At 45.0% G+C, this 71519-nt stretch overlaps 1 protein-coding gene and 1 non-coding gene across 2 annotated transcripts; both read left to right on the top strand.

Moving 5' to 3' along the window:
* The first annotated feature begins 826 nt into the window (after positions 1–826).
* On the top strand, positions 827–22727 carry RNLS (renalase, FAD dependent amine oxidase). The gene is made up of 4 exons (XM_088524833.1): positions 827–930; positions 2079–2221; positions 2709–2867; positions 22678–22727. The coding sequence occupies exons 2-4, from the start codon at positions 2140–2142 to the stop codon at positions 22725–22727; spliced, it is 291 nt and encodes a 96-aa protein (XP_088380959.1). The 5' UTR covers positions 827–930; positions 2079–2139.
* An 18451-nt stretch (positions 22728–41178) lies between these two features.
* LOC104573665 (uncharacterized) lies at positions 41179–60006 on the top strand. Its single transcript, XR_015913435.1, has 3 exons — positions 41179–41346; positions 55010–55185; positions 59835–60006. It is a non-coding gene; the product is annotated as an uncharacterized LOC104573665 (transcript).
* The last annotated feature ends 11513 nt before the right edge of the window (positions 60007–71519 follow it).

The raw sequence follows: 71519 nt of genomic DNA on the forward strand, positions 1-71519 counted from the left end.
GCTGGTTAATGGATCATACTCTGCCTGGAAGCCAGGAAGTCAGCAGTATTCCAGGAAGTGGAATACTACATGAGACTCTCCTGGGACACGTCCTATTTAACATCTTTATCAATGACCTAGAGGAGGTGATGGAGTGCACTCTTGGCAGGTTTGCAGAAGATACCAAATTGGTGGTGGGGAGGAGGGTTACCAGTAGATACACTTGAGGGGAGGGCTGTCATCCACAGGGACCCGGTCAGGCTGGAGGAACGAGCAGACGGGAACCCTGTGCAATTGTGCAAGTAGAAGTACTGAGTTCTGTCCCCGGGAAGGAAGACCAGGAGGTTGGACTAGAGACCTCCTGAGGTCCCTCCCTACCTGAATAATCCTGAATCCCTATGATCCATCACCGCACCTGCTACCTCCCGCAGAGACCTTGCGAGGAAACCAGCCTCTCGCCACGTCTCCTGCTCGGTGTATGGGGACCGGAGGAGCCGGCGACCGGCGGGCCCCACCTCGCGGAGGGCTTCCCCCGGCGCGAGCGGCAGAGCCGTTTGTATAAACGTATCAGCCCGATTCCCCTGGCAGCTGCGGGAAAACCCGGTCTCCGGCGGGGCTCGCTCTGCACCCGCTCGCCCGGGGCCACACAAGCTCCTCTTCCCTGCGGGAGACCCTCGAGCAGGGGAAGCAGCGGGGAGCCGCAGCGCTCCCCGCCACCCCGAGCAACCCGCTGCGGGCAGTCGCCTCCGTCCCCGCGCTCCTCCGCGCGGCCCGTGCGCGCGCCCGCCCCGCGGAGGGCGGCCCGAGGCGGGTGCCCGCCCCGCGGGCGGGCCGCGGCGGCCATGGCGCGGGTGCTGGTGGCGGGCGCCGGGCTGACGGGCAGCGCCTGCGCCGCGGAGCTGCGGGCGCCGCGGGGCCGCCTCGCCGTGTGGGACAAGGCCCGCGGCGCGGGTGAGGGCGGCGCGGCGCGGGGGGCGCGGGGAGGGCCGCACCGGGAGGGAGGGCGGGCGCCTCACGGCGGGGCTGTCGCGCAGGGGGACGCCTGAGCACGAGCCGCCGCGCGGGCGCCACCGCCGACCTGGGCGCGCAGTACTTCACGCTGGAGACGGGGCGAGCGGCCGCGCCGCGCCGCAGGTGAGCGCCGCCTTCCCCTCCCCTGCGTCCCCTCCTTCCCCTGCATCTCCTCCTTCCCCAACCCTGCATCCCTTCCTTTCCCTTCCCCACCATCCCCCCTTCCCCGCTGTCCCCAGCCGCCCTTGGGAGCAGCCCCCATCGCGGAGCACTCGGCCACTGCCTGACACCCTGGGGTGTGTTTTGTCCCCTCACGCTGCACGCAGCTGGCGTTCGGATCGATTTTTGGCCAGGTCCAGCTGTGAAACAGCCTTCGCCTTAACTGGCGGTGTCTCCAGTCCCCCCTTGGATTCATTTCAGGTCTGTTGGAAAAGCATCCACTTTGCCAATCCACCCTCCCCGGTAGGGGAATACAGAGCCAAATGAGAACTCTTTTTAATTTAGTCCCTTGCTTTGTGGGGCTGTAACATCTCCACCCGCAGCAGAGGTGTCACTTGGCCGCAGAAGTGGAGGAAAATCACGTTTATGCTGCTCGGAGACCTGTTTGAACTTGCTCGTGTCGCGCTGTTGTTTGCGGTAGACTCGGAGGGGGCAGTGGTGGAACGAGGGTGTAAGTTGTAGGCGACGCAGGGTGCCTGTGATAACCCCGTGTTGTGTGAAAGGTGTGTTTCGGACACCCACATCCAGCAACTGTCCTGTGCTCCCGCGGCGAAGGAGAGTCCGTTTGTACAAATCTTCAAAGCTTTAAATACCTTTTCTTCATACTTCTTCCACCGTTAACCCTTCCAAATTCCCAGCTGAAGGGAAACCTTTCAGACAAGCTGCTTTCTAACACGTCTGTATTCCAGAAGACATAGACAGGTTGGTTGCTTACAAAAAGCTGCCCCTGGTAAGATAGCTGTAAACGCAGGTAAAAGCTGTAAACTTAGGAGTTACCCCTGTTTGGGCTTCAGCTATCAGAAATGGCCACCACTGTGCATCTTCACACAACGGATTTTACTCATCTGTGTTTTTTTGCTCTGTTGTAGCTTTTATGAGGAGCTTCTGTCTCATGGCGTCCTGGAACCCCTGACGGCCCCCATCGAAGGCATGGTGGTGAAAGAAGGCACTCGCAATTACGTGGCACCCCAGGGCAGCTCCTCGGTTGTCAAGTATTACTTGAAAAAGTCAGGTAATTTTGAGATGCCGTTGCCTGGAGTGAGAGTTGTCAGTTGTGTTTTGATGGTGTTCTGGAGCTGCTTTTCATATTTAAAATTTCCAATTAGGATATTTGAGTTCGTCATTTATGCATACCTTGAGGTTGCCTAAATGGGTGAACACGTCTGTAAGCTGTGCAGATTTCTGAGTCCTGCAGGCTCTTCACTGGCTTCAGCTGCACTGCTGACATATAAAAGTGCAGGCACAAGCCCATGGCCTAAGATCAAGGATCAAACTTATGTTTATGTTGTTGCATTAGTGTGTGGAAGTCAGATCTGACACAACTAGGACAGTCGTAATTCAGGAGGAATGGGACTATACTCTGCATAGATGATTAAGAAGAAATTTGAGCTGCATAACTTGTTAAACATCGCTGTCTTCCAATTACTGAGGGGAAAGCCCTTTTTTTTTCTGTCAAATTTACTATCACGTGTGTTTAACTTTCCCTTTTTTTGAAGCAGGTGCGGATGTCTTCTTTGAACATCACGTAACTCAAATCCGTCTTCGAGATGGGAAATGGGAAGTCTCCAGGAACACGGGGTCACCGGAACTGTTTGATATAGTTATTCTCACAATGCCCGTTCCACAAATTCTTCAGCTGCAAGGTGACATTGTAAACTGTAAGTTCATCCCTCAAAACTGCAGGTATTTCACCTAAAATGACAATTTAACATCTGGTATGGCAAAGTATCACTCGACTTTGTTTTTTTAAGATGAAAGCGGCTCAGACCCTCCAGCTGTGCGGTGAGCAGTAGCTTGTTTGCTGTTTCTGGTTGCCCCCTGTGGGTTGTATTCCCCAAATACAATTAGATCTCAGTTATCCTTTGGTGATTTGTCTGGCTAAATGTGTGGATGGTGTTGTGGAATCTTTGGAAAAAGCAGTTGCAAGAGAAGAGAGGTGCGCGTTCAGGTCTGGACAAGTTTGCTGGCTTAGGGGCAGCATCTTAGGCGTTGCAGTTGCTGCGAGAGTTTCACCTATTTGAGCCAGTTCTGGTCTGGCCTCTGGGTTAAAGCAGCTCTGTTAGTGCTCTAAAGAAGAAGAACTGACTAATACCTCACTTGTTCCTTACTGCATCTTGGGTGTGAAATGTGTCTAAATGTGAGTCTGCTTTGTATACTGTCTGTGTGTTAGAGCAGTAGGAGAGGCAGGGGTAGAGTGAGCCCCCAGGCCCTATGTGAAGGTGTTTCCTAGTAAATAGAAGCTGTTTAAGAGAAGAAAGTGTCACAGAATCCCAGAACGGTTGAGGTTGGCAGGGACCTCTAGAGATCATCCAGTCCAACCCCCTGCTCCAGCAGGGACACGCAGAGCATGGGACACAGGGTCACAGTACGGGGAGAAAAAGAGAGAGATGGGTGTCCAGCAGGGCATTGAGCTCACAGACAACATCTGACGATAGCAAAAGGAAAATGAATGTCTGATCATGATAAGGAAAAGTCTCTTATTTTAAACTTGATTCTCTGAAGAGATATTTACCCCATAAGAAGGGGGTTTCTCAGCTATTTATTGTTTGGTATGCTCATCTAGCCTTTCTTTAAGTAAGTATAATGTGTAAGTAATGGTCTTCCCACTGACTATTATTGAGTAGATGAGTGTGTGTATCAGGACTGTCCTAATCAAAGTTGGTTTTTTTTTTTTTTTTTTTTTCCCACCTCTTGCTCAGTTTAAATGGGATAAATAGCTTTACCTTCTTGGTGTTCATCACCAAATCTGAAAACTTATTCAGACAATAATACAGCAAGGCAAAAATATTTAACTTCAGTATACTTACATACTTGCTCTGTGGGATCCTGATAACACCATGTTACATTCCGAGAGCTGTAGTGTCTGGAATGATGTGTTCAGGGATTGAATAAATTCTGAAAAGCAGTAAGTGAAACGTGTCAGAGCAGATAGACTGATTCAAGGGAATACGTGCATATTGCTTGGCTTCCTCAAAAGAAGTTCTGGTTTACACGAGTATATTAAAACATGACAATTTTGAAATAAATTCAATTTAATATGCATTTAATTCCCATGAACTTTCAGTAGATGAGGTAGTGGGAGATGACTTGCATATCATATGACTTTGTGGGTATATAATGCCACCATTTAACTGTTGGATATTTTTCTTAAGTGCAGGACTGACTTCTATCTGAGGGGACCTGGAAAGGAATTTTCTCTTCCACTCTTTCTTAGTTCCCTAACTTTGGAGCTCTTTTCTTCCCTGTTGCTGTTTCTTTAGTTAAGAGATGAAAGGGAGAATGAAAAGAAGATTTTTCGAAGCCTAAAGAAAGGGGTAGATTTTAGATTCTTTTAGGCTTATAAGGGATCTGACTACCTCAATTTTATCTCTATTTCTCAGCCTTGTATTGGCTGTATATCGAAGAACTGAGTTTTGATGACAGAGAACGGGCGTTTCTTAAATCCTCTTCTCTTGAGATTTAAGGTGCAACTTCATGGTGTGGTTAAGCCTTTTTAAAAGTGTGGCCACCTGGTGGCTGGTGTTTCTACCCCACACATCTGCTGAGGCTGTGCCTCCTTCTCATGTGCTCTCAAATAGATGCTTCAGTTTTGCTCTGCGCTGGAGCCTGAACAGAAAGGACCTGTGCCAGATCCCATTTTAGCCACTTAGCTATAATTGAATCTGTGGGTTCAAAGCCAAATTAAGCTTTAAATGGATTTTGATGGAGGATTGTTAGTGCTAATGTGGACATAAAGACTGCACAATAAGCGGTGCTGCGTAAGTGCAGCTGTGTGGAGCAGAGGAGGCTTTGATCCATTAGCAAGTGTCAGAACTGGGCCTTGATTTAAATGTGTGAAATGGCCTGGGTTGGAGTTGAGAGTTGGAGTGACAGATCAGAAGCGATGAACCCTTCAAAGAACTGACCCTTTTGTTGGCTGCGACTGGAGGTTATTCTGTCACATCTGTATTTCTGATATGCTTGGGAATTTTTAACTGTCCAAATGGTTGATTTTTAAGCAGTGGTTCCTTTAATGATTGCTGTAAGTTGCTGCATATTTATTTATAAACACCATATTTATATGTATAAATTATATTTATAAATACGTGGCCGGATTGGACACCTATGCTGATGTTTTCAGAGATGCATCCTGAAAATTAGGCTCTTAAATTTGCAGTGCTTCAGCAAGAGCATCCCACACGTTGCATGGTGTGAGTTTCTTGTCACTGGTGTGTGTGACTGTGTGGTGCTATGTGCTAGGGCTTGGCCAACACGTTACCATAATTTAGGTGCCTTTTCATCCAGTGGCAAATCTGTTCTTAGACTTGTAAATATTTGCCTATATCTTTACTTACAGATATTTAAAGGTTTAAAGTTGCAGAAAGTCGGTGAATTTGGGTTTATAAATTTGAAACAGTCCAAAATTTTACCTTCAGACTTAGTTCTTGGGTTTGTGTTTTGGCTTTAAGAGTGCGGACTAGCAAAAGGGGAGTCACTGACTACTTGAGGGAAGTCTCCTTTCACCTCCCCAAATTCTTTGCATGATGCTCGGGGAATTAACGTGATGAAACGGTGAGGGAGCTGTATCCTACCCTGCATCCCAGATTTTCTGTTCAGTTGCAAAGTTTCCATCTCAACTCTTGAAGGATTGCAAAACTCGGATTCATGGATAGATATATGTGTGCATATGCATATACACACACTATATGTATATATATATGTATGTCTGCATTTAATATATAAAACTGTTCCATTAGCTTGTGTTTGCTCAGGTGATTTGTGTTCTTTGGAATGGGCCAGAGTTTATAACTTTTAGCTGAAAGGGCACAGGGAAGGCAGTGAGTTACCCATGGCTGATCTTTCCAGAGACTGTTATATTCGTTTCTTCTGTAACCCTTATGCCCAGATGTATTTACCAATTGATTATTCAGCAGTAGCAGACATGAAATAGGAATGCTGAGGGAAGCTGTAAGGTCTGAAATCGGTTAAACCGGATTTTTTGTCGAATTGGTGGTCTGTGAAATACTCATTCCTATGCCTCTTTGATTCTGGTATCTGATGCAGTTCCCTTTTCCTAACTTTGTTTTGCTTGGTTTCCATTAATAAATTGATGTGTACTGTGTTTACAGTTGAATTACCAAACAAAATTTATCCAAAAAAGTCTTTTTGCAATATCTTCATTTTTTCCTCGCATTCTATCCTTCTTTATCTTAAAATATGGTGTATGACCAGTTAGTACCTCTTCAAGCATTTGCATTCTTTGAGGTTCTGTACTAGCATTGCGTGGAGGTAGAAGGGGAAAATGCTCAGCTGCTTGCAATGTGTTTAGAGCAACAATAGGTGGCAGCAATCAAATAATCTTTAAGACATCTATACATGAAGGGCTGCGTGTAAATTTAGTGCACTAGTTTGTGTTTGGCTGTGTATTGCCTGGCAGTGATTACTGTGGTTATGCAGAAGGCAAAAGGAACACGAATAAATGAGTGTGAGTTTTGTAATGTTTGTTGTCTAAAAAGGGATAGACTTTTAAATGCAGAATCTTTGCAAACTAAAGGACTGCATTTTCCAAATATTCTTAATCTAGTGAATGTTTTGGACATGATGGGCTGCCATGTTGTCTGCTAGAAGTATACAGGGGTTTGCTTATGATCGCTAAGTAATCCTTTTTTTTTGGTGCATTTTCAAAGTAGCTTGGCAAACATATTTATCAGGTTTGTTTTTATCAAGACATTTAGTAACATAGCAATGAAAGGTAGACAATTTGCAGCAATGTTTTCATTACTTGGAATTAAAATTCACAGTTTTGCATCATAATCTGCTAATGAAAATGAATGCCTTGGCTTTTGTTTCAGGTTTGACCTATTTTTTTTTTCCATCTGTGTAAATGTCCCACATGCTTTATAAATAATACAAGCTGCTGATGATGAGAGGATGCAAGTAGAAGATGAATATATTTCCTTAAGGAGACATTAAAATGTGAATAAAAAAGTGAAACTTGGAGTTTTCATGAGTCCCAGGTTCTTGCTGAACACTCTCTGCATATGTATTTATTTTTTGGTAGAATGATGATACATTCTGAGTTTTCTAGGTCCTTTTCCAAACAAACTTAGTAGGTCTCATCCGGACTTTGAATTTGCTCTCATTACCTAACATACCTAAAATGTCTATTGTAAACACGTACACCAAACTGTTAATGACTTATCAGGCCCTAGCAGCTGAGGTCAGAGTACAAATATTTGTGCTTTCTGGTAACACAAGTAGTTACTAGTTATGAGTGAGCGTAGCTGTTGATACCAGGGTGGTGTTTTTTAAAAAAACAGGTCACTTATTTGAAACAGAGGCATCTTCCTAGGGGCTGGGGGTTGTGAAAGCGGTAGGATCCATCTTGGTGAAAGTGTACGGGTTGTTTTAATTCAGTCCTCCCGCTAATATATATTTGGCAGCTGTCAGAAGAAAACGGAAGAAGCCAAGAGATGGTGCTCGAAGGGAGGCCACACGGGTTAAAAATACCGGAGCGCAGCGAGAGAAGCGGGGGAGGTTTTTCAGCAGCAGCAGTCGGGTGACGTTCAGTCACCATGTGGCCACGGACACTCGCCCTGGCCCCGTTCGCTGGCTCAGAGAGGAGCCCCAGGAGGGAAGAAGTGCTCGTGAACCTCAGGTTCACGTTTGCTTAGGTTTCCTGCGCAGCCCCAGGGGAGTTTCAGGGCACCTGCAGCTCGGGCCGGCAGCGAATGGCACCGGTTGGACTACCGTGGTGTAGGCCCAAATGGCTCCTGATGTGCACAGCAGTCCTGCCATCCCGGCTTGACACACGCAGCAAGGGCTGATCGGGCTCTTTGCAGCCACCGGAGCCTGGATCCGCTCCTCTCCGTCCCTGCAGCGTGTGCTGCAGAGCAGAGAGCTGCCTGGCGCGTTCAAATAAGCACATGAGCAGTTTGAAACTTCCTTTTAATGCTCATTTGGGCTCCCCAGGCCGTTGCAGCAGCGCGTTTCAGAGCGGAGGCTGGAACCCCAAAAACATCAGATCCTCTAAACTTCGATGATGTGCATGTGTACGTGCATTAGGGTTTTTTCTAAATAATAAAAGTGACAGGGTTGGAATATGGGTCATACTTGGAACAGAACAAATCAGTGCTCTAAAACTGGATTATCTGAACAATAAACACCAATAGTTTTCAGTTTTTCCTAACAGCAGGCTGTGTTTGGTACTTATATGTTTAGCCAGAGAAGTCTTTTCTAAGGCTGCTCTTTGCCATTAGCCTAAAATAAGAGAGGGGAAAAAAAAAAAAGTTCCCTGCCAAAAACCATGAACAAACTGAGCAGTTCTGAAACGTCTTCATTTCTCTCTCTTGGGACATGCCTTTAATGGGCTGGTGTTTTCTGTGTTTCTGGACCTGAGAACTTAATGCTTGGTAAGCCTAGTTAAGGTATCTATATTAAACTTGCTCTTTTTTTTTTTTTTTTTTGACCCTGAAGGTAACATTTATTAATGGTTGCTTTGGGGAAACAGGGATAATCTGCATCTCACTTCTCCCTTTGATTAAAATCTCTCCTTAGCTTGAAGTTTTCTTTATGTTTTCGCAGGAAAGGGGAGATAAAATGCAGTGGAAATGTGTTTGCACTGAAATACATGCAGGTGAGCGTACACTGAGGACTTAATCCTCTTGGTTTTAATATAAAATCTATAATTTGAACTATTACTTTTATGGAATTGAAAACTTTTAAAGACTGTGGCGCAGGTTTGCAAATAGTCCTGATGTTTAATCTCTTGCTTTAGGACTTTTCTTTTTAGCTAGTGCAGCAATCAGTAATATTCATTCTAAACTTAGTGATATTCTGGCTCCGTTGAGTCAACTGTAAAATTTGCTTTGAGACCACACTTGGCTTTCCACATTTGGCATCGCAATTTCCAGAAAGGTGTGGTATGCTTTTTAAATGAAACTTCAGGAATAACTTTGCCCTCACGGATGTCCGCTTTTTCCTGTGCCAACAGATTATAAACAGTGGAGATATTTTGCATTTTGCAGAAGTATTGTGTTGTGCATTGCTAATTTTAAATGCAGGGGCTGGGTCAACTCACTGAAAACTCGCAATAGGGGAAAAGAAACACAACAGCAAAGCCCTGTGTTTGTTTGGATCAGCAAACTGATCTGACTCGCTTGAGTCCAGAGCTGAGCAAACTTGAAAGAGGAGGTAGGAACGCCCCCCCCCCCCCTCTATATTTAGAAATCTGCCATCAGATCTGTTTAAAATGACTTCTTGACGTTGCGCGCTTCAGGTTTCTTGCTATTTCCAGGGCTTTGCAACATCATGAGCTGTCCTGAAGAAATGGGCAAAGCTCGTGGCCCCTCGGAAGGAACTCGGGTCCAGGGCTTCCAATCCTAGGACGGTCTCTTCTGCCCTCAGCCAAAGCGAGCAGATGACCATCAGCAGCCACCTGACTTCTTCCCAAGTCAGATGACAGGGAGCAGGGACTGAGGTTTGTGCAGATGAGCTGATTTTACGCAGTGGTTTGCCTGGAGGTCAAGTCTTGCATTTGCTGGTTCGTTGGTTGGTTTAAATGCATTTCATTCGCAATGGCTGGCACTAGCTGTAGCTGTTGCATTCAGCAAATTTCAAACATCTCCGAAGGTTTGGGGAGTTTTGCACTTGATTTAATTGACATATCTCCCCTAATTTTAATCTTTAATGCTAGGAATTACCTCACTGCAGATGAGAAATCTTTGCCTATTTAAAACTTGATGGAAGGAGGACTTGAAACACCGGTTAGCAGCATATTAGCAGCAGCCAGGTGGGTGACTGTAGTCATTTGGACCTTGCAGATCATGATTAATAGAGATTAAATAGATTAGTTAATGGATAAATTAAATGCTTGCTCTTGGGGTGATTGGTTGGGAAGGATCGGATTTGAATGGTGCTAGAGGCCCAACAGGAACAAGGAAACACCCAAGCAAGGGAAGTTGCAGCCAATTTGAGTTTTGAGCGATTGATTTTTAGTAACTACAAAGAATCATCGTAAAAGTGAAATGCTGACTCAGCTGAAACTCTCAGGTCCTCAGTGTACCTTCCCATATTTACATTTGAGCCAACATAATTTGTGCAGTAAGTGCTTGTTCAAACTTAAAAAACGAATCATGTAGCTTACAGTATTTTTTTTAATGTAATATCCCTTTGTCTGTACAGGAGGTTATCGTCTGCTTATCGTATGACTTGGAATCTTAAAATAAATCCTTGAAGAGCATCTCAACGTTAAGAGACTAATGGGTTGGTGGCATGGGGGAAAAATGAATGATTTGACGTTTTTTCATCTGCTGTGTTGTTAGTATTTTATAGCTCATGGTGCTTCCCAAGTACTTCTCGATGCATCGAGTGTTGATACCTTTTATGTCAGCGTGAGTCTGCATCGGGCTTGTACAGCCCCCTGGTGAAGCTAATATGTGTAGGATGGAAAAAAGGTGAAGTAATAAATTATACACCTCTGGGGCTGTCCAAATGCCCCCTGGAAGGCATCCTGCCCTCCATCCCCAGATACCAGCTTTTGAAATCTGTTCTCTGTTAGTGATCACATTTGAGATATATCTGAATTTTAAGCAAAAATAAGTTTTCTTTAATATCTATCTATATATATATTATATATCTATCTATATATATATTATCTATCTATCTATCTATATATTATATATATATATATTATATATATAATTAGTAGAAAAGTAATGGTGTCCCAGAAGGGTCAGGACTGGGCCTGGTGCTGTTCAACTTGTTCATCAGGGACTTGGACGAGGGCACAGAGGGCACCCTCAGCAAGTTTGCAGATGGCACCAAACTGGGAGGAGTGGCCGACATTCCCAAGGGCTGCACTGCCCTTCAGAGAGACCTGGACAGGATGGAGAGTTGGGCAGAGAGGAACCTTCTGAGGTTCAACAAGGACAAGTGCAGGGTCCTGCACCTGGGTAGGAATAACCCCAGGCACTGGTACAGATTAGGGGTTGACCTGCGGGAAAGCAGCTCTGAGGAGAGGGATTTGAGAGTCCTGGTTGACAACAAGTTGCCCATGAGGCAGTAACATGCCCTCGTGGCCAGGAAGCCCAATGGGCTCCTGGCTGCAGCAGGAGGAGCGGTGCCATCTGGGTGAGGGAGGGGATCCTGCCCCCCTGCTCAGCTCTGGGGAGGCACCTGGAGCATCGAGGGCAGCTCTGGGCTCCCCAGGACAAGAGGGACATGGAGCTTCTAGAGAGGGTCCAGCGTAGGGCCACGAAGATGGTGAAGGGACTGGAGCATCTATCGCATGAGGAAGGGCTGAGAGAGCTGGGTCTGTTTAGTCTGGAGAAGAAAAGATTGAGAGGAGATCTGATCAACATGTAGAAGTACCTGAGGGGGGTGGGATTGTAGGGAGCATGGGGCCAGGCTCTTCTCCGTGGTGGCCAGTGACAGGACAAGGAGTAACAGATACAAGCTGAAACCCAGGCCGTTCCATGTCCATGTGAGGAAGAACTTCTTTCCTGTGAGGGTGCCAGAGCCCTGGCACAGGCTGCCCAGAGAGGCTGTGGAGGCTCCTTCTCTGGAGATCTTCCAACCCGCCTGGATGCCGCCCTGTGCTCTGGGTGTCCCTGCTGGAGCAGGGGGTTGGACTGGATGATCTGCAGAGGTCCCTTCCGACCTCAACCATTCTGGAATTCTGTGTACTCTGACAACCACTGTTGCCCTAACGTGGACCTGATTTCTCCTTAGTGTGAATGTGACTTGTCTGCCAACACCATTTTTTGCTCCGAGGAAAGCTTAACATCTTATTAAGTATATTTGTATTAAATCTCCAGGAACGTTTCCTCTTGAATAATGCTGTGGCTTTATCAGGCCCATATTTCCTAGTACTATTTCTTTTCTCTGTTGTTGCAGAACTGCATGGTTTAGAATATTTTGCTTTCTCAAAAGACAGTGTCAATAGTAGGTGAAACACAGAAAAGTAGGAGAAAAATACCTTGATGACACAGTCAGCTTTGTGTCTGTGCACAATCTGACACCCATCAAGGAAAGAAAACTGTTCACAGGAGAGATATTGCATAACTCAGAAATGGAAATCATATAGAGTTTTATAACCCTGGGAGGAATTACAGCACTTCCCCTTTGGTAGGCTTTAGATCACTAAAAAAAAAGTCATGATACAGGAGAAAAATGAGGTATCTTTCCTCACCATGCTTTGCTTTAATCTTCCTTTGTCACCAAGGCACGTATCTTTAAAGAAAATAAGGAAGAGAAAAGAAGAACATGGTTTCAGTACAAGCAAGTCATATTGTTGCATGCTGGAGGCGTATTTAGCAAAATATTACAATCTATTAGCAAAACTGTTCTGTTTCAGAACTTTTCTAGGGAGGGCCACACTTGTATCTGTTATGTTTTAACTCAGAGGTAAAACTACAGAGCTCTTTATCCGATTTAAATTTGTTATTAATTCTCTTATTTTTATTAGCACATTGGATTGATCAGTCCCCCACATCATCACGATGTAGCTGCCGTGAAAATCCCAAACACTAGATCATCAGGTAGGTCTCCCATAGGGAACCAGCTAACGCCAGTTCAACAAGATTTTAGTGAGAAAATGAGAGAGAAGATCAGACCATACATTTCTTGTTAACATGAGGAGTCCTGTGCCCTCAGCCTGCATCAACAGAGAAATCGTTCTGTTATTTATCAGTTTCTCAGCAAAAACTTAATGCACTCGTGTATGCAGACTCCTACATTGGAGTCTGCCCCAACACGTCCTTCAACATCCGGCAAAAGAGAAGAGGAGAAGAGTTTCATCCAACAGCATATGGTTTTATTTAAAACATATTTCACAACTGTGGCATTCGTAGACAGGGCTCACTTATGTAATAGGCTCCCACTTCTTTCCTCTGCCAGCAAGCAAAAACTTCAGTATGTGCACTCACATTTTTAAGGTTAAAAAAACATGGAATTGGTTCATTTTAGTTGATCAAACTAAGGATAAGCATTTATGTCACTGCACTAATGAAAACTACTCTTGAGATGGTAAAAAAAACCACATACAATTCTTAGCTGGAAGTTTGCTTCTTTATCCAACAGCAGGTAATTCATGAGAGATTTCTGTATATAGAAAATTGCCGTATTTCCATCAGAAAAATAACAGACTGTGGAATATTTGGAGACTAAGATGGGGGAATGATAAACACTGCCTGCCCTTAAATGGAACATAGTAGCTTGTTTGCTTCCTCCACTATGTGATATTTAGCTTAAAAACATTAATAAACTACAGTCTCCTGGCCTAATCGTATCCAAGTGATTAATACCATTTATTGCAACTGCTGAAACGTTCTCCTTTTTCTTTTTTTTATCGGTTATTTAAAAAAAGATATTTGATGTTAGTGTTCTGCTTTCAGCTTTCTTTAACACATCTGCGGTAGATATGATCTAAAAAGGGAAGTACAAACATTTCAGATATTGATGTTGGTGCTAAACTTGCTGGCAATTTTTATGGCGATGGTTACACAGCAGTAGATCAGGAAGGGTTGCATAGACATAGTAATGTGCCTATGTAATTCTTGGAGTGTTCTTTATATTTTAATTTGTAAATGCAGGGAGTTATACATTCATTAAATACAAGGGAAAATTCAAATGCTCTCAGCTGTGACCAACTCCTGGCTTCCTTTTTCTCTTTCTTTTTTTTTTTTTTCCTCGCATCATTTTCCATTTTTCCCATGCCTGTAGCTCCCTGCGTACAAGAAAACTAGAATCTCATTCCTGGGCTCATCCGCTTGCGTGGGACACGGCCGTGATTTGGAGTCCGTACAGAGCCAGGGCCTTTCTGCGTCCCTCGGAAAACCCATGCGACGACGGTCGCGTTCCAGACAGCAGCTTTTGCCATTTCCTGTGCGCTGCGAACTCCGTTTCCAAACGGAGACAAAAGCCTTTGTTCCGCTGAGTCACGCTGCAGGGCCATGGCAAAGCTCGTACACGTTGTTCCCGGTTCCAGTTTTGACTTTGAAGTCAAAATCCCTTTTTTGTTTGAAGCTGGAGTTGCAATAGGGCTTCACATGCGTGCCCCTGCCCGCGTTCTCTCCACGCTGTGTTATCCTAGTTCTCCCTTGCGGTTGCGTCGGTTCTGTCAGCAGTTTGCAGGTTTGCCCTGCTTCACATAAAACAGTGCTTTTTGAAAAAGGGAAGTGGAAAACAGTGCTAGCTTTCACGAGTCCAAAGCATATTATCTCCCAAGGTGATGAGTAATAATAAATTGCTATTTTTGAGGTGCGTAATTCCCTTTTTGATTGCCTAGGACTACATCTGACTACTTGTTAAACCTTATTGGAGGGATGCTGGCTTGCAGCCAGTAGACTGTTGTTGTAATAGCAGGGTTTGATCCATGATCTGGCTGTGTAACATGTATGTTATGGTATGCCTGGAGCCTTTGTGGGCAAATACCACTTGAATTATTTGGAATAATTATAAAAATAAATTGCGATAATGTCAAGCAGCAAAGCCAATGAAAATTGCAGTAGATTTAGAAAAGTGTTTAATTTTGGTGTTGTGAAAAGGGAGGGAAGCGAAAGAAAGGGAAAAGAAAGGACACTGCGAGGGTCATCTTGGTCTTGGACCAAACGACGGCGAGATAGGAGGACCTGCAACTGCTCTGCTTTTTAAAAGCTGTAGAGTCCAATCTTGGTTTAGAAAGAGCAGGTTTATAAAGGCTCATGTTAAAATTTTGTGACTGCTTGCAGCTTTAAAATATTGTGTGTTTAGCTCTAAGAGAAATCTATACTTCTTTGAGGGCTTTTTTCCTCCCCCCATTACCATTATTAGCGAAATTCAAAATTCAGGAACTATCCACAAAAAAAAAAAAAAAAAAGAAAAAAAAAAGAAAAAAGAAAGAGGAAATAAGTGTGGAATCTCTGAACTCAGGAGTAAGGAGAAGAAATGAGTAGTGATCATGAGAAACTGTGGTTATTAAAACCAGCAGAACGTATTGAGCATCTGGAAAAAACAGAGGGAGTTGGAAGTTAATGCTAGATAGTTGCACAAATAGTGCACACATATATAGTGCACAAAAATATAGTGCTATGTGCCTTCTTAGTACTGCTTTAAAGAACATATAAGAAGATGCTGAAAGGCAGTTATCAAGAAAACCTAAATTTACTGCAAAAACAGTAACATGCGCCACAGGCAAAGAAAGAAGACGTTGGATCCCAAGTTTGTTCAGCTCTTTCTGCTCGGGATTGAATTCCCGTTGCTTCTTTTATCACAGCTAGATTTTGCCTCCTTTGCATCCTTCAAATGCATCTAGTGTTGAAGGACACAATTGCCTCCTGTTTTGCTAAGACAACTTGAAAGGCAAAACTTGAAGACCGGTGTTTTCTGAAGAAGGAAATGAGTTTTGCAGAGCTGCCGAGAACGGGACGGGGATAAGTAAATGGAGTTGAAGATGGGGAAGGAAAAAAATACAAATTTTCCTAGGGAAATAAAAGTGGCTAAAGCAGAGTCTGGAGGCTGCATCCTTATATGCAGATGGGATTGAGGCTTCCAGGACAATTTGCAGATTTGTACTCAAGTTTAACGAGTCTGGAAGTGCGGCTGCTTCTTCTGCACTTTGATGGGTTCAGCAGGCAGAGGACACGACTTTTACCCGTCAGCACCCCCTGATCAAAGGCACCGTGACACCCTTATTTAAAATACCTCAGGAGATTTAGCGCTCGTCCCTGGAATAGTTCAAAATCTTCCCTAAAAAGACACTTTAGAATAAATATAAAACGAATTCAGTAGACCTGCCAAAACCAGGACAAACAGATGACATGGCTGGGAGCTGCTTTGGAAAAATTCCTTAAAAAGAAAACTTACCCTTTCTAGTGCTGAATATTTACCAGAATAAGAAAGTAATTTCTGTATGATTCTATATGAAAATTCCTGCAGTGTCAGTTGATGATGTTTGGTGGTTTTTTTTTTTCCTTTTTTTTTTTTTTAAATAATTGGTGAAGTGTAAACTTCATATTTACTTACTGATCGCAGTGCATCTGCCTGTGTTCAAAGTCAGCCTCTGATGCAAAAATCAGGTAGGTAGGTGGCAAAGGGGCCCGTTGGGCTGCTGCCAGGTGCCCTGCTGAGAGACTTGGGCATTAAGAGCAGTCAGATGCAGCTGATGTTGTTGCTAAAACAGTTATCCCGTTGTTCCTCTGAGTCTGCAAGTACCTCCTCGTGTTCCTCTCTGCAGTTTTTGTTAAGGATGTCCCTTCCCTCTTCTGCTCTTGGCATCGCATGTCGGAGGGCATCCACTGCCATTTCAATTCGTTTCAACCAACATGTTGATTCTGGATGTTCTGCTATTTGTTATTTTTTGCTGCCTAGTCCCTTTTCCATGCTTAACTGACATCCAGTGCCTTTTCCAAAAGCTTCTACTAGATGTGAAGGATTTATCGCATCTGTTGGCCAGTGCTGCAGGTGTGTGGCCTCTCGGACGTAGCCACGTGTTGGACAGACACCACAGTCCTGCTGCTTCATGCTTTAGATGAGCAGTGCCTCCAACCTGGGGGTGTCCTGAAGTATTTGAAGGCTCTCTCTCTTCTTCAGGGTGGTGCTGGGTCATGAGGCTTTCAAGCTCTGGGTTTTAAGGACTATGTCTTTGTCTGGTTCCCTAGCGTATGAGCAGTTCTCGTTGCTTTTCCTTGGATTACAATAGATCCTTTTGGGTAAGAGAGGACCGGACTGAAGTTACCTCGAGAACCAGGGATTTTCTTCATGCCTTTGTGCAAAGCACACAAACAGATGCTGATAGATACTCAAGGACTTTGGACAGTGAGATAAATAGCTGCATACTTTACTTTCTAGTTCTTATGCAGTCTCCAGCACCAGTGTTTTAACTTTACCTTCACAGTCTGTGCTATGACTCCTGCTATTACAATATCCACTGTTGAGTGAAAGGCCTCGGTGTCCCTAACACTTATCTACCCTCAGCAGCAAACAGAAAGGGGAGACGGAAGACTGAAATTAAAATAAAAAATGCATCGTTCAGTTAAGACAGATTAATAGTATTACACACAAACCACACTTCCTTGTGGTTTATAGCGGTTCTTTGTATTTTTTGCATGGTCTAAAAATACTGTTCTTGCTTTGTTTTTTTTTTTTCTTCTGCTGGGGAAAATCAGTGAGGGTTGCTTTTAGGTGGGAGTGATTGCATTCAACCCCCTTATTTTTGATATGCAAAAACACGATGCAGGTGCTGCTTTCTGTGGCTCGACTGAGGAACATCACTTAATATAAAGTTTCCAAAGGTATTATTTCACATGACAGAAAACACTGATCTTTAGAGGGGAAATAAATCAGATTTATTTACACTCACTGAGGGCTGGTTAATGTGTGAAGAACATTGCTAGAGTTTGCAGTGGCTGCTGCAACATGTACTTTTAGGAAATCTCAAGTTTTCCTTTTCCTTTATGGTGTCTGCTGTCTGCGTATGAAGTGGGTCTTTGCATACAGGTGTCTGCAGGTTGAGTCCTGGGTGATTTAACAGATGTTCTTGCCTCCTATTCTGATGGAGATATCTCATCTAGAAGGCAAAGTTACACCTTGGTGATATATCTTGCTCATCCTCTTGTGATGCATTTTATGGATGCACACCAATAACTTGGTCATGACCTGTTGAGGTTTACACTGTCTCATTCTTCAAAAATGAGGAGCACAGTTTATAGCATTTATTTCTCTTTATAAAGGTATGATGGTCATGAGTGTTTGTGAGATATGTTTTCGTTGCATGGCAGCTCGACATGTCTTCTCATGGGCACCAAAGAATCAACTGTAAATCTTCTGCTCTGGACAGAGAACAAAGCTGTTGCAGCTAATAAGTCTTAGTATAGAAGGCTGGTTTTTAGACTGAAGTTTTAATGCTCTGAATATGACAGAATTGCTTATTTTACCAGAAATGTTTGCAGTGGAACGGAAACCTTCTGTTGAGTTCTCATCAATAACTTCCACGTATAGGAACCCTGGTAATATAGACACTTCTAATGAGAACTTGCGCCGCTGATTCTATTTTTGGGAACCAGTTGGCTGGCTAACAATAAATGGACATAATTATCATGCCAGCTCACCATTGGCAACGACTTTGATGGCAGCAGTTTCACTTACAGAGGCTATGAATCGTGAGTCATCAGTTTTATTAGGCTTACAGTTTCTTTTGCAAGACTTGAAGTCGTTCCCTTGATGACTTTCAACTTCCGCTAAATATTTGCAGAATGACGAGGAACACATTGCATGCTCTTCGTAGGTGCAACCCTAATAGAAGATTGCATATTTTTCAACACTAGAGCAAAAGACACATTTCAGGTTATTTTTTTTCTGAGTTATTCTTGATTTATAGATCATTATGTACAAGTGCTTGTGTCCAGGCAGTGATAGGCAGGGGTTTAGGGTCAAGAGGAGATGGCTGATGTGGCAGTTCATTTACAGCGCTGGAACAGAGCAATGCTCTAGCAGTCTGTATTTGTGAGCGTGGATGCAGACACCCTTGGTGTCTCCCAACCTCTTCAGATGTTCCTCGAGCCTCGGTAAGAGTTTTGCAGCTCCCTAACGGAGATGAAAAGCTGTTTAGGCTCATGAAAAACCACATTAACGGAGCATTAGGAATGACTCTTGAAAAACTGGGCTGCTCCAGCTGAGCATACACCTTCTGTAAACTGTCTCTCTCTTGGTGCCTTGGATGACTGTGGAAAGACATGGAGAAAGTAATTAAGCCCCTTGCACTAGGATTTGCACTAGGGTGCTTTAGTTTAGTTTTGTTTTGTTTTTAATGTGTACAGTGTTGTTTTTCTCAGGTGAGGGGAGATGGCAAGAGGAAAACCTGAATACTTTTTGATGAATTAGGTTCTTTTGCCAGAAATGGAGCATGCTAAACGTGACTTTTGCTTAATGAGCGTGGGATCTGATAATACCTATTTTCTTTTCAACTATGGCTTTGGTTCTCTTTTGCCTTTAAACAAGATGACCTGTTTTGGTGACAGTGTTTGAGGTTTTGTGTTAAGCAGAATAGACAGCTACTAGCTGACTATTGCTTATCACCTGCAGGCCGTTTTAAATGAAGTCCTGCAGGAAGATCCATCCTTGTAACAGTGAGTAGCACCGAGTAACTTCAGCAGGATAGCACTGGCACGACGGATATGGGGAGTGGAGCTCACTGTTTTGAAGGTGAGACCCGCCAGTGACTTTCGTTGTAGTTGGAGCTGTGTTTTCATTCTTTTAAACAAGTCAGTGAGACACAGCTGCAGGGTAAAACCCAGCACAATTACAACAAGCTTCAACTTAGGTAATTTGGAGCAGACGGCCTGAAATTTTGGAATGAATCCAGTATTGCTGGATAAACAATACCGCATCAGGATGCAGATTTCGTTTCAGAAGGAGCAAACTGCCGTACATAGATCAGCATCAGATTTATTTGTGCTGCCTTGAAATCTGGGCCTGTTTCGGCAAGTAATGAGAAATTTGGATTGCCTTATTGTTCCCTCCATCGTGTACACGACTCTACACTAACTTAAAACATCTCTGTGTTGTACCTGATCTTCCAGAGGAAATATTGCCAGCTGGCACCCTTGGTTTGCTGGTGCCAAAGCTGAGGTGCAGCGATGGTATCTGCAAACGCAGGCCTCAAACTTAATTTTCAGTTGATGATAGCATGCAAAGGACTGTTTGGGGAAACCCATGGTGTTTCAGGTAGCCTGAGTTACATGCCAAGTTGCGGTCAGGTTTTGTGCTTTTTGCAGTCGAGTCAGTTTGAAATCTCCATCTTAAATTCACCCTCATTAAAATGAAAGGATTTTCCCAAGTATTCATCAGTGTGACGCACATTGAAACGAATGTACGAAATATTGGCAATTTTTCCCCAGAGATCCACCACGTGAAAGGGTAATTTAAAAATCAGGGTGCAGACTGACTCTTTTCTCCAATTTCAGTCCTGTGCAAGTTTTTATAAAAAACTTAAAACCAGGTTTTCGCTGTCATTTGCAGCTCTTTAAATGTGCTTGAGTACTTCTGTATCTCACAGGAACAGGAGAAAAAAAAAGATCTTGTCGAATTACAGAAAGGATCTAGGTGGGTATTCTATATAGCTTGAAAATAAGGGGGCACGGGCAAGTGTTTGGTGGGCAGGATCATTAAAACCAGTTAAACAGAAAAACGCGTCCATCACCGGTATTGGAAGCAAGCGGCGGAGCTGTTGCCTCAGGGTGACAGTGAGGCTGGCAGCTTGCCCGGATGGGCATTTCAATGCCCTGGGGGTTCCTGAAGGCTGTACTTGTTGTGACAGGCTTTTGCAGGCCCGTCAGGCCGAGACGGCTGCTGTGGAGGACAGCGAGAGATCCTTGAGCCCCTGAGGTGAAAGGCCGGCGTTGACAGGGACAAGCCGCAATATCTAAGGGAGCTTTAGAGCTGGTTCTGTACTGCTCCAAGGGGAATCGCCTTGGAGCTAAAAGTTAAAGAAAAAGCAACAAGAGAATCAACATTTAGATTTGTAAGGACATTTGTAGATTTAGGTAAGTGGGGACTGCCGCTTGGGAATGAAGATCCACGTCATTTCAATCATGAAGGTGAAAATGAAGGATGCAACAGAGTTTTTTTAGAGGTTCCTCTGCTGCTCCAGGTAATCCTAGGTCTTGTGGAGAAGTAATGCCAGATTTGTCTCTGAATAATTTTGCTGAGCTGTTCTCTTTCTTTGCGTTGGTGGTTTGTGAGCTGTCTCCATATCCTCGTTCAGCTGTGCTTTGCTCAACTAGGAGGATGTTCCCCATGTTCCCGTGTGCTGAGGGTTAGAAGACCTTGTCCATCTCAGGACTTCTGATCAACCAGGAAAGATGAATTGAAGGATGAACTGGTTAAGCTGAATAGGTGCCCAAGTCATAGAGCTCTTGGGAGCATGTTCCCAGAGGTGGTATGAAGGCATGCACTGGAGACAAATTGGCTTCCCCTTTGCTTCCATTTTGCCTTGCTTCAGGCCCATGTTAAATGACACCCTTCAGTCCTGTGCTTTCATAGTCCTTTCGATGCACAAATATAAGGGAAAGGATCCCGTTAAGCTTAAGACAGAAAATGAGCTCTCCCCCAGTGTCCCACCATGTTTCCCCTTCGAAGATGTTCAGGATTTTAGCATCACTTGGCCTTGCTGCGGGGTTCCTCTCCAGGGCCTTTCCCAAATGCCAGAGCCTGGCAGCCAAAATTCCCTTCCAAGCCAGGGTTCCAGGGAATTGGGGGCAGCAGCACCACGTCTACGCTTGTACACACGGAGAGGTTACCTGGGACTGAGCTGAGGCTTGAGCTTCTGCGGTGCAGACACCCTGTGGGTCCACAGCTTCATTTTCCCGTCCGCACGCTCTCCCCATGCGATATTCTGGAGGAAATGTGGTAGGGTGATGCTGACGTTTTGACTTCCTTTCCTAACTTAACGGGCTGGATTTGTTTTCGACAGGGTTTTTGAGGTGGTTAAACAACGACATTTGCACTTCTTGCTTTGGAGGGGTTAGTAATTCTTCAGAATGGTGGAATTTGTGATTTAATGTGAGGAGGACTCATGAGCTTTGACACTAGTGGAAGAGCCATGGAAAAATGCAAAATGCAAGTTTCTAGTTTCTCGTAGTCATGGCGGAGGACATTTATAATTTACGGGAATCCCGGAAGGAATAATGAAAGAGTGGGAATTGTTGCCTGGGCTTCCGAGCTGTATGGAACTTAAATCCTTCCTGCAGAAAAAGACGTGAGATATCATAAGCTTCCCCTTGGATTATTATTCCAGTGTGCTAAGCCGTTGCTCTAAAAAACTCGACAGTAATAAAAGACATTGTGTGTGTTTTGGGGTTTGTTAAAAATATATGTGACTTTTTGAACTTTTAAATAACGTGCACACAGGCTAGACAAGTCTTTGCTGCAGTATTGCAATCTGACCTCACTGAGCTATTTATTGTTTGTCTGGCTGTGAATATGCTCTTTATGCGCGTATCGCTCTTTCATGTTCATTTTAAAGGAGCTCCCACTCGTAAGCTCATAAAGTTCAGACAGCAACGGATTAAAAGAATGACTGTCTGTCCAGAGCGCTGCAGTGCTGCCTTCCAGAAAATCTTCAAGCAATTACACAGACAGCTCTCGTGGAATGAAAATTGGCTCCTTGATATTTAATAAACAGAGATCTGCTTATCGGAGAAAACGTAGGCGACAGCAGCTTTTACAGTGGGATGGAGCGCCTTCGTTTAGGCCTGGAGAATGAAAAATGAGAACTTTTATAGAAATGAGGTGTCAAAGATTTGGAATTAAAAATTTCCATACTGCTTTTATTGAGACTGTTAAGTAGGCTATTAAGATATTCTTTTACTTTTTTTTTTCCCTGCGAAAAAACATGGCAAATACTCATTTTTTAAAATCCATTTTTACAAATCAAGTTGATCATTTCACCCTATCTACAGTTTTCACCGAACTCACTTTTCTATCATCTGTTAAATTTCTTTCTTACTGCAGGCAGCCTTTTCAAAGAAATCTGCAAGATGAAAGAGTCTCTTGTCCATTAATGTTATGGGAAAGACTGTGTTGCCTGATCAAAAGTTGCAGAACAAAATGCATTCTTCCATCAGGTAGATTTGTTATTGTTGTGTTTTCTAGAAATCTACCAAATCTTTTGGAAGCTAAGGCCACTTCTACCAAGTGGGAAGGTTATTGAAATTACAACCAGCAGATAGAAGAGCCCTTTGGCTACTTGCACTCTGGCAAATGCACGGTGAGTGAAGGGTGATCGGAAGCAAGCCGTATTCAGTTAAATGCTGAACATGGAGACATGCTTAGACATTGCTGTCATTCACTTCTGTCCCCATTTTACTCATCGGAATTAGTCAGTGGGCGAGTGAGACCTGCATTCAATTACGTGCGTTCTTAAAGAAGGTATCACCAAACCCGACACAGTAGATAAATATTTAGCTCCCAGCCTTTGGGAAGAAACTGAGTAACAGAAAAAGAAAAATCTAGCGTCTGGATGAGGGGATAAGCCATCTTTACTTCTGAGCAAGCAGAACTGCTACGTTTTCTCAGTAAATCTTAATTGTTTGATCCTTGTTATGTGCCTCTCACTGTGTTATCAGATTGAGCGCCATGAATCAAATATATAGTACGGTCATTTAAACTGCCCACAACTACTCTTTCCTCCCCATGTCATCCCAGACAGCCTTAAAAAATACATGCTATGTGTTTTTATTGACCACATCCTGCACCGCATGATACTTGCAAGGGTGGAACAAAGAAGACTTCATCACACTGCAGTTCAGTGACTGACAATTAGATTGCAGATTATAAAGCCCAAAAGGACCACGATGACCAGATAAAACTGTCTCCTGGAGGCCAGAGGACTGCTCTAATTGGGACAGATCTAGGAAGAAATATCTGATCTTGGCATAAACATCTTCAGTGATGACTGAGCCAAACAACACTTGGTTTGGTAGTCAGTTTTGTTCCGATTTTTCATTTTCAGCTTTGGGGAAGAGCAAGAAGTCTTCCTTTGAATGATTTATTTCTGTCAATATTCTAATTATCATGCTTATCATGAGTCCAGATGAAGCAAGCCAAGAGATCTGCTTAACATTTGTGTCTACCAAAGTGAAAAATTCTCTATGAAATGTTTGTTCCCCACATTTATGGAATCGCAGTGCGATCAACTTATCCCTTGGCTTTCTTTGGGATGGTCTGCCTAGACCATGACCTTGAGATGTTTTTCAATCTCGTGTCCTCATAGATGCCTAAATAGGGCCCATTGTATGTCCCAACTCTGCATGTGTTGCACTGAATACACCGGAATATCAAGGCTTGCTCTTCAGCACTATTTTCTTCCTCCCAAAATGTTTCTTCCTCACAAATGCTGCTGATGTGCAGCACCCTCCTAACATTTGTTCTAAGACCAAATGCATGAGAGGGAGAGAGGGAGAGAGCAACAGGATGTTTGCTGATGCCCTGGTGCCAAATCCCAGGAACTGAGGGGTGATCATGCCTATACTGTAGTCTTGAAAAAAGAAAGAAGAAAATCCTGTGTCATCCTCTTCCCACAGTTTCCCTAGGGACAGGCAAGTCCTTTTGCAATTAGCCTAATTGACTGGGAAAGAATCCTCTTTGCCTCGGGCTAAGGAACTGTGGGATTAAACCTAGACACATGGTGCACACGCCGAAATGAAGGCAGCAGGAGCAAGAGGGGAGGCTCTCTGGAAACCGTCCTGCTCCAGATAGGCAAGCTGAAGCACTCAGCCCACGGTCCCAAGCAGAATGACTTCATTGTACATGCACACACCGGGGTTCTGGGGTAGAAAGATATGATTTTCTTGTTTATCAGCCTCTTTCCATCTTGTTCCATTTTGTCAGCAGGTCCTAAGTCCCTACCGCAAAGCATCGCCCCACCAGGCTGTTTTTTCAACTGACCAGGTGATTCTTCAATGCACTTTGGGCAAAATTCGGCCTCTGCTGAAGCCATTGGCAAAATTCCCTACGACGTCAGCGAGGCCAAGATTTCACCCTTCATTAAAGCTTAATAAGACATAAATACTGCTGGCATGGAAGCGTAATTCTTTGTCGTCGATGTGGCAGCCAAACGCAAATTAAACCTCAGACCTGAAAGTCTGGTTTAAAGGTCCCTTTTCATTCCAGCAGACAGCACTGATGCCTCGCTCTCTCGTAGGCCACATAGGCTTGGTGGTGGCTTCAAAACCCATGAGCTAGTGGCCTAACGTCTGCCTTTCTGTGATCCCTCCCCGTGCTGTGCAGCAGGATGCACCAGTGAGCTCATCCCGATGACTCTCCGGACGCCGCTGCTTGGAAAGGGCAGGTTGGAAATCAAAGCGCTGAACGGCGGGGTCAGCGAGCGCCCGACGCTCTCTGCAGAGCCCGTTGGTTGTGCAAGCAGCTCTGCTGCGGCGGCGCCTGCCTTAATTAAGCCTCGGACAGTATTTCCATCGTAAACCGTGTTTTAAGAGGGTTTATTACCCAACTGCAAAACTGGCTGCAGGCTGAGACTCGGACAAAGAAAGCTTCAACCTGAAAGTTTTTTCTTAACCGAAAAATCACATTTATTTTTATTGTATTGTATGGCTACAAAACAATAAATTAAAAAAAAAAAGAAAAAACCTTTCTTCATTCACGTAGCTAAGTTCTCTTCATAAAAATACAACATTTCCGGCTCATAAACAATGCAGATTTAAGCAGCCAGCCTTGACTGTGTTAGGCTGGTTTTTAACCGTGAATTGCCCATTTTACTCATGATATAGTTTGAATCGTGAAATATCTTTATTAGTATTCGTGTGATGATTGGGACCTTGCGTGGTGGACAGATTTCAAAGGAGAAACCATTCTCCTTAATTCCCATCCCAGAAATGACAACAGCACAAGTCCGGATAGGCAAACGAATACGGCGGCAAGCTGCAGCGCAGTCACAAGTGATTGCCACCCATGTGCTCTCCTTTGGTTTTAGCCACAGGCACGAGTAGGAAATTGAGAATAACCTGTTTTACTGAGGCAGGTGCATTATCTATGAGCTAACAGTGCAGACCATCTGCTAAGGTCCAGACCGTCAAAAAGACCAGGTGTCTTTTTGTGGGAGACGGCTTAGTTTCTTGTAGAAGGGTCTGAACTGCCATTGAGTTTCCTTTTAGTAATTGCTTTCAACAAGGGTATCAGTAGGTTTTCTTGAGATACACAGAGTTTGCTTGGGGTTTTAGTCTCACGAAAGAAGGTTGCTCTTTTGAGTTATCTGTTGGAAAGTGGAAATTGGGAAGCATTGCTGCTGTTTGCTGTTAATGGGACAGAATTTAGCTGCTTGTTGTGGATGATATTTGAACATTGAGGAGTTGATCCAGAGCAGAGGTGTAATGCTCTGGAAAACCTGGACTACTCGAAGCGTCAGACAGCTATTCCAATCCAGATTGCATGTTTGTTCATTGCCTGGTCATGCAGTGTTTTTGCATGACCATGGTAGCATTCTTGTGGTTACGGTGGTCTCAGTTTTATTCTGCAGCATATGGTAGGGATTTTTTTACTTGATTTGATCTTTAAATCAGAGTTATAGAGTCACCTGAAATTCTTAGCCTCTTTGATGGTGCCTGGAAGAAGTAATTTTGAACCATGTATAACTAGTGAGGGAAAGTGTGAGCTCTGGGGCTCAAAAATTCAGAAAGCAACAGATAACACACTTGTTTTTCAAAGCCTGGCCCAGGAGTTTGGGATGGTCAAGTTTAGTGAAGCTGTTGCCAGCATAAAGCAACTCTCCGCAGCAAAGCCTTCAGTATCTTTCCGTCTGATCGTTCCTGCTTGGAAATGTGAGGTAATTTCTGCTGCGTTGTGTCTCAGCGGTGCTTTGTGCTGCCGTTCAGCTCTCCTGCGGCAGATGGCAGTGCTACCAGGGCTTTGCGCGCGACTGCCCTGATGCACAACCAGACGCGGACGTCCCTTCTCTGAACCCAAACGCGTGACGACTCTGGGGTTCCCATGTTCCCCTTAGCCTGTCGATCAAGCTCCAAGGGGTGAATTTGCTTCTCAACAGCAGGGAAACCATCTGCTTGTGGTACCTGGTTGCAGCAATTCGCAGCAGTCACACTGAAGTCAGTGAGAGGGTCACAACAGGTTGAGGCCAATTGCTGTTCACGAGCTCTCCTCACAGCCTGACGCTTGTTGCTGACACATTTTTCCTACCAGGTAGGCAACACGTCTTATGCGTGATTTTTTTTTTCCCTGAAATTATATTTTCTCCCCTCTTTTTCTCCACTTGTGCACAAAGTTTGTACAAAACTGAAGATTTCTCTTTAACTAGGAAAAACGTCCCTGCCAAAATGGGAAGTTTGCTTGGCTTGCCCGTTCCTTCAGAAGAATTATTCGCTGAAACCAAGCAGTTACTTTTGTTAAGTGGGAGGCTGTTTCATAGCTGTTCCTAGCACCTATTTTGTTAAATAATAATGTATTTTATTTGTATGGCCTTCCATCTAATCAGTAATTCAATACTGTGCTTCAGCTGTTAGATTGGATCCTGCTTGAACAATAAGAATCACTGGAATACAGTAGAGCACCACTCTACCAGCTCTGTGCACTTGCTACTTTTAGATACCAGATAACTTTTTATACATGGAGAAGACATGTTTTTATCTTGACTTGCATAACTCACATGGACTAATCCAGGAAGATGAGGAAGAGAGGGAATATCATCCATTTCCTCAGAGATCTTCTCTAGAAGCGTAGCTTTCAAGGCCAATGCAGCAAACTCGACTGCAATCCTGTGGCCCCGAATATCCTTTGCTTACGAGAACATGGTTTGGGTGCTACCAGTGCATGAATCAATGAAGCCTTGGGAAGGAAGGCCCCAGTTTGAATGCCTATCCTCCCATAACTCATTTCCTTCTCAGATGAGCAGCAGGGCATAGCTAGGCAAGTAAGCCTAAAACCGTTTCAAACTTGTTGCCATTTGTGCAGTTGGAGTTTGCCTAGCTCCAATAAATTGCTTAAAGTTTCAAGCGATCAAGCAGATCATTAGATCAAATGTCTCATCCTTGCCATGTCGCAGGTAATCACCATTCTGTATTAAGACCTGTAACCAGGACAACACCACAGCATACTTAGGTTTCACTGAAACCCTCTGGGAGAGAAATTCACTCTGACTTTGCAGAAACCATTAATTTTTCAGGAATTGTTTAGAGACTTGGAAGCATCTTACTGGTCTCTGCAGGCAGTCGCTAGAGATAACGCACTCCTGGCTCTGAGACCCATCAGCGAACAAGTTCCTGCCCATTTCATACCTGCTATATCAGTACTGTGTGATACTCTCTCTTAAGTGTTTCATCTAAGCTGTATTCTGTGTGAAGAGCTGTGGGTTGCCTCTGTGTACGTACTTTGATTAACCAAATTGGCACTCTCTCTGAAGAAAGGTGAGATCTACTCAAGAAGACCACCTATTCTGGACTCGATGTTGTCCTTAGCTCTGTCTTCTGCACGAGGCGAGCTCGACATCAGATTTTGCATCTCTGTGCTTGGGACCAATGCCAGGCCAATCTCCCTTTCTTCCCCTACCTGAGTCACATTTTCTGGTCCCGTTGGCACAATATTCCAACTCTTCCACATGTCTGTGATTTGCCCGGTGTGCCAAGATATATTAAAAATCTGCATGAGACAGCTGTTATAACGCTGTTGAGTGGAAACTCTCCTATATGTTGGTATTTGAGCCTCACAAATAGTGCTTCCTCAGTAATGGAGAGTAAATGAAGAGTAAATCACAATTCATGTAGTATTTTAATCAGGAGAAGAAAAATAGTTCCCTAGGTTAGTCTTGTCATTGGTTCCAGTGGAAATCATTATGGAGTTTTCTTAAATTCTGCCAGTGTTTCCTAGAGTCAGAGGATCGTCTGGTTTGGAGGAAGGAGAGTGTTTCCGTATTTGATCTATTCAGAAATATTAGGAAACTGGAAATCGGTGGTATCGGCACTTCACCACAAGTTAAGACCATCAGCAGTTGTAAACCTGAACCAGAAGGTGACAGCTCATCCGCTAACGCTCTGGTTGACGTGATAGACGTCCCCTGCAAACTCCTTAAACCTTCTTCCCGTTTGGGATCGGAGTTCAGAGGTGCCCTGGAGTTTAGGAAGCAGAGCAGTGTTTGCCAGATACGCCAGCGCTCACAGCCGCAGCAGGGTCCGGAGATGGAGATCTAGTTTTCTGCCCTTATGGGCAACCACGCATTAAACGTTGAGTCTGGAATGGCCAGCAGAACTTGTCTGAGTTATGTGAGACATTTTAAAGGCAGAGGTTATGTTTTTTAAGCCAAATTAGTCATAGAAACAAGAGAAACTACCATCTTTGCCCCCTCCCCGCCCCCCCTTTTTTCTTCTTTTGTGTCCCTTGTTGCAACATCAAATATCTGTTAATTTTTTGTGTGAAAATGTCAGGAACTAAAGAGATGTCCTATTTATGCAGCTGAAGTTTAGATCTGAAGAAAGGGAGCAGCCCCTCAAATTGGCATCTGAAGCAAAGCACTGGAGAGAAGAAGGAGAAAATAAAAAAGAAATGCTTTTACCATTAACAGTATCTACCAAAACCACAGTAGCCACAGTGGAGATACCAGAATATAGCTGAGGCTTTCAGACATGAAGCATTAGCAGCTTCAAATCACAAACCACATCACTGAAAATAAAGTATCCTGCGACCCCATAAAGGGATCCATCCTGTCGTCTCTTCTCCATGGAGGGAGACAGGTCGCATGCTCAAGAAGTGCACGAAAAGCATCTGTTCATCTTATCTGTGCGCTTTCATTCTGACTTCAGTTCTGTATTTCCCATATTCAGGTCAAGTTTCTGCCGGTTCATCCTTCTCTCTCTCTTTGAAAATTCATTTTTCCTCAAGCTCTTTTCTTTTTCTTTACCTTGCAGGTTACTGCGTTTTCCATTTTCCTTTCCTCCTGTGCTGTTGCCTTGTGTTGCTGCTTGTCCTCCTCCCGTCCCATCTGCCTTGTGCTTCGAGTCTCGTTAGTGTTTTTACTTCCCTCCCTCCCTGGCATTTCTTTATTGATCCAGTATTGGTCCCTTCTGTCTCCTTCCCACCCCTCCATCCCTTAAGCTGCTGTCCGTGATGCTGGAGCGCATCGGAAGGGATGTTTTCTCCTCTCCGCTACCCTTTCAGTTACTGAGATACAGCCATAAGAATTCAAATGCCTAAATGTTTGGGTAGGAAAGTGTGATTTCACCCTCTTTTTGACACTCCGCTATTATGTAGCCTTATGTTAGAACAGGGGTTCTTTTTCCCACTAGGTAATACATCCTAAAATAATAAAACTGTCTCCTTGGAAAAAATTCATTTTCTTCTTGAATGGATAAACTTTATGGTTTTGTTTCCTTCTCCCCAACCCCTCAAAGTACCCATAAATCAGGCAGGTGAATTGTACATTTACTGGCTGTTCTTTAAAAATATTTCGAGTGATGAAAAGCCTGGAAATGTTTAGACATGATTAGGGAAAATGTCGATAACCAGCAAACATGCTAATTGTGCTAAGTAGTACAGGCTCTGTGTTTACACATGCCAATTTATACTGGATTATATTTATCATCTTTTTTTTCCTTTTATTTTTTGGAAGGTAAGTGAGAAGTTAGTATCTTTGCATCATGTCTGAGTGTTATTCACACTTTCTGCCTTAGCTCCTGAAACCTGTTGCATCTTTCCACCTCTTGCTTTGTGTGTGACTGCCTTGCCAAAACAAGCCCAGCTCCCTTCGTCTGTTTTAGTGGCAAATGAGCACAGCCCCCTATCATCGTTTGTTTGCCTCCAAAAACATTGCCTTGAAAGCCTCCTTGGGAGTCTAAATTACATTTAAATGTATGCAGTGTTTAAGCTCATGATGAGAAGATTTCTCCCAACAGTAGGAAATCACAGGCTTCCTCTGAATATCATTTTTTTTCCCTGCAAATATTTGTGTGTGATTTGCCATGGCGTTCCTAGCACCTTGGTAGCAGAGCATCTGTGCCAGTGCCTTTGTGGGTCCAATAAAACTCAGCATTCTTTTCCAGGAGATGTATCAGCCGCCCTGTGATCCTCAGAAATAAATCCAGGTTTATGGAGCAGTAGGGACTAGTAGCTAGCAGAGCTGTTAGGTGACCTAGCTAAGGATGATCAAATGTGTATGCAACTTCAAGCCAAATTAAGAAGCTGAGGAGAAATGGCTCTGAAACGTTTAAGCTAAATTATGTGGCAAATTATAGAAATTGATGATGGTAAGTAATAGAGGAAAGAGGTAGTTTAGGATGAGTTATGAAAAAAAACTTAATGTTGAGAAGTGACTGTAGAACAGATGTCCAGAAATGCCCTATAGAAGTGTTAAGGTCATTTAATTACCCAGTTGCCATTATTTCTTAAATTATTAAAGCAGCAGACAGATCCTCCAACATTTAACTCAGTCTTTCCTGACCAGTAAAATACATATGGAAGCTACAGCTATATAACTGACTGTAGCTCTACGTCTATATTATCACAGGAGAAGAGCATAGTACCCTTCAACGTCTTGACCATGCTTCTTACCTTGATGTTTGGGAGCTGTTTGCCAAAGTAGAACAACATTAATAAAGCTTACTGTTTTGGAAAGAATTTGATCTTCAGATACGACTGATTGATTAATTCCCACAATATTAGGAAAAAGATCGCTATAATTACCTCTGTTTTAGGACCAGCATACCTGAGTATGGTGTAAAGTGAGGAAAGAAATCAGTCATGACCGTGACTAGATCTGAGCGAGAGCTGGGGCAACCTATGAAAATGTATGGTCGTTTCTCCCTGGAACTGTGGGAGAAAGCCAAATATTAAACATGAATTAAGAAATCAGTGGAGAGTAGAAGAGGGAGGACATGATGCCACCCTTCCCAAAGAGGAAAAATGCAAATAGAGGTAGTCCTGGAAGTTGCTAACAAGTCTGGGCTGGATGGGGGAAAAAATCCCCTAAAGTTCCCTCTTAGAGGGGAATTCCTGTCTAGGATGGAACACAGTTCTTGCATCTTTCTGATGTTCACATCTCTACCATATATACTCTTCTGATATTTCCTCCTGCTAGTAAACTAAGCATGCATGCCAACTTCAAAAAGAATGAAAAATTAAGTTAGTTTTTCTTGTCTCACATGGTGATTTCCAGTGGCCAGCTAACTCCTTCCTCAGTACTTAATGCAAGAAAGTGTTTCCTCTCATGCTTATTTAAGCAGGAATATCTATGTTGTCCGTTATTGTAAAGCTGCTTTTCCATTCTGTGAGCTTGCGTTACCACTGGTTGGTGTTTCCTTGGCTTTGGCAATAGGGAAGCTCTGAGGGGGCTTCCTTAGAACTGAGATCTTGGGGACAAGCCTCCAATTGCCACTGGGGTATTGCATCGTATTCAGCGGGGAGCTACAGCCCAGAAAGCAAAATCATCAGGTGGGTCTAACTCTATTTATTTCTGTTTGTTCTGCTTGAGTCCAAGCAGAGCAGCGAGCCAGCGTCTTTCTCTGTTGCCTTGAAAAGCTGTTAATGCTATTTCAGCAACCAGTGTCATATACTTCGAGAAAGTAAATCCTACCCCTTTATTATTCAGATCAACAAGAGTGCACTAGGAGCATAAGTTATTTGCTAAATGTTTTATGATTAAAATTTTACAATGAGCTTTTATGTTGTGGCACCTAACAATGAACTGACCTTGTGTAGCACTTTGAAACTTGATGTAGGAAGAGAGGTCTTCCAGGCCCTCTGCAATGGTGTGGAAACTCAATGGAGATTAATCTGGATTAATTTGTAAATTAAATGGTTTGTTTATCTTTTTTGACTAAACTTTTCTGAATCTCTTTGCCGGGTGATAAGGTCTTAAATCCGTATGTATGTTCCAAGAAAATCAGGTTTTCTCAAGGATGTCTTTAGCTTCTGATCATTTTGATATCAACCAAAACAAACCTGGCCACTTTAACCATTTCTGAGTAGTTACAAAGTGGAAATTGGAGTGCATGTATGTAATATAAGTGTAAATGATATATATTACATACATGTATCTAATTTTGTCGTTTTTTTGGTTAATGGCTTGAAACTTTTGGTAAATGCTCTCTAGCATATAACTATATCCAAAATCTCCTGGAAAACCCAGGGGATCTTGGTTCATTAGAGGAAGGAGTGAGTCTCCCGTGGTGGCCCCACAGAGGTGTTTGTCTCCTGTCCCTCCCAAGCAAATCTGGAAGAAATTCCCCATCCAAAACCCAGGCATTTGAACCGTTACAAGACTATTTTCCATGTGCCCCCAAGGTGGGTGGTGATGTAAACATAAGAAGTTTGGAGTGTGAAAAATCAGTTAGTGCCTCCCCCTTTCGTTTTATTGCCTCCTCCTTTCGTTTTCCTTGTTTGTAAAGGTCATAGCCTCTTCTTCCCGGGGTGGAAGCTTAGCCAGAGGTCCACATTTTTCAAGTCAAGCTGTCATTAATTTTGAAAAAGAATTTTCTTCTATGAGGAATCAACTCTTCCCTCCTGATACCCCAAAATACAGTGGGGTTTTCATCCAAGGATGGACGAGCTGATGCGTTGTGCTTGGACATCGCCCGTGCTACAGGTTTGCAATACGGGCATACGCGCACGCGGTGCACAACCTCCTTCCGCGCCTTGCTTCCAATGGCATCTCCATGGAAAGGATTATGGGTTCCAGAAGCAGCTTCTAACGCTTCAGCTTTTTCCCTCACGGCCCAGTCCGCCTAGTAATGAGCCTAAAACCTAATAAAAGCCTTTGCTCATGAGGATGCAAAAAGGGCGACTCTCATGACGAGGTGCACGTTAAACCCACCCGCAAGTGAGATGCCACGGGTGGACCAAAGGCAACAGCGTCGAGCTTCTCAAGTGGGCGTAATGCAGGGTGCAGGTTAAGAATCAGCTGCTGAATGGGGAAAGGAGGAGAGCAGAAGTTTGATAAGTCTAAAAATCAAGTTCTATATTGAAAAACAGCAAAAAATATTTAGCGCTTTGGGATTTGGGGGGAATAGGGTGATTTGAACATAATGTGTAAGTATTGTAGGGATTCATTTAAAGGGAGAGGGAACAAAGCTAATTTTGAAGTGTGCTTCTGTACCCAGTCTCCTGCAACAAAAATGCGAGTTCTGGGATCTGTTCCAGTTTGGTCCGGAGGAGCTGGGCCCTGACCTTGGCCTTTGGAGCAGTGTCAAGGGGCAGGGAGGGATGGGCCCAGGGAGACACAGCCCTTTTGTTGCCGCTCGGCGAGTGTGAGGGGCGGCCTGGGAGCACAGAGCTTGGCGCCATTCCCACGGAGGCCTGGGATCATCTCCTGCGTCCCAGGCCGACAGACCCTCTCCTGGGCCCTCCTTTGCTGACTCCTGCCTGTCTTCTGGGAGTGCTGGTGTGGGGGATTCGGCCGTGCTAAAAATAGCGGTTTCGTTTCCCTGTTTATAGCAAAAGTTGATTCCAATGCAAGACACAGTGTTGTAGGAAATCGGTGTAATGTTTCTTATGGGAATCACTGGGGGTTTTAGTTAAACGTGTGTGGATTACTCCTCATCTTGTCAATAGGAGGTGATGGACATGTGTTCCAGCTTAGTCCAAGTCTTTAGAAACTTGATTTAAAACTCACTTGCACCTTTTTCTTTTTTCCGGCTTTTTTTTTTCCCTCCACTTAATCGTTTGGATTTCTAAGCCCGCCCGCTGCGTTTTTTTTGTGCGCCACAAACTTGAGATAAAAAAAGCTCTCTAGCGAGTTGGTCGGGGCCGCGGCGATTTGAAATAATATGAAATTGTTCTCCGGAGTCTTGACGCTGCAGGCACGCAGGAATAAGCTTTGTGCAATATTCAGAACGGGATGATCCAAATAGGAGCTGCACGTATTAGGAAAATGAAAACTATTGCAACTGCGTGGACGGTGCTCCGTGGTAATGGCAGTGCAAGTGGAGGTTTGGCTGCATTTAACCATTCTGCAGCTTTTTTTAAGAATATATATATATATATATATTTATATACAAAGTGGTTTGATGCGGAAGCTGAATTTAAAAAATGAAGCCGTTCTCATAACCTCTGCTCCCTCCTACGCAAGCGCCGCGGCAGGAACAGCAGCGTCTCGGAACGGCTGGCGCGGGGGCGGCGGGCCAGCGGCGCCGGCAGCGCGCGGCCCTCGGCAGCGCCGCGCCGGGGACCTCGCGGCGGCCGCTTCTCCTCGCGGCGGGGCAGCGTCCGTGCGAGCCCCCTGGCCGGGAGGCATTGCCATCCCCGCGGGCCGCGCCAGGGACCGGAGCGTTGCCGTCCCCGGCGGCTCCTGCCAGCCGTGCCAACAAGCCGCATCGCCGGTGCTCCTCTGAGCCGCGTGCGGCGCTGGGCGAGCGTCTCGTTAAAGTCTGTTAGCACCGTGCCCGGGCTAAAAATACCTTTGTTACCGTTTAACCGCGCGGCTTCCTTTCTGGCCTGCGGAGCGGTGCCGATCGCTTGGCTGTGTGGAAAACACCGTGTCGCCGCTGGCCTCTCCCGGCCCTGCTCCGGTTTGCTCCCAGCAAACCTGGAAAGCGAGGGGCTGCGAATAAAACCTTAAGCAAAGCAGCCTGAGGCAAGAGCAAAAGTTTTTAGGGCAGAGCATTGGTTGTGGGGTTGTTGGGAGAATAGTGCATGGTCGCAGAAATGAAAATAGGAAGCGGGTGGAAGGAGCCCTATCTAAAGGCCACACCGAGTGTTAGGGGACTGCAGGGGGCCTTGTGCATGCAAAAGGTTTGTTTCCCTTCCCAGCTAACCCGTTTGCTGCAAAATTTGGGATGCCTCTCAAAAGCCTAAGGTCCCCAAGATCAGGGGACAGCTAGTCCGTGACAAAAGATAACTGACTGGGTTCTCCCAGCAGATCTTTCTGACCATTCCTGCTCCGCTTCCCACCAAGCCTCCCTGAGGTAAAGGCAACATTTTCTTCGGAAATATTTTGAAGTGGAAATGAGCACTAAGACATTTCATAAGTTGCTGGAAAAACTTCAGCTGAGACATGTGCTCGCTAAAATGCAAGCAGAGAATAGAGAGTATCTGTAGAAACACCGTTTCCCTCTTGTCATTCTTGTTGGGGGCTGGTTCATCCCTTCACAGGAATCACAGTGTCCTTGAGGATATTTTCATTTTTACTGATTTGCCACAGCCCTGGCAGGACAGCTATGCTGAGCTGAAAGTGTTAGTTCCCTCAACTACAGGTAAGTTAGAGGTGTTTGCTTGGAATGCCCTTAAAAAGCACGAAGAACAGGTCCACGTGGATCAGGAAACCCACCAAATTGGGATGCAATGTCCTCTGTGTCACAAAACAAACCTGGACCCTCCAAATATGGTATTTTCCCATTCATCCCTGGAAGTCTTTCAAAGCAGGATCTTCAATTGCCTACCCAGATTTGCTCACGTATCCTTATGCACATGCAAGAAGTGGATACAGGCATCCCAGCTGAGTGCTGAAATCATGCGATGACTTGGTCAGGAGATAATGGCTTTTAGAAATATCGAATTAAGAATTGCTAAACTTTCCGAAACCAGAATTTCTTCAGCATATCTCACATCTTGGCATCCTTTTATTCGCTCTGACCGTGGCTGCTCCTTGTCCCCAGCAGCGTGACCTGCGGCAGTACACCTGTGAACCCCCCGTGAAGTCATGAGTAACCTCTGCTTCGGTTATTAGACTGATCCGAATGGTTGGTTTGGTTGTTACCAGCTTCTTCAGCTCAGAACTTCTTCAGCGCGACCCTTCTGCAGATAAGGGTGCCCACTGCAGTCCCCTCATGTGCTGCTCAGATGACTAAATCTCCAGGATTATACCTCGCTCTTCCTCGGCAGCGCTTGGCCATCGGAGCAGCCAGATTCATTTTGCTTCCCCGGCTTCGAAGCTGGTAGGTTGGGCTCGGTCGTGGCCTCCTGCATGGCCCCGTGCCCATGTTCCCTGCCTGCCAACGGCCGCCTTGGCTCTCCTCCTTCCTCTTGGCCCTGGTGGGATCTCTAGGTCCTCTCCTTCCCACAACACACGAGCAAAGCAGCGAGGTGACAATAAATCACTGCAACAGCAGATAAAAGGCCTTTGCTGTATTTATTGAGTGTTATAGATACGTAATCCACTCTGCTGTCAGTGTCTAGAGAAACAGCAAGTAAAGTATACACACCCCATGCTTTGATGTGATGAAATCTCCAGAGGACATTCGCATTAGTGGCGTTTTCAATGGAAAATATATATATGACTTTCATGATTTTAGGCATTGCTTTAAAATGCTATGACTGTTTGTTGTGCACTGGACAATTCCTTGATCTGTAAGGGTTTTTTGGGGTTTGTTTTGTTTTGTTTTTTTTTCCCCAAAAAAACGTTATTAAAATCATCTTAACCGTTTTTGCTGGAATGGGAAAAATTAATGGCTATTTTGTGGTTTCATACACATTAAAACAACAGTCTGTTTTTCATTTAATCCAATAAAAGTATGGAAATTCAAAATGAAGACACTCTTCGTGTCCTTAGATCAACTTGTTATCCCTGCTGAAAACCTATAATGGCTGGAACAGAGGGAGAAAAAATCACTCTTAACCCGTAGCACTGTTGTTGCGTATAGTTCATGTTTTTCATTGCTAGCTTTCTAAACCTGACATCACTTTTTTGCCTGTCTTCTGAAGCCGTAAGAACTTCCTCTGGCTTGTAACTATGCAGCAGTTTAGAGTCCAGTGAACCGCCTACATTATTCTAAAAATCCAAAGTAAGGGTTAAGCAAATTGCTTTGCAAATGTACATCATCCACCTGCATTAATATGTTGTTTATTGTTGAGTTGACATTATGAAGGCACCGGAGGCACCATCCCAAGAGTGAGAGAGGGAAGAGGATTCATGGGTTTGAGGAGGTCCATCATCTTCTCATGTGTGGGGCAGAGGGAGAACAGTCAGTGTGACAGCACTGCCCTTTGAGTCCATCTCCTGGCTTGGGACAGACTCCCTTCAAGCTATGGTTCTTCTTCAGGGGTGAGCAGATTATTGTTGAGCATCCCTAATAAGCCCAACCTCTCTTGAAACTTGTGAAGATGGATCCATAAAGTGAGGTCGAGTCTTAAGCGGGGTACTCAGGGCCCACTGGACAGCTCAGCTTTGGCAATACTTCCATCATGAAGGTTGAATCTACTAATTGCTTCAGTAGATTCAACGTCCTGGTGCCAAACCACCCCTAGGCAAGTTTATATCCACAGCTCAGGTCATCTGCAGCACCAGCATGTGCTGCAGACCAGAGGCAGAAGGCAGAACACAGTTTAGCTTCCACGGGGCCATGCAGTCCCCTAGACAGGGGCAGTTGATTTGGATCTCAAACTTATTTCGGCTGTGTAAAGACTTTCGACGCGCTGAACTTTGCCAGGGGAATTTGCTTCTCGAGATGAAAGAGGCTTTGTTGATTTGTTTTTCCCCCAAAGGGAAAGAAGTTGCCAAACTAACCTGGACAAAGAATAGTGCTTTAAGATGGGATATTGCAGCTTTATAGTCATTAGTTCATTTGTAGCACTGTTATATTCTGTAAGAGCACAGCCGGAATACATAACACACTGTGACAGTTTTCATAGCTATGAGAGAGGGACCTGGTGGCCATGGACTTTTTGAAACCCAGTATATTTTACCTGAAAGAAGTGACATCTAAGTACGTCCTGGGCAGATGGAAAGGTTGAATGCTGAGCCGTCAAGGGCACAAGATTTGCATGAGTTTGCATTTGCATTACCCCTTTGAGAGGCTATTCAATAATGAGAAAGATGAAGAATAGAAAAGGGAAAAGGAAGGAAAGAAAGATGCGGAGAAAAGGGTGAGAGGGCGTGGAGGTGTGTGGGGACAGGCGGAAAGAGGCACTGAGAAGAAAGCATGCAATCAAAACCATGGAAAAGTTCGATGAAATCGCTTCTGGCCCTTGTCTTGTTTAAATGGCTTTTTGTAGCTTGCTCCATGCCTAAAAACAAGAAGGGCTTTGCTGGGCCATCAAGTTCAGTCCTGCCCTTGCAGCCACTATATCATATGATCCCTCCCCTAAGTTGGTGGTGCTCCAGGCAGCGTGTTTTCCCAAGGTCATGCAGTACTGGTGGGGGAGAGGGAAGTGTGAGATCAGTGGGGTTTCTGGCCTCGATCCATCCCCTCTGTTGTGTGCGGGTGTTTTGCAACTGCTCCATTCCCTGGCAGTGCCCTTGTGATCCGCCAGGAGGAATTGGGACTCTGACAGTGCTACTGTCGCCATTCGGACTAGGCAGCCGGGAGCGCTGCCCGAACAGGTCCTGGGTGCCGGCGCATGAACGGCCCTACTGCTAAATCCACAGCTTGGTCAGGGCACGAGCACGGGCAGGGGAACATCCCCGGATCAAGCACAGACTGGGGAACATCCCCGCAGGGCAGGACGTCCATGGTATCCTTTGCTCTAGGACACACGTATATGGGAGGTCCGTGACACATCTGATGTTCTGAGGTGAGGTGGGCACGCTCGGCACCTCAGCTAGGACGTGCTCAAGGTCAAGTGGCAAGAGCAGCTCTTGCACCAACCTGTTTTTCTCTGGAGCATGTTGTCCATGGTCATCTTTCCACAGACAGGATGGTTCTTAGTGCAGCAGCCGTTGTAGGCAGCAGCAGGCGCCCCGCAACCTCCGTGTCACACTGTTCCTGCCTCTTAATCACAGACCGGCAGCATGACAAACAGGAACCATACTTTGCTATGACTTCCTTGGAGGCATCTTGATCTCTTGAGGCAGATGCCCATGAGTAGCCTTGTGGTTAATTTATTAAGCATTGTAAATGACACCAAATAGGGACGTAGATTGTGTCCATATGGAACTGCTGCCAACTCGAACTGGTCATGGTGAGTTTGACATCCACACCTGTAGAGCAGACTTGCTCACCTGAAATGGTCAGCCGCCGCGTGGTGGGGATTGCGACTTAGACCAGTGCTTATCTCTATCAGGGTGGGCTCAGGAAGGCTCTGTCACCTGTCTGTTGTCCCCTGTGTGTCGAACTTCATGGCGCTTTGATGTTTTCGTGGTCTTACCTAGGCTCTCCTCCTTTGCACCACAAGTCCCAAAACAAGGTATCCCATCTCAGACTTGTGAAGCCTCTCTAGGATGACAGTTCTGCTGGATTAAGAGTATCTGATATTGTGTGTGGGTCAAGTTGATGGGCAGGACTGCTCACTACCATCCAGGCCAGCAAACTCGCAGCTGGGAAGTGGCCATCCTTGAGTAGAAATGTGTCCAACCCGTGGTCGCAGCGGGGCCAACATCACAGCTGCAGCAGTGTGCTCAGGGCCATGTCCAGGTGAGCCTGGGCAATCCCTGAGGATGGAGATCGGCTTCAGTGGAGCGAGACTCTTCACTGGACTGTCTCCAATGTGTCCGTATCTCCTTGTCCCAGCATGGGTTTGGTGGGCCAAATACAACCTTCCTGCATCTGCTGAGTACGCTCACGCTTGGCCCTGTGCATGGTGGGGCTGGTTTTTTATTTTGTGTTTCTCTCTTGCTGAGTACTGTGAGATGTAGATGATGATAGTGCTAATGCAGATGTAATACCTAACTCCAGGAATTGTGGGACTGATTTATTTTTATTTGCATAAAATAAAGTGGCATCAAGTGCACGGTGGGACTAAAACACTTTGCACAGGTTTTTATGAAGGTCATAATATTAAGACTAAAAAAAAAAATCTTACAGTAATTAGACAATAGCAGAGTTAACCAGAGAAAAAAATGGATTCAGGGTGTCTCTGAAAGTTCCTAAACTACCGTAGAACACCTACAGCTAAAGGAACTGAGCTTCACTGTAAAACTTTGGTGTGGTCTTATCATTTCTGAGAGTTTCTCAAGTTGTCCCCCTTGCTATTGCATTTTTTAAAAATCCATTAGCATAAATTCTCCTCTTTTTCTTCTTCTTGATCACAAGCCTGCTAATAGTCTGGTATTTCAGTATCGGAGTAGCAGAAGTGCCATTCCCATGGGGTCTTTTAATCGTCTCTTCTCATCCAGTTGAATTGCAAGACAAAAAAAAATGGAAGGACTTATATGAGTATCTTCCCCAGAGATTCGAACTTCCTGTATCCATTCATTTGATATGTTAAAAGTCATTTGTTTCTTCAGCAGGGCATAAAATCATTTACCCTGTATGCTAGAGGCAAACCCCAACTTCTTAATTCCCCAAGAAAATATTTGCCCGCCGAGCACAGTATGGAAAAGACTTTGAGAAAGAGTCACTGTCTTGGAAGTTTTGAATCCCTTGCAGCTAGCAGAGCCTTGATGAGGGGGGAGCGTGTTGGAAGGACGTACTTTTCATAAAGCTACCGTAACACTTGGTTAAGAAATGTCTCAGGAAAAAAAAAAAAAAAACAGGAAAGCACTAGGCTTATTATTAAAATCTGAAAATTTTCAGGTCATTTTCAGGAAAGGTTAGTCAGCTTAACCGCAGGACACACACGTTTTATATTCGGCGAGAAAAAGCATTGTCTGATTTCTCTTTTTATTTTTTTTCCCCTCCCCAGTAATTAATGAAAGGCAAAAGCAGCAGCTGGAAGCCGTGCGCTATTCCTCCCGCTACGCTCTGGGGCTTTTCTACGAAGCCGGTACCCGGATTGCTGTGCCCTGGTGCGCGCGGTACATCGCCGATAATCCCTGCGTCCGCTTCATCTCCATCGATAACAAGAAGCGCAATGTAGGTCAGTGCACCCATTATTTCCCTTAAACACAGCGACAATGGAGGGTGTAGATCATGAAAAATGCTGTTTAATTGAGTGTTGCTATTCTGAACAGAGCAAGTATTTAACTCCAAGCCACAGCGGATAGCATTTAATGTCACATTTGGCTTGTAATAAAATACACAATGAAAGCGGGAAGGTCCTCAGAAAATCACCACCCAGCACATGGTTTACGTTACTGCATTTATGAAACCAGTGTCGGGGGATTTGAAACATCAAAATGTTGCTATTCTGAGAAAGAGCCTGAGTTCCTTTGTTTAAACTTTAATTCATACACATGCCAATTCATCTCCCGTCATCCATTATTTTACAACTCCCGTTCTTTCCGTTAAGTATGCTTGGAAGTAGTAATGAGTTATATAACTGAGACTCTTCATTCTCATTCTGAGTTAGCTCGTGTGCTTTTAAAATCATGGAAAATCCTTGAAATGGCTGCACGTAGTACGGCTGCTTTGCAAAGTTTGGAGAGCATCCCGTAAGGCAGACGCTTCTCATCTCTTTCTGGACGATGGCAGTAAAACAAATGTATGTTTTGTTTATTAAATGCATTGCATATGCCAGGAGGTCTGGGAAGTATGTTGGTGTAGAATGTCTCAAGGATAACCACTAGGACTTCGGTTTAATCGATTCGGTTAGACTAAAAATGCTTCCTAATTCTATTACTAGCATTGCAATCATGACCTTGTTAACCACATCTGTGGAGGGGGGTAATAACCTACTCACCTTTGTGGCAACCTAAGAAGCACAGTGACTCACTGCTGCTGCATAAGGAAGTATTTTCATAATTGGACACTGCCTCTTACAAGAGATAGCTGTTATGTATTACCAAATTCACTTTGCTGAAGCATGTTCAGATGTTTAGGATACTTCTATTTCTAATCTCCCTTGTTCTGCCAGGATTGATTGTTTCCTGTTGGTTGTTAATAAAAGCAAGTTATGCCAGTACCTGTTGGGCAATGCATTCCAAACTGTGTCCATCACCCTTAACATCTAAACACCATGATCATGCTAGAAAACACCCATAAGGTTGGATATGCCTTTCTTCTGTTACACCATAAACATGAAATTTAATGTTATAAGCGATTGTGGAGGAGCATCAAGGAATCACAGCAGTGCTCGTGGATGGGACCTCTGGAGGTGCCGTCTCCGACTCCCACTCACAGCAGGACTGGTGCTAAGTCAAGGCCACTGTTGCTTGTCTGGCTCAACTTTTAAGGAAACTAGGATGCAAGTGACATACCTCTCTGGGGACTTATCCCAAGGCTCAGCCCTGTCCAGTTGAAGAAGTGTTTCCTCATCTCCAGTTTGGACTTACCAAGGTATGGCTTGTGGACATTGTTTTTTTTTATGTTGTTTGACTCTGCTGCTTAGAATCACAAAATAATTTAGTTTGGAAGGGACCACTGGTGATCTGATCCAAACCTCCCAGGCAAGGTAGGGATAGATGTAAAGTTAGATCCAGCTATGAAACTCAATCACATTGCTTAGGGTCCTATGCTGTCCTTGTTTGAATAGCTCCAAAAATTGAGATTCCACCACCTCTCCGCGTGCCCTTTTCCAGTGTTTCACCGCCTTCATGGGAAAAAAGTGTTCATAACACTTAATCAAAATTTCCCTTGTTTTGTCTCTGTCTTTGCCCCTCATCTGTCCTTTGTATACATCCAAGAAAGTATGACCCCATCATTTCTGTAACCCTTTTGACAATGGAAGATGCAATTGGATCTCCATTCACTTTCTTTTCTCCCAACTGAACATTCCCAGCTCCTGTAGCTTCTCCCCATGCTCCTTCTCCCATCATCTCAGTCTTGATGGCTCCAGTCTGAACACAGTCCCCAGCTGTGGTCTCACAGATACTGAGCAGGGAGTATGCAGAGGCTGTCACTTCCCTTGGCATGCCGGTGAAGCCGGTGCCACCCAGTATGCAGTCAGTTTGCATCACTGTTGCAAGGGCACACTGGTGATTTATAGTCCACTTGTCACCCGCTGCGACCTCCAGGCCCTTGTCTGCAGAGCTGCTTGCCGTCCTGTTGAGCTGTGTGAGCCTGCACAGGTCAGGTGTAGGTTGTTGACCTCTGCCTACACTTTTACATGGGGCTGTTCCTTCTCAGGTGCGCGACCTTACATTTTCCTTCGTTGAACTTCACAGTGATTGTCTCCGCTTTAGATGTCTCCAGTATAGACCTCTCCATCTGAGTTCAACCCACAAGGCACCTTCTACAACCCGGAGGGAGAACCCAGCACTTCCTGACATGATTCATCTAATACTCCACCTGGAAGTACCCATTTCTCTCCATTCAGCGAACCCAGGTGGATTGCTGGGAGGTGGGCCTCTGTGTTTACTCCCATAGGCCATGGCTTGCTTTGGTGATGACACTGTGTCTCCGTCAGGGAACAACAGCACAGCTGACATCAGCTCTTCCACGTATGCCTGTCTTTGCAGCAAAGCCACCTGGGCATCAGTAGTTCTTAAAGTACCTCCAGAAAAGCTGTCAAGATGAATAAACTCTCCACAGTTAAAGCCCAATTTTGTCATTTGTGCTAAGAATTTAGCTTGTCAGGACGAAACAAGAGAAGGCAAAAGAAAAGAATGGCTGGGCAGACCAAAACCAAGATGTATCTATCCTGATATGCCTTCTTCAACAGAGGTCTATGGTGGCTATGTTAAAAAAAAAAAAAAAAAAAGGGTGTAAGGACACCCAAATACAGAGTGATTTTTTCCTCCGGCATCGTTTCCCTGGTACTGACAAGGTGCAGCTGGAGATTTTCCTGAATCTAGGATGATCTCACCATCATTAGGTTTAATAGTACCAGATGATTAATAGCCTACTGGTGTTGCCTATCACAGCCACCTGGTATCTAGCTTGCAGAACCAGAGGACTCAGTCCAGGGGTGAAACTCACCCATCTTCTCCTTACTTGACTGCTTGTATGGCTTCCAAGCTGCAGCACTGAGAGCAGTGAGTGTGACTGGCCCATCAGGGGGAACAGGGAGGTTGGTCATGGTGCGTGATCGGCACTGACACCCAAGAATGTCCTGTTATACCTCCCTCTTACGGGAAATGAGTATCTCCAGCCAGGTGCTTCAGAAGATAGATTTCCATTTGGTTTTTCAATCACTTTCCCGGAAATTGTGTGCTGAAATCCAAGCTGCAATATAACAAAAGAATCATTGTATTTTTTAATATTTTTTCTTCTTAATTTTGAATTCTGGATAGACCCTATGTTGTCAAATAGCTAAATACAGTGTCTTTGTTGTCTCCAAAATCAATTTAGCCAAATGCAAAGCGTATTGTGCTGGGACATACCTAGAGATGATCAAAACATCGATGCTGACATATCTTTCTTATTTAAATTTCCCTTCTATCATGGGAATGATCTCTTTATGTGAGTGACTTTTTTTTTCCAAGAAGAGCACATTGCATACCTTTGGAAGGTCGGATCAGGCTGGGAGCCATCCAGCTAATATGATTCATCTCACCTAAGTCCCCTTCACGAAATGCAAGCGATCAGGCAGCCGTCTGACGGTGCTGTCTTACCTGGGGAACTTGCACTTTGCAGCTTTGAACTTTGCTCGGGACAAAGCAGTGCTGGAATGAACAGACACTGGACTTACTGTGAGATTTGCTCACGTTCAGACTACCGTGGCCAAAACGCTTTGTTATCAAGTTCCTTTACATTTGTCTTAGCACGTATAAAACTGCTTTGCATTTTTCTTTTCTCTCCGCATGCTTCTTACTGACCTCCAGAACATTGCAATGAGGAACACGGCACCCCAGTGTTCTTAATGAACCGTCTGTTGTCTTGGGGTTGCTGATCCTGAAGACCACGATCCATTCACTTGCATCAGTATCCTGTTTTTCCATTCTTCACTGATCTTGATTCATCTGAGGAAGATGATGGTGGCAGTGAAAATGTAAGTGTACAGAAAGAGGCAGCAGGAATGCCCAGACCAAGATTTATGCTGAGCATCCAGTCTCATGTATGAAATGGCTGAGATCTTTTCAAATTTCCTTTTCTGTGGTGTTTTTCAGGAATGCCTTATGTTGATTCTCATTAGTTTTAGGGGACTCAAGACACTAAGCAAAGGGGGCAGAACAGTCTCATGACATTTATAATGTAATGTTTGTTCTTAAATAAGTCAGAACCTCTGCGTTTAACATAACCCTCGTCAACATGTCCTCTGGACATATCTAACGGAGAGCAAGCCTTGTGACCAAGCCACCTTCCTGGCTCATAATATGAGACATGACTTCATCCACAGAGATAAATACGCTTTGAATAACTTGAATCTGGGTTTCTGCTATGAGGTTTTGCATAGGTAGCCATGGGCGCTTTTCTGAGCTTGGGTTCTGTTAACGCTGCTGGAGGAGGATAGTCTCCTGCCATGGAAGAGCCCTCGCTGTAGTGGGCAGGAGGTGGCGAGCCTGCTTGATGCAAGGCTGAGTCTGTCCAGGAAGGGATGGGGCACTGGCACTTGGAAAATCCTTTCTCATGCGTTCCCTGGCAGGACTTCTGGGCAGCCCAGAATGCATCGGATGGGTTTGGCGGGGCAGGTCTGCGTGTCAGGAATTGCTGCACTTTTGAATGCTGGCTTCATCATGACACAGACCAGCTCCTTAGTGATGACTCTGGGTCACTTCTTCCCCATTTATGCAGAATAAAAGAGCTGTTTCTCTGGTACTGCCATTACCAAGGTAATCTGGAGCATGATAAGCTCTTAGCAGGTCTCAGAGAAGCCAGGTTTTTTCCATGAGCTGAGGATCTCAACTGCTGTTTGTAAAACCGGCCGCCATCCACAGAGGTAATGCACTTGAACGTTATGTAACGGAAGAACCTACAAGAAGTGTACGTTGAATTCCCTGTGTGGTGTGTATGAATATTAAATACTTGTGCGATTGGCTGCCTTAAACACTCCATCAATATTTATAACTGGTTGGGGGGACAGTGGGAATTCTTCAGCATAAATTATTCCAAGCCTCATTCCTGTAATACCGCAGTCTTTGCATCCCTGTGCATCCTGGAGAACTGAAGGTAGATGACACACAAAAAAAAAGGATTCAGTTGCCTTCGCTTGTTTAAGCATTGTGAGATTATAAAATTTAAAAGGAAGACTCATTTTAGAGGATTTCAGAGTCACTGTAATTCCTAAGTATGACAATTCATTTATCTTCTCAGTATCAAGATAGGGATTTTTAGGGAGATGTAAGAGTTAGTTATTTACGTTTTCATCTTATTATAGGGCCTATTTCTTCATAGTCTCTCATCTACCCTGCTTTCTTTTCAGGAAGCTATTCAGGAATCATCTGTAAGGCTAAAGAAATACTCAGTTGCTCTATAGAAAAGATTTAGCATCATTCTTTACACGGACTCTTCCAAACAGAAACTGATAAATTACAGCACTTTTCCGGGGAGACCCAAGAAATCTCTTATTCCTAAGAGACCTTAGAAACTAGGAGAACTTTTAAGGCTAACTTGGGAAGCCCTCTAATCCTTTTGCAAAACAGCACTGTGACATTTTGAAGGCAGATCTCCACCTCTCTCTTTCATCTTTCCAGGCATAAGGAAGGCACTGTTCTTTTTTTTTTTTTTTAATTTTAGATATAGTTTTATTAAGTCTGTACATTGACTTCTTTTCCAGCAGGGAGAATCAGTCTGCTGATCCCTTCCAAGGAGCAAGGATATACCATGCCTGGTAGTGTCCAGCTCCTCTGCTGCTCTCCAAATCAACCCAAAAGCATTTCAGTGCTCTTTCTTTACAGTCTAGCTTTTATGGTTTATTTGGCATGGCAGTGATAAAGTCCTTTCCCTTCCTCTTGTATTATCCAGAATCAAAATGGATTTTGGATAACAAAACACATTTCCCCCCAGTGGGAGTTAAAAATCATTAAGATCAGAAAGCAACCAAACCTTGTTGTTTTACTAGTGCCTGTCCTGGCTCCAGGTTTTGCATCGTTGGGCAGAAAAAGATTTGACACGATTCCTCTCTGACGGAAGAGAATGTTCTTATGGAACGTTATGGAACGTTCTTATGCATCTATCCCATCTATGTACAGATCTCATCTGTGGACTGCTTTGTAATTTGAGGTTTGTAGATCCCGTAGGAAGGAGAAATAAGTTATTCATGCCAACACTGGAGGAGTTCCCAGCCATTCGGCTGGACACAGAAATGGTAGGAATATGATCTACATTTGACATTGACCCTGCTTGGAGCAGAAGGTTGGACCCGAGGCCTTCTCAGGACCCTCCCTATCTAAATCCATTGATTCTGAGGCAGACAATGTTCTGGTGGTTATTTACTGAACATACTAATAAATTAACTGCAAAGTGGGTCCAACCAAGCCTCTGTGGCAGCAACAGGCGTTTTCTTAAGCTTTGTCCATGTTCACTGTTCACAATGTTTTAAGGTCAACTCAGCTGAACCAGCGTAACTTTTCAGTCCTCTTTGCTTTTATGTGGAAGTACCTCCTGAGTGTTCAGGCTGAGCTGCGGGTCTCGGTGACTTATTTTTGTGCCTTTATCAGGGTAGATCTTGTTCTCCTGCGAGGCAGCGGGGAGCGCAGGCTTTGCAGGGCCCGTAGGCCGCAGGGCACAGCCGGGAGACGGGGGATATGGCACATGCTCCCTCCCGCCTCTCCGCAAATGTGCCTCGGTCCTAAACCAGCACAACCACTTCTAAGCACGAGGCTGACGGGGCCTCCCTGAATGCTCCATCCCTGGCGCCTCTGTGGATACTGAGAGCAATTATGTCAGTTGTGGTGTAGGGCTTTTCGGTTCAAAGCCTTTTAGCTTAGGAACTGCACGAGGCGCTCCCAAATGGCCTTCCAGCATGATTTTTCTCTCCAAAAATATTATTGTTTGGAAAAATCCAAATTAACTGGATTTCTGCTTTCTGAAGATGCCGGGGGAAGTTACAGATTCTCCCCTTCTTTGCCAAGACTCTGCTGCTGGCATCCATGGCAGTGCAGAAGGGCTAAAAGACTTCTGCTCATGTTACCTCCTGCCATTAAAATAGCCACAGGAGCACTGCGATCCACCCCCTTCCTGAAGCCTTGAAACCTGCATTACCCACCAATTCCTTCCCTTCTACATTTTTTACTGATCCGCTATATTCATAGAACACAGTAGATGCAGATACCAACCATTTGCCAAATGAACCCTACGACTTGTAGGCTCTGGTGTCATTCTTTCTGTTAAAGAAACATTCATTTTCAGACCCCTGAGGAGCCTGGAGTTCATGGCTAGTTGCCCGCTTCAATCTGTAAAATCTCTTCTTTTGAATTTAGGGATGCTGTACCCTTAGTTTGGCATAGAGCTACCAGAAAGAAGTAGCTTTTGCAATTCTGCAAGGCAGAAAATATTTGCGGGTGGGTAATCCACTGTTGGATTTCTCTGGGAATTTCTGTAGTTTGGTTTTCTTGTGGTGTTTATGCTATTTTTTTTTCCCAGAAACATTCTGATCTTCCTGTCCCCTTCCTTCCCTGAGACTGATGGTAAGGAGGACATGGCCACTGCAGGAACCGACTTTACATCCTCAGCATCATATGGGAGTCTCCAAGCGCAGAGCAATGTCTCTGTGGCACGACAGTCGGCACCGCAGGCAGTTCATATTGTCACCATTCTGCAGAATACAGTACCTGGAGACATAATCCTTTTTATACCTTTGCAATAGTGACAGCTAACCTTCTAGCATGAGCAGCTTTGCTGAGGAACTTCAGCCACCATACCGTGTTGTTCCATCTCTGAGATTATTCTGCACTAAATATGTTACTCCGATACAGGAGGGACCTCTCTAGCTCCAGATGTTCTTGAGCTACAAACCACTGGTTTACTAGGCTGTGCGGGTGATACTGGACTTTCATCCTCCTGCTGTGCTCATCTCTGAAACATCTTTTGTTAGCCCCATCCCTTTTCTAGAAGATAATGCTCCTAGCAGGGTTGGTTCTGAATAGATGCTCTCTGCCAGCAGTCTTTCCTTCTTTTTCTCTACGTATCCTGAGTGATTTCTCCAGCTGTGGATGAATGACGACTGTGAAGACAGCCTTTAAATGTTAAGAGGCTAAGGGCCTTCCTTTTCTGCTGGAGTGTCCCTCACCACTATGGGCCCAGGGACGCACCTTAAGGCTGGTTTCCTTATGTCTGACGGGGATTTATTTTGTTGTAGCTGTGCTCATGGACTCTGTTGTTTCTTCTCTGCACTTCCAAGAACCATCTGGGTCCGTGTTCTCCATATCCCAGATGTTAAGTTAAATCCTCACTCTTCAATTCCCAATTCTTCAATTACTTTTTTTTTAATCTCCTTTCTTTTCAATTTCTTCCTTTTCCTTTTTTATGGATGCGGTTTCAGTCTTGCTCAGAGGGACACACGGTGCTAATCCGAGGGACAGTGCAGCAGCTGGACTTTGGTCACAAGTGCCTTAGGGTTTCCCAGGAGGTCTTTGCAGACAAGACTTGTCTGGAGGGCACTGATACGACTTCATATTTTGACCGTGTGAGCCAAAATCTGGGAATCGTTCGTCTTCTCCGCTGCTCTCCTCATACCTGCAAGCTGCTCAGAGACACTCCAGGTTGATGCCCCCGTGGCATTCCAAGAAGGGTGGTCTTGTTAAATCTGGGTCCCACACCAGGCCCTGGTACTGCCTTTCTGTCCATTACTACCCACCAGCAGCTCCAGAATTTGCAGGCTCTGTGCAGCCCCTGCTGCCACTGCTGCTCAGCACCCTCCAACATTACTGCTGGAGATAGGACATTGTCCCAGGTGAGGTAATATGCTAAAGATTCCTTTTCTGTTTACATGGAAGTAAAATTAAACTCTAACAGAATACATTTATCCTCTCTTTCTTGCCTTTTCATCCGCTATTTGCCTGTGCCAGTCTTGTGCAACACAGTAAAGCAAAAGAGATCAATACCCAAGCATAGAAAACTGACACTAAAGCAAAAGAAACTGATAGGTTTTTTTTACTCTCCTTTTCAGTTTTTTACATTTTTTCTTCTCATCTTCCATAATCTTTAGGGAGCTGGAGAACACCATACAGCCCGTGAGCTATTGGGTCCCGCACTCCCCTTCCTGCCTCGACAGAACCGTTGCAAAACTCCGCGTTGCTCCCAGCCTTCGTTAGCAGGGGCAGCCTGGAGCGGCTGAGGGGTAGGCACACATTCCTTTCAGCTGACTTGGCTCCTGCCGTGGCACGGCAGGCGCTGGAAGCAGGAAAGACAGCCCGGCACCAGCTCGCTGCTCCCGGGATCCTGCAGCAACTGCGGTGCGAAGCGGCCACCCGCTCCTCAAACAGGGAGAAGCCGCGGCCAACTCCACGGCCTCCTCGTAGCTCTGATCCACCCGGCATCCCGCGCCCTCCACAACATCCCCGAGCGGATTAATGTGCCGTGCAGCTGGGATGAGAGCGGGAGACAGGAGCTGGGAGCAGGCGAAAGCTTTTCTGGTTGCTTGTGTTCACCCTCGGATCGTCACCGCTCCGATTGCAGAGAGTTGCCTGGCCTGCTGTGTTGCTCGTGCTCTTTTGTCATCTGTTAGCATGGCCCTAGACTGCTCGGATCTTGCCACGAAGAAAATCTCCTGAGAAACCCTGCCAGTAGCCCTTTTTTTTCCCATTTCAGGCTGCTGTTGCAGCTTGATTTGGCAAGAAAAAAGCCAGTTTTGCTCCTCTGACAACAGACTGGTCATTCATACCCATTGCAAGAGTTGTAAGGTATCAAGGCTGAGATTTCCCCCTTTACTTTCAGGGAAATATCTATTTTAAACTCTTCTGTAAGCCAGTGTTTTTGCAGAAGAAAGAAAGAGGGCTCGAGGCTAAACTTGATCCTTGCAGTCTGCATATTTCAATACTGGAAGGCTGTGACTCAGTGGCCTCTGGAAGCTCTCCAAGCTATGAGTAGTTTGAAGGGGGAATTAAAAACTCAACGAGCTGCCTGTTTTCCTGAAACTTGTTTTGTACACGCCATGGAAGAGATGAGAGGTTTGAAAGGAGCAGGTCTTGTCCAAGAATCATTGGCTATAACAAGTCACAGCAAGCCATGAATATTTATTTTACTAAAACACTTAGACATCTTTTAAGGAGCCTTTTGACCAATTATATGCGCAAGAATTTGCCAAAATGCCGTGTACACTCATGGCCGCTGAGGCTTCCCCACTCAGGCTTCTATCCATGACATTCTCTGTGTAGAGAAGTCAGACTTGGAATATCGTTTCCCCCCCCCCCAAAAAAAAAAGAACAGGGGACTCAATAGTATTCCCAGTGTTTCCAGCATTGAAAAGAGCTATGTCAAGCATATGAAATCAGTCTTGGGGTTGGCTGAGAGGAGTCTCCACATGGTGAGTCTAACCATGACTGCTTGAGACCCAGAACTGAGCCAAGGTCTCCTGTTCATCAGAGTGTAGGGAAGAAGGTGCCTCCTTTCGCCATGTCCCTGCTTCTAGACAAGGCTGATCTTTGCTCCCATCCCAAATCCGTGTCAAGTGGACATCCCTGTCCATCCCTCGTGGTGGAGGCTTACTTTCAGTTTCCATTGTACCTCACTAGTTCATTCTGGAGTGATCAGGACAGAAGACTTACCAGAGAAAGAGATTCTGGTTGCCTTTCGGAGCCCTGGAATTCATCTTCTCGAAGGAGTTGTCCAGCTGGAGGAGCCCTATACTTCACCAATGCAACAGAAGGAAAGATTTCTATCCAGTTTGTTACATAAATTCCAGAACTGGTCAGAAAAGGTTCAGCTAGTTCTTTCTTTATGGATTTGTTTTGGTCAGAAAATGTTCATTTGTTGGAACTAAAATAATTTTCTAGGAATGTGCTAGTTGAAACAACGTTTTTGTCAGAAAAGGTCTTCCAGTTCCAAAGGAGGAAATTTCTAGTTAATGGAACAAGAGGGAATCACTTAATTTAACTACTAGTTTGGTGAGTTCAGGCACTCAGCTGAAAAGCAGCAGAACCCAGGTCATGCCCTTGTTCCAGCAAATGCCTTCTGTCCATTCAAAGTTGAACAGTCCCAAGGGAAAAGACCCACACAAAGATGTGCTGGATCCTCATAGCGGCTTGGGACCGGAAACTCAGTGAACCCGAAAATCACATATTTTAGGCACATTTCGTGAACGTTTCTTGTTGGCCGTCCTGTCCTCATGCACTCATGTTATTTTATTATATTGCTGGCAAGATTTTAAGACTCTACAGAACAGAACGAGGCAATTGCAGAACAACTAAGGCTGGAGGTACTGGAGGCACCCTGGTCCGAGCCCAGCTCCAGCAGGGCCAACGTTGCAGCTACAGCGGGTTGCTCCGGTCGGAGTCCCTGCAAGTCTGGGCAATGCCCAAGGATGGAGAACCCTCTTTGCTCAGGGGCCTGCCCCGGGGATGCCCTGGGGAAGGGATTTTGTGCATTGCATCTTGTGCCCATTGCCTCCTGCTCTTCTCTCAGAGTCTGACTCCATCTAGGCAGGTTTTTAAGATGTCCAAGAGTTTCTCGGGCTGTAGAAAGCCACGCTGCAGGGCAAGAAGAAGTTCTGAATTACCAAGCTAACCTGCCTTTGCTTCTGCTTCCCCTCTCCTCTTCATACAAGGTGAAGTATTGGTTTCATATCTAGCATTTCAAGTGTGTAAATGCTGTTGGATGGCAAATATATGACCAATCAAAATTACAGAGCGAGCACATGATTTTCACGGTACCTTTTTTTTTTTTTTTTTGTCCCTTACTGCAGTGATAATTTTTGTCTTGTGGTCGCTTCACGTTCAGGCCTTCCATATGTCTGTGCTGCAGAAGTTGTTGGGTTAAGGGTGCTGGAGATAATATGACAACTCAGTATTTCATTTGTCCATGAAAGAATGCTTCCTTCACGCCCCTCAGGCTACAAGGCTCTAGGATGAATGTGTCTGGGAAACTATTTGTGAGACCTTGTTGGGTGGCAGAAGCGCTCCCTGCTTCCCGCTGGGCACTGACACACATGAAGCTCTTTGCACCCCGTGCAAATCATCTCGAGCTCCGGGCGCTAACGGGTCCCGCAGCACCGCTCCTCTGTGCAGCTGGCCACAAGCTTGGTCCCTTCCTCCTGGTTCCTGGTGAGCTTTCAGCATCCCTGTCCTCACGAGCAGGCTCCCCACTCCTGTGACCCGCTGCAGACCTGGCGGAGCAAGGGCAGAAGGAAGAGCTGGAGCTGGAGGAGAGCAGAGCGTAAGGAGGGGGCGCAGTACGGAAGCACGAGTGGGTGTGTTGGAGGAAAGCGAAAGAGGTGGGGAGGAAATCCCAGCTGGAAGCCTTGCCACACGTCTTCTTCACGCACATATAAATTGTGCGCTCATATAGGCACTTAAGCAAATCTGCTGCAATGCCCGAGCTCCCATTTGGCGTTCGCAGACAGGTTCGGAAGGCCTTCAGATGTCCATGACAGCAACACGAGCTCCTAGCCCTTCACGATCGATTCCCGCAAGCAGCAGGGATTTGCTGTTCCCAGTGGTAACAAGCCTCCCGAATGCATCCTAGCCTTCGGAGAGCCTCTCCTCCTCAAGCACCATGCACGCAAGATCTTGTGGTTTGGCAATGGTGTCTGTGCCTCTCTGACTTGCCCGTGATTGCAGGGGCACTAATTATTTTTATATGTAGACCTGGCTGGAAAATAATAAAAAAATCCTTACAACACAGTTTTCTTTGTTTCTGTTGTTCTGTTTTGCCAGTTTGCCAAAATTCCAGTGTTGTGTTGGGTTTTCTGGGGTTAGCTCTTCTGAACCCAGGCCTGCCCTCCTTCCTGTAGAGACTGTGCAAATATCTGAAAGAGGGGAAAAGGGGGAAATTCCCAACTCAGAGCAACAGCTGAGTAAGAAATAACAAAATCCACCCCTGATGATAAACTACAGAATGGTTTTTCTTCTTCAATTCTTCCCAGCATTGTGTGTGAGCAGATCCCTTTCGTAGCTATAACTTGCCACATATCCCAGTCATTGCCATCCTGAGGACTTGCAGTCATACTCTTTGTCTTTCCATCTGTCTGTGCTCCTGTCCCTCCTCTTCTTCATTGCCACCCTGCTGCCTTTTAAACCTTATTGCTGATTTTGGCCCTGTTGGAGAAAGGAAGATCTTCCAACAACATCTTCCAATGAGATGTGCTTGCTCCTAATTCTGTGGAATCTGTGTCTGACAGGAAGACTGTAGGATGGACCCGACAGGCATGGGCTCCCTATGGCCTGCTGGCTAGTTTGCACATACGGGTAGTCCAGCAGTATACTCACATCTGTACTACTTTTGCCAGCTGCTTGTTATAGGCTATCAGAGGGCCTTGAGGGCTCAGTAGGAGATATATGTGGATCTAGGGTTCTTGTATTAGGAAATCCATCACAAATGATGTAAAAAGCCTGGATTTCTTCACTGGACTTCTCTTAAGCAGTTTGTATCCATTGAATCATAGAATCATTATGGTTGGAAAAGACCTTCAAGAGTCCAACCGTAAACCCAGCACCACCATGCCTAAGTGTTGTTATTCTTCATGTTGTTTCCAGCTGGAAGAGCAAGGGTGGTGCTGCAGATACTTACACTTTTCTTCTTATTGATTCGCAGGCTAAGTGTCAGCATCAAAGGAAGGCAAATGTTAATGAGTGATCCTTTAAAGGCATTTCTCTTCTTGCTTTCAGAGACTCCTGAAGTTGGACCATCCATCGTTGTTCACACCACTGTGACATTTGGGCATGATCATCTGGACTCGGATCCCGCAGAGGTGCAGCAGTTAATTCTCAGTCACCTGGAGAGCCTTGTGCCATCTCTGCCTAAAGCAGCCAGTGTCAAATGTCAGAAATGGAGATATTCCCAGGTAATCCAGGATGGGATCGGTCAGCTGAGAGACACTGCCTGGATAACACTATGGTGTATGGGCACCCAAATATGTAGGATGTCTCACAAGAAACAGGCCCTCATACAGCCCAGTGGTCTTTATCCTCAGAGAAATAGAAGAAAAGGGGGAGTTATTCAATATCTATGATACATTCACCCATATAACCATGAGCAACATCCAAAACCAGCCAACTACAGCAAGGTCATTTCTTGTAATCTTCGTAGATGGAGGACCTGGCTCAGCGGTAAGTTATGCAGTGCCCCTTATAAGTAGGAACAGCAGCAGCATACAGGAAGGAAGGAAATCCCACGTTCTTCAGTGGGATTTTTGTTGGTATTTAAAAATATGACTCAATGTGTCTCTTCTGCATCCGAAAGTATGCGATATTATTAGCAAAATTCCCACCCTACCACAGAGTAGCAGAGTGCTTGTGTTCAGACAGACCAATTGTTGTTATTTGATTTCGCCAAGTTCAATTTAACAGTATGTTACGTGAAAAATATTTTAAAGTAAACTACCTAAGGTTAATAATAGCAAAATGTGTATATTTTACTGAGTTTTCTTAAAAATCCGAGGAAATTATTGGCAATTTCCTAAAGTACTGGAGTATAGCTACATGTTTACCCAAAGCCTCTTAAGCTGAATTACATTGGTGAAATTGAATGTGGAAGCTGATGCAAAATATTTACTTAAAGCAGTCCCCTTTAAATTTTTTTCCTTTTATGAAGTCTGGAAAAGTTATTGTAGGTGGCTGCTTGTAAAGTTTACTCATACCCATTGATCTGCATCCAATTTAAGAACTGGGTCTTGCTAGCACAATGTTTATTTTACCATGAATTAGATACTGATAGCTTGCAAATCACTTCTCAATGCATAATAGTTGTAATTGGTTGTCGTATAAAAATAATCTCGACATGTTTTAAATGCCTCGAAAATGAAAATGATGGGGTGTTTTATATATTCCTCTCTTTCAGTTTGGTGGTTCTTTTTGTTGGTAACGATATCCCCTGGTAGAACAGTCACTGTTAATTCTTCCTTTTCTTATACCAACTTCTTTTCTGCCTTGTGTATCGCCTTTCTACTTCAAACTGCGAGTGAGCACGAGAGGTGCAGGTGGCCTGGAGCCTAAGAATTTGATCCATCCGTGGGCAGACACTGAGTTAACCAGCTCCCAAAACAGTGAGGAATATTTTTTAACCAAATTAATGCACCCTGGGTGCTGCTGCTACCGCAGAGCTCTGACATAAAAGCTGGCTGCTTTGTTCACTGCTGCTAGCAATAATATGCCCTTTCCTTGCACTATACATAGTTTCAGCATCGTGATAAAAGTGACATATAAGCACATCCTTTTCTGATTTATTTCACCGGGAAAACATGGATAAGGAAAAGACAAGGAAGTTAATTTTTTACTATCGAATAAAAAACATCTCGTTTGCAGTCTACCAAACAGTTACAGTTTTGGAATCCTAGCAAAATCAGTTTCTCTTGAGGGCCAGGTGAGATTTATTGTAGTTACACCTATCGATATGTCTTTTAAAGGCAGTTGGAACAGTGACTATAGGAATGAACTTAATTTTCCATAATTGTTTCACATTTTTAATCTCTCTAAATCATTCGGGATATGTCCTATTTCCCCTACTGAAAAAAATACATTCATGCGTAATACTCCTAAATGATGCTGTTATTTTCCCTAACACCAAAGCACCGTGCAATTTGCACCTCTTCCCTCTTCCCTGTCCTGTCGCTCTTCCCTGCGTTGCTGCTGCTAAATAAAATAACTGATTTCAGCAGCTGCTTGTGCTTTATGGCATTGTCAGAGGAAGAATTATCACCAGTCTTTAACTCAGCGATGAGTGTGGCTAAGTTTTAGGTTGCAGGGGAATTGGTGTAGGTCAGATCAGTGATCCCAATAAGGAGATTTCTTTGGCCAGGTGGGCATCGTATAAAATAATCACTAGCTAAATTAAATATCTGGGACAGAGCTCCCTCTTCCCCTTAAAGCCATCTTTACTTTCAATTACAATAAGCTGTTGCCACAGAAGCAAAGGGAACTGATAAGATAGATGCATCTTTCCCCTGACTCCTCTAGACGGGATTTATCCTGCTTGTTAATTAAATCCGTCTGCAACGTCTTTCCTATGGCCAAACACAATCCCGGGATTAAAATGCAGACATTACAATTATCCGTGGCGGATGAGGGATTAGGACTTCCAAACTTCTACTGACACTACTTAGTAGCACAGCTGTGGTTCTGTATCCCCTGCTTTAATTAAGATAAGACACTATTAGCATCCAGAGTCAGCAGCTTCCCAGCCTATCATGCCACTTTGACAGAGATTTACATGTGGGGAAGGGAGGTTGGGAAAACACAGCATTAGAGAAACACTGGTGGAAAGGGACCTCTTCAGATGTCTAGTCCAAGCCACTTGATCAAAGCAGAGCTATTGCCAACACTCTGTGAGCTCCACCTTTATCTAGCTGAAATCTTCCAAGGATGGAGATCCAACAGGCTGTGCCCTGTAGCTAAGGGTTATTTGGGCTGTATTTTGGACCACATCGTTAAAAGAATAGGAAAGAGGAACAGCATAATGCTTGTCACCAGTACGCAGAACAAAGACCTTGACTATGTAGTACACACTTCATTGCCAAAGAGGTAGAATGATGCAGGCCAAGGTGTGAAGGTATTGCTCTTGGGATCAGGAGAACAAATCAGAAACTTTTGTACGGCGAGTGTAAAATAAGCTTAAGGTACTCAAGAATGAAGGGCATCCTTGCCTCATTCTACTAAACCTTTCTTCATCTTTTATGCCTAGTGACCTCAATCTATTTGAAAAAAAAATGAGGAAGAAATGAACTGCTGACCTAAAATGAGCCAGAGAAACAAGATCTCTGCCAGGTTTTACAGAAAGTTGCTAGACTGTTCTATTAAAAAAAGGTGGAGAATTGGTCACAAATTCATTTCAGATGATTGCCTCCTTTAAAGAAGATGATAACATGCTGGTAATATAAAATATAGTCAGTAATATGAATGTAGATGTTTTACAGCTGATCTGTACTTGGAAATGCCAAATAATGGCATGGCAGCAGCCAAGAAAATTATATTTAAAATGAATACAGTGCGTACTTGGAGATTGAAATCAAATATTCATCAAGGCAGCCTTAACCAGGCCTTGTCCACATGCTATCTATAGATAGAAAGTGTTGACTGTATCTCTGGCAGTGTCTAAAAGACTGTTCTGCAGGTCAAATAGAAAAGGAAGCCAACGCGATAGGGCTGGAGACAGGATGGGTTGTACAAAGGGTATGACCAGGAGTAAAATGAAAAGCCAGTGGGTTTTTCTGTTGCAGTGCAGTGGTGGCACTTGTAGGACCACAAGAACCAGCTCAGCTGTTTATGATCCCTCCCTTGGCAGGATTTCTACCACAGTAGTGTTGGTGCATGATTCCCCTGCCCACTTTTATGAGTTTAGAGACAGGGCTTGATTTGTTTGGATTAAATATCTTTGTCTTCCTTCTACGGTTCAATCATCATTTATTGAAGTGCTTTATAAATATTTACACGTTTCCCACAGCTGTATTCTCAGATGATGAAGGTGAGCAAGGTCTCAGCTAGTTCAACTTGAAAGAGAGCACATAAAGCCAAAACCTATGGAAAGAGGGTAGCTGAACACTTCAGGATTTCTGTTTACTTAGAGTGTGCTAATAACAGGTCAGGCCGTGAGCTTTGTGGGTCATGATCTTGACCAAGAGTGGAATGAATATTTTAATGTCTGAGGTAACCATCAAAAGTTTTAAAAAAAGGTACAAATATTTCTTTGATGCAATAGCTTTCTTGGCATTTGGTATATTTTCAAGTCCCATTTCACAGAGTTTAGCACATAGAACGCTGAATTTTGACACATTACATGGTAGGGGAAAGGGGTGAAACCAGAGAAATCATTTTCATTCAGTGCTTCTTGGGTTGCATCCCAAGTCATGAACTGCACCTGCCAAGGGAGGACCTCAGACCTGTCAGAGTGAGGGAAAAAACACTTGTGTACTTGAAACATGGCACTGAAGAGGCTATTCACTGTAGCCTATATGTAATGGAAGCAGAGAACATGTCTGTTGATCTGCCAAAGTTTCTGTGATATTGCTCAGTATCATTAATACCAAATTGGTGTTTCTGGTATCACAGATATCTTTGGAAACCTGAAGTGTTGACTCTATTAGGGGCTTTTATTTTGTCTCTGCCCTCTAGCGTGTGCAATTCTGCTTCTCAGGGAAGTATCTAAGAGCTCATGCAAGTTCACTTTTGCCAATCAGAGGTCATCTGTCTTCAAAACCCTGGACTCAAATTATGTAAGACTGGACTATCTTCCTTTCTACAGAAACCATCTGGGAATAAGACCTGGGTAGGACTAGAAAGTTTCTAACTTTTCATCTGCAGGACGATTATATTCTAATGATTTCAACTTGATGGATAAAGAGTTGACTATGGTCTTTTGATCAGTAATGCTAGAACCTAAGATCTGGGTTGGAGGGTGCTTCATACGCAGGCATGTCTGTCAGTGAAACAGTTTTTTTTCTGGCATGAAATTCAGCTAAATGCTTACTTTTTCTTCTTCCTGTATGCTTTTCTTTTTCAGGTTACAAAGGCTGTACCCAGTTCTCCAGGGCACATGATTCTTCATACTCAACCTCTCCTAATTTGTGGGGGTGATGGATTTACTCATTCCAACTTCGATGGCTGTATAGATTCTGCCCTGAGTCTTGCGGAAGCTATCAAGCCTCATTTATAGCAATTTCAGTGTCATCTGCTACATATACTCTGGATTATGATGAATTTTACAATTCTAGTTCAGTGTTACCATCACTGGCTTCTATTTTGCAAAAATGAATAAAGGAAGATCTATTGAGGTATTACAATAATTACTGGGGTGGAATTGAACTGAATTGAATTTTCTATAATTTGTGGAGTGAGTGGTTACTTTGCTGGAAAGAAACCTTTTTTGAAAGCTTTCTTCTTACTCATGGCACTCACTAACTTCATCAAGTATTACAAGCTGTGAGGGATACTGGATGCTTCTTAAAAAAGCACCGTTCCCTCCCTAGTTGCCTCTTCAATTGTTCGCATCCATTTACTGACCAGTAAACACTTAATCCTTGATCTTTGCCCAGAGCTTTCAGTCACATCAGCAGTTCTGACTCCACTAGTTATAGTGAGTCTAAGTCCGTATGAGAAATACTGATGGCCAGGTCCAGCCTTTGGCACTTCCATCTGTGCCATGGTTGTCACAACCACTGAGCTCCAGGAGTCTTGCTGGATCTGCTGATGTTGTTACAGCCTGTGAAAATGATATCAAGGAAAACAGCCTGACTTGAAGAAGCACAAAACCCTTGGAACTCTACTCAGAATTTAGGGTATTTATAAGCTACTAAACTGTATTTCTATGGAGTCCGTTTTTAAATTGGTCAGAAATTAACCAAGAAATCATATATGGATTCTAAAGTTAACTTTAATTTTCTCTTCCTTTTTAATTGTCAGTAGCATGTTTAGCACCTCTGAGTACCTCTCTGTAGCACAGCACTGGAAATAACACAACCTTATTTTCAGCAGACAAAATTTTAGCCATGTATCCTTTAAATAGATGTGATTCAGGCTGCTTCCTAAGCCCCTGCATTTCACAAAGTTCTGATGTGCGATATTCACAGTAACCCAATGGCATCATTTACCGCTTTATGTGACTATTTCTAGTGCAGTATTTTAAGTGCCACTAAAAACTTCAGAGCTTAAGTACAATTTAAAACTATCTTTGAAGGATATTTTATGAGGCTGTCTGATTTTATTCACTTTTTGTTCTTTCTCTCAAGTGCTTGTGTTTAAAACTAAATGCGATGGTCCACCCCAAATCCTTTGGCTTCATTCACTGCCTGTCATCTAGGGATGGGAAAAGGTGGTGGGCCTTGCTCCTTTGACAGCCTGGCAAATAGGAGCCTTCCATGTCAAAGAGCAGTGATGCTTCAACTGTGGTAGAGTTTTCTTCTGTCAATCAGCAGAAGACTTGAATACCACAAATGACATTCAAATAAGAGTAAAGGCCTCTGACCCCATCCTTCCAGAAGTCTTACAGCTTTGGTTGGCTTTAGATCTCAATATATCTGATAATGAAGAAAGCACAGATTTAGAGATTTTGAGGCCAGAATCTTGATCAAACTTAAGTCATGATGACTCTCAAAGGCTGATTTTTCCCCTCATTCCCCATTTCAAAATGCCTCTTTCCTACAGCTTCCTTCCAGACTGATTTAAACAAGAACTACTATTCATATTTCCTTTATAGTATATCTTAGTCAATAAGCAAGAGAAGAATTATTAGCTGCAGCAGTCAAATGAAGAAAAATGTTAACTAAAATTCAATAATTGGAAGCAACTGTAAATCCTGTAATAAGACTTCAGTAGGAAATTATATCTTTGCTTAGTTGTCAGTGTCCTACTTTTTATCAGTTAAACTTGCGCTGATGGGAGCCTGTCTGGTAAAGATGTCCTGGAGGGGGAGGACAGGTTGGGGTCACATCTCTGGTTACCAAGCTCCCTTTTCTCCATTTTGTCTATGGATAGATCCCAGGGGCTTCAGCCCATCCATGTTCAAACTCGCGTGGCTGATTTCATAAGTGTTTGCCCAGATAGACGTAATTTTTGATTAACTGGCAGATACATCAATTAAAACCCAGATCTCCTTGTTCTGCGACAAGGGTGATTGCTGTGTCTTGTGTCCTATATGCCACAAGCTATAGCTAACACCCAGATATGTTATATTAAATTAAAGCATTTTGGCTCTTGAGTGTCTACATTAGTGTCTTCCTTGTCACAAGCAAAGATGCTTAAAGGCTTTTAATTCACAACTATATTAACTTCTACTCATTGAATATCATTTCAGCAGGACTGACTCCTGACCTCCTGCCCTGCATCAAGTGCAATCACAGCTTTTTACATTTTGTTGATCTCCTAACATATAACTACCTTGAGACATCTATCTAGCAGCAATTCTTTCTCATTAACTGCTCTTCCACCAAAGGCTTGCATCGGATGTATTTTCTTCCAGGAAAGATTTTACATACCAGCCAAACAGCAGAATGATGAGTGATAGCAGCAGGGGTTGGTAGAATCTGTCAACAGAAATCTTCTGAGCAAATCCTGGGATTTCTCCATGTAGATCCTCATGTCACTGGGACATGGCCACTGGAGCCAGCAGACAGTAGAGAATCCGGCACAGGTCTTCATATGGGAGGAGGCAAATGCAATTGGCCACTGCTTCTCAACACGTGCCACGACCTGGTCTCTCGCGCTTCAAGGACCCGGCTAATGCAGATGTAGTCGAGTCAGTGGAGAAGAATCAATTGCCACAAGGACATGTGCGTCAAGATGTCTGAGTTGAGCAGTGCAGAAAGAGCAGGTTTGGGGGACATAAGAATTTACAGGCTAAGCATGCAGGTGGGTGCAATAGGCTGCTTTTTGTGAAAGCTTTTTCTCTGTTTGGAAGAGTTATTGTTCCTGAGAGGACAAGATCAGGTAGCCTTGTAGCAAGATGATTCATGTCCTGAAATAAACCATAATTGCCTTAGTAGTTTGGAAATCCAGGGTCCTTTAGGGGCAGGGGGAGACATATCGTGAGGGCACAAAGCATTCCTAAATGACATATTCATTTGGACTGCTGCCCAATGAATAACATTTCTTCTAACCAAAGAGTCCTCAGGTGACGACATGGGTGTGGATCCTTGTTCCAGATGAGGCGTAGAGCTGAACATTTTCTCCCTTGAGCCTGCCTCTTTCAACTGAAATTGGTATCATTAGTGCTATCTACTCCAATATCTCCCCTCCCTTGGGAAGGGAGATATTTCTGCCACCGGTGGGATACGAGATAAGTAGATCTGCCCTTTTTGGAGATGTAGATCTGCAGTGGAACGATGAGCTCTCTTCAAGCATGTTCTTTTTGAAGACAGGCTTTGATGGGCTTCCACCAGAGTGCTTTGCCTTCCTATGACACTTTGTTTCTTCCAGATGGCTTTTGGATATCTCCAAGGAAAAGTGTTCCTTTCTGCAGACTTTACCCCTCGTCTCTGGGGCCTGAGATTTCTGAGATTTAAAGACTGAGTTGAGGAAGGCATGCAGTACCTCACCTGTTTTCCATGTCCTTTGCCGCCCCACTCAGCAGCAAACCCACATTTCCCCCACCCCACTCTTCCATTTAACACCTATTTCTCCATCATCAGGGTAAAAACTTTGCACTGGTACAGTCCAGTATCATCTTGAAAACACGCATCACTGAACAGTAGCACCAAAACCACAAGTAATGATGACAGACGAGTTCCTGTTTGAGAAATGCAAAGGAGAACCTGACTCCACACCTCCCAGGTTGTACAGTTGTGCTGGATCACCACTCACAACCTCAGCTCAGTGAGCCCTGCCTTGCGTGGGAGGTTGGACAGGCCTTTCTCCCAACCGAAGGATTTGTTGGTCCATGCTTGGTTGCTCTGTGCTCCAGAATTCAATGTAATAAACTTGGCAGGCCTTCAAGCTGCAATAACGAGCCGTGGAGTTGGTAACAGGCTGAAGCTGGGATTAGGAGTCCAAACGCTCTCTGAGAGACGAGGGAATTTCCTGAGCTGTTGAGTGAGCGCTTTGAGCTGCTGTGTGGAGATTTCTGAGAGGCGAGAGCCGGTTTTGCCTCTAATCCACGCTCTGGCTCTGATGTGCTGTTCATAAGCTGCTTTGCACAGCAGAGCTGAGACCCTGAAATACCGGAGCCTTCTGCTGCCGTCCTGCCTGTTGTAGGGCTGCACAGGCTGTCTATTAGCCTTGTTGGGATTTCGCTTAATTCTCGCATTTAGGTTACACCTTGGAGATCAGCTGGTGATGATACAGCAGCGGTATTTTAAAGCACAGCCAAGTCACAGTGCAAGGAACAGCTTTACAACCCAGGCAAGCAGCCATATCAAAAAGCAGAGGGAGAGGCACCTCTGTGAAGATGGACCATGAGAACATACTGTGCAGGACCAGAGACATGGCACCTCCAATGGCAACCCAAGACGAGGCTACCTTAGGTTCACCAGTCTCAGCTTTCTTTTCAGAGTGATCTGAGCAAAGCTCCTCATCTGGAAGAAAATAAATGGAAACAGGTGAGAAGTTCCTGATGGGGAAGTTCTTGCCAAACTGGAGATTTTATGTTCATAGAAGGGAGTACGGGGCAGATTGCTGGTAAATGCAGTTGCTGCTCTCATGGAGACTGTGCTGCTGTGGCCTATGGAGTCCCTCAGAAAGCCTCCAGTTCTTCCCCACTGCAGGAAAAGAGTTAAACAACGCTAAACCCAGGTGTTTTGGGCATGGTCCTGGAGCGCCCGGGCTCCAAAGGAGACGCGTGTGTTCCCAGCCAGCCGGCAGCCTCAGGCAGAGAGACACAAGGAGTCCCAGCCCTGCTCGCGCTGGTGACTCACCCAGCTGGGTGCCAGCTAGGGCAGGCGGGCAGACCCTCTTGCTCCCACCGCCAGCAGAGATGCGGCAGCGAAGATGCCTTAGCACCAGCTGGGCTGGGAGCTCTGAGGCATCCCGGATGGTCGCCGGGTGGGAAGCACCTCTCGATTTCCTGTACGGAGCGTTTTCCTGCCCTGCTTCTGAGAGCTGGAGTCACCAGGCTGAGCAAAAAAACTGTGGCTTCCTTCCAGCCAAGGTCTGAAACACGAAAGCAGCAGCTGGTGCAGGCACAGCGCGTGCGTGTGTGCTCCGCGGCTGTGGGAAAACGAGCCTCTTCTCTGTCACCCCTGCCACCCGACCGCCCAGCTGATCATGAGCACGTTGTGGTGAACCACAGCTCGGCTCGAAGTTATCTGCTCGGCGCACGGGGCCTGCGGCGCGGAGTGGCACCTCCTCCCTCACCTGCGCCGGTGCTGAGACATCCTTCCTTTCTCAGCACTATCGCCTGCTCAGATCTCTCCCCTCTGTGGAGATGGGGCACGGCAGCGATCTTTAAAGCACAACACACCCTCTTGCGAGGAGCGGGACTGGTGGGCACCGCCGGCGTGAGTCACTTCAGATATGTGGGAGCGGAGGTGCTGCAAGCTGTACACGTGTGAGGAGAACTTTTTTTTTTTTTTTAAAAAAAAAAAGCTATGTAATTTGAGTTTGTTAAAAATAATAATAATAATTAAAAGTATAGAAACACAAAGGCTCTTTCAAGCCAAAACAATAATAGTCACAGCAGTTGGGTTAGCACAGTCCTGGACAGGCTCAGGCTGGAGGCACCCCTGGGTAGGAGGTCTCTGCTCCAAGCCCTGCTCACATCAAGGCCAACACTGCAGCTACAGCAGGTTGCTCGGGACCACGTCCAGGTGAGTCTGGGCAATCCCTGAGCATGGAGATGCACTAGCCCTCGGGCACCTGTCTCGGGCAGCACAACTTGCTTGGGGAAGGACTGCTTCACTAGGGCTAGTTCTTTCGCTGTGCTCTTCGGAGCAGAATCTGGCCCCGTTGCCTCTGAAACCGCTTTGGGCAATGGAAGATGCAACTGCATCCCCCTTCATCTTCTTGCCTCCTAGATGCACAAGCTCCTGCAACCTCTCCTTGCAGCCTCCAGCCCCATCATCACTGCAGCCCTCCCTTGCACTTGCTGCAGTCCACAAATGTCTCTCTTCTACCCGGAGGTCCCCAAGGGTCGCAGTATCCAGATGTAGCCTCCCTGATGTCAAGCAGCAGGGAGTAATCCCTTCCCTCGACCTGCTGGCTCTGCTCCTGTTTCTTCTCCAGTATTATAGATAGAGTCTCCATGGGAAGACTCCCTCCACCGTGCGAAGTGGAGTGCTCTTGCTCCGGTGCGTGGAAGCCATGCACATGCAGGACACGCAGAGCTATGCAGGGGCCTTTTTCAGCCCAGCTCAGGAAAAATAAATAAATAAGTAAAAGAGTGCTGGCCAGTAGAGCACTGCTCAGTGATGGAATATAGGTCACAGCCTCTTCCCAGACAGCTGCTCTCATTGCCCAGAGCAGAAGGAGAGGGGACAGGCCAATAGGCGAGACAGGACCCAGCATCTGTCCTTCAGCAGCCCAGACAGCTCTTATCAGTCCCTGCCTAGCACCCAAAGCCCTGGCGAGATGCAGCAAGGCAGAACACAGGGGAGCCTGTTGGTCAGCGCAGCTTCATGTGTGTCAGCCCTTGGACTAGCGGTGAACACTCATGTGGCCCTTTCCCATCACAAATCACTGATACACTCGTGCTATCTTCCTGTAGATATCTATCTATCTATCTATCTATCTATCTATCTATCTATCTATCTATAGTGTGTATCCAAAACTCCTGGCTGTATATAACTATTGCTCTTTACAGTGAGGTAGTGGAGATATGCTGGTCCAAAGTGTAGACTACCAGCCTTCTCTGCTTTGGATCTGCTCTCTTAACACATCTAGACTGTACAAACCATGCTTTTTATTTGTTCAAAGGGAAAGTTTGGAGAACAGCATGGGACTGTGGGCTGCAAACATAGCTGATTTGGAACACTTATGAATAATGCCTCTAATACGTATTTTAAGCTGATCTCCTGGCCCTTTCAGGTGTGACAAAGTCTTGCTGAACTGGTATTTGCAGAGCACAGGCAGCCTCTGCTGCACGTTAGCCAAGTATTATCACTAACCCTGTGCTAGGAAGATGAACACGTTTCCCAGACATCATCACGTGGCTAGATACGATTTCTAACTATTTTTCCAGATAAAATGTCCTGTTATATTTGCACCCCCAGCACCGTGCACTGGTAACGGGAAGCGAAACAGCAAACGAAAGTGACCCATCTGGCCTCTGTTCCTTTGCAGCTCCACAGACTCCTCACAGGGAATTAACCTCCGTGTGTGTGACAGATGCTCATGAGGAGGGTGCAGATTATAGGTCAGCTCTCGCCCTCGAGTTGCCCCTGTGCTCTGCTTCTCGCCTTTCCCTGCTATAGCAATAGGCACGGGTGCCATTCACCAACTCGCCTCTCGAGGACCTGCTGTCCCAGTTTGAGACAAATCCAACCTGACACCAACCTCAGCATTGGCAAGATAACATGATCAGCACCTGAAAGGCATCTCCAGCATCCTTCCTGCCTCGCTGCATCCCTCCTCGTGGCCTGGTCAGCAGGGGAAAGAGGTGGTGAAAAGCAGATAGGAGATCCAACCATGCATTTGCAGATCTGTGGGATCTGCAGGAGTCTTTACTCAGAGAGCATGAGTTGGTTTCCTGCCATGAAGTGGCCATTTGAAGGCCATGAAGTGGCTTCTCTCTGGTTTTCCCCTATAGTGCCTGAAGAAGAGAGCTTGGTTCTGTTACTATCCAACAGAGAGAGAGCAAAAATAGATGGCATGAAAAAGCCTCCCAGAAGCCCTGCAAAAAGCCCAGAAATCCATGGACCTTTCATGCTCTGCTGCTGGAAAAAAAGAAAAGAAAAGAAAAAAAAAAGACAGAAAAACTTTCCGGAAATCATGAAAACAACAAAAATAGTAAAAATGGTGGGGGGCTGAGAGCAGAGATGACATCAGCTGCCTGCAGCTGGAGAAATGCAGTGCAGAGCAGGCTGTGCTGCTGCACGGTCTGCACTACAGCTGTATCTTTAGGAACTGCTTCGCATGTCACTTACGTGGCCCCGCTGCAGCGTTTCGAAAGCATCATGGAGTTATGAAACTGGCTGGGGAACGCCATGGAAACCAGGCAGAGTTGCTTGCTGTTGGTGGGCAAGTGACAGAATCCCCTTATATATAGGACAGAAAGCTCTTTTTTCCCCCCCTCAACTGTCTTGAAAATATTTTTGCTCCAGCATGGGTAACTCATCCAAGGCCTCTTCCTGTGCCACAGAGGCCAGCAATTTTCGACATGTGCAGGCCATTTGGTGAGTGCATTCATTGCAGACAGGGTATGTGTTCAGGTCACTGAGACGCTAAAGAAGGAACCTGAAGCAGAGAATCTGACACTTCATCTTTTTCCGTCGTAGACGGCTGGAGAGGTCTTGCACAAGATATTAATGAGCTCAGCAGCGCAGCTCACCTTTCAGATCTGCTCTGCAAAAGTTTTATGGCATCTCTTCATGCTAAGAACACCATGGAGTAGGGATTCACGCTGGAAAGGTGCCATGGAAGAAGCACTGCCTCCCTCCACCACGCTGTTCCTTGCGTACAGATGGACATCTCAGCTTATTCCAGCAATCAAATCATGAGTAGATGACAGCCACTAACCCCTAGCTTCTTGGAAGCAAGGCTGGGTTATTTTCCATCTGGTCACCAGCAGTGGCCCATGTATTCCCAGCCAAGGGGACTGGGATTTTGCAGACCAGGATTTTGCATCCCCACAACCTGCAAAAGTTGCTGGAAAAAAGAAAAGATGTGATGACCTGTCAGCATGAAAAAGCAGCTGCGCTGGTATTCCTATGTGAAGTTGGCAAGGGCAGAATTAGAAGCAAAAAGGCTTCTTGTGTCTGAGATAATTTCCACATGGAAAAGGGCCTAGGATAAGATGAGCCTCCTCCCCCTATAGAGGAGCTTTCCAGGACCATGGCAATGGCGGGGCCCGAGGCCAAGGCATCTTCCACTGCTCAAAGCGGTTACAGAGGTGATGGGGCCAAACGCTGTTCACAGGGCAAGCACTGGCTCAAATGGCAACACTGGAAATCCTTGCTGGCCATCAGGAAACAGGTCTTCCCCAGGAGAGTGGTGTATCTCCAGGAATGTGCTGCTCACGGTTCAGGGCTTCAGCCAGGAGACAGAAGGTTTTTCCTTGGGAGTTTTTTCCTCTTCCCAGATCTCTCAGAATTTCCAAGTTTTCCTTCTGAGAATAAAGGAAGCCTCTAGCGGGTGACATATTCCTTGTCCTTACCACGGAAAAGTTGAGACTAGGCAGAAGACTTCCACCTAACTCCTCCATGCAAATGCATCCCTGTGGACCCAGGGGACATAGGCAGTCCCTGCCACAGGGGACTGACATAGGAGACAGTCTTGACATATCCATATTTCTAACTTTTTGAAGTCTGTTTAGGTGTGAAAATATCTCCTGCATTTTTGGTGCTAAATTTACAGGGAGGAACCACACTGAGTGAGCACCTGAGTTGTGGGTGGAGAAGTTGGACCTATCAAGGAGAATTTCAGGAATAATCCATGCTCCAGCCAAGTAACAAAGATGTGCGGTCATAAACAGAAGAGGACACAATTTGCTGCTGTTGTGGACCCTCTGTTCCTGTGCCAGCCGTGGTTACTCCAGGCATCAACAGGTTGCTCCACAGGCACAGTGGAGAAGAAAAGCAAAACTGGAGCCCTCCTTACTGGGTCTCTTTGTACAAAGGCCCCAGTGGGTCAGGGTCACTTTTTGTGCAGAACCTAGGAGGAAGACCAGGTGGAGGCATCTGGTCCAACCCTGGCCCACAGCAGGTTGCTCAAGGCCATGCCCAGGGGAGTCTGAGTAATCCCTGAGGATGGAGATCCCCTCACTGCTCACAACTGCCCAGAAACACTTCACTTCCATCAAGAACTACATCCTCTGCTGAGGATATTTCACAATTGTCGTCCCCTCATTTGTCCATGTGTTGGGCTCTTAAAAGGATCAGCCTAATTGGGAGGGGAAGGCTTACCCTTTTTTTTAACAGCTTTGAGATCCTTACTGTACACTGTTCAGACTCTCCAAGACAGACTCGCCAAAGGAGAGGTGCCAGGTAGAGAAGAGAAGTCAAAGGGCTGGAAGACCTGGTCCCACTAAGATGAGTGTTGCAGAGAGGGGAGCGCGCTCTTGCCTTTCCCCGGCATCGTGCGATGTGCGTCATGCGTGTTCAGCAGCAGCTCGCACAGGTTCGGCATGCGACAGGAAGGTGGGACACCGTGTTATGTGACTTGGCAGCAGGTTTATCTGATGGGCAGCACTCGTCATACTGCTGGAGGGACATCGGGCTGGAGGAGCGAGGAAAACATTTCCAAGACTCATTGGGTTTTAAGTACAAGGCTGTTTGTCCAGTTTTGGTCTTATAGACCTGCATTCAGCTGGGGTCAGCTACCGCATAGGCAAAGAGCCACCATTTAAAGTTGTTTTGTTAACGGTTACTTGTTACGTCTTGCGTTTCTGTGAGGATCCTTTGCTCGAATCTACCTAAAAATACCTGGAAGACGTTTTCCCATGGGATACTATTTCTTAATTTGGTCAGTAGGACAAAGATTAGTTTCTTGATGGGTAATTAAAATGTATACATGCATTAAAATGCAGCTGATTTTCCCTGGAGGTCATTTTTTTGCAGATGAAAATCCCAAGCCCTGTTCATCGATACAAGGCAAACACAGAGGGCATCGCTCTGGGCTGCTCCATCCTGGATCAGTACAACTAGTAATTTTTGAAGCAATGTGATATTTAAATCATGTACTGGTGAGAAAAAACAGAGCCCTAACACTGTACGGCACACACCAATTTTCTGCATGCGCCTGCAAGTATGAGTGAGCAAAATATGCATCTAAAACTCAAGGGCATTCAAGAAACTTCTCCTAGGAAAGCGATCAGAGGGTTAATTTTAGCTCTGACTTGTTCCTTTACTTTTTTTCTGTGAATAATGAAATTAGTTGTTCCATAGTTTCTTGAAGGCTGAGCTTAGTCTTCTTGCAGAACAATACACGCTGTGCTCTTGATGTGAATGCACTTATGGTGAACTTTGAGCTACACATCTGCTATGGAGAAGTAACACTTATTCCCAGTTGACCATTACTAGCGAAAGATTCAGGCTCCATCCATGCCTTAGCATATTTTTACTAGCTGTATTTTAGCCTGACAGGCAGAAGGGATGGCTAGAAACTATTTATAAACCTCATTAAAAAAAGCACCAGCAAACTTATTACTTTCGCTGGGTGACTGCGAACGGGAGAGGAGCTTTGCAAAAAAAAAAAAAAAAAAGTGAATGTTTGACTAATCTGCAGTCCATTATCAGCAAAGCCCCTTAAATCTGTGCATTAACTTCCCCGTTGTGCCGCAGATGTGCCGAGAGGCTGCGCAGGGAATGGCACCAGGAGGGCTGGGAGCCGGTGGCCAGAAGCCATCGCTCGCGCGCTGTCTATAGGGAACAACCCCTGGGCTCACTCCCTTCCTTGTGGGCACTGTGTTTTCCAGCTTCCTTCAAATCCTTGCTCGTGTTTTGCCGTGAGCCTACCGGGAGGCGAGGATAGCTTTGCCTCACTGCAGGACTTTTCCCTACACACTCCAAGTTGATTATAAGCGATTTGCGATAAGACCAGTCCTGCAGACTCCCCTCAAGACGCCAGATTTGCACATTTCCAGATCCCATGATCCTGGGGATGA

The sequence above is a fragment of the Tinamus guttatus genome, unplaced genomic scaffold (genome assembly GCF_059628265.1).
Source record: "Tinamus guttatus ecotype Peru unplaced genomic scaffold, ASM5962826v1 Tinamus_guttatus_pri_ptg000023l, whole genome shotgun sequence".
NCBI classification, from domain to species: domain Eukaryota; kingdom Metazoa; phylum Chordata; class Aves; order Tinamiformes; family Tinamidae; genus Tinamus; species Tinamus guttatus.

Bases quoted from the DNA above. Each gene is read 5' to 3' on its own strand.
- RNLS (XM_088524833.1), top strand. From the start codon at position 2,140: ATGGTGGTGAAAGAAGGCACTCGCAATTACGTGGCACCCCAGGGCAGC. The intron at 2,222-2,708 runs GTAATTTTGAGA...TTTTTGAAGCAG, and splicing joins GTATTACTTGAAAAAGTCAG to GTGCGGATGTCTTCTTTGAA. The intron at 2,868-22,677 runs GTAAGTTCATCC...TTCTTACTGCAG, and splicing joins GCAAGGTGACATTGTAAACT to GCAGCCTTTTCAAAGAAATC.